Source organism: Orcinus orca, chromosome X, assembly GCF_937001465.1.
Source record: "Orcinus orca chromosome X, mOrcOrc1.1, whole genome shotgun sequence".
NCBI lineage: Eukaryota > Metazoa > Chordata > Mammalia > Artiodactyla > Delphinidae > Orcinus > Orcinus orca.
The window spans coordinates 69,970,473-70,042,561 of NC_064580.1; the positions used below are offsets into that span (position 1 = coordinate 69,970,473).

A 72,089-nucleotide genomic window follows, 5' to 3' on the forward strand; every position below is an offset into this window, starting at 1 on the left:
CAACTGACACTGCAGAAATTGAAAGCATCATGAGAGATTACTACAAACAACTCTATGCCAATAAAATGGACAACCTGGAAGAAATGGACAAATTCTTAGAAATGCACAACATGACAGGACTGAATCAGTAAGAAATAGAAAATATGAACAGACCAGTCACAAGCACTGAAATTGAAAGGGTGATTAAAAATCTTCCAACAAACAAAAGCCCAGGACTGGATGGCTTCACAGGCGAATTCTATGAAACATTTAGAGAAGAGCTAACACCTATGCTTCTCAAACTCTTCCAAAATATAGCAGAGGGAGGAACACCCCCAAATTCATTCTACGAGGCCACCATCACCTCGATACCAAAACCAGAAAAGGATGTCACAAAGAAAGAAAACTACAGGCCATATCACTGATGAACAAAGATGCAAACATCCTCAACAAAATACTAGCAAACAGAATCCAACAGCACATTAAAAGCATCATACACCATGATCAAGTGGAGTTTATTCCACGAATGCAAGGATTCTTCAAAATATGCAAATCTATCAATGTGATAAACCATATTAACCAATTGAAGGAGAAAAACCATATGATCATCTCAATTGATGCAGAGAAAGCTTTTGACAAAATTCAACACCCATTTGTGATAAAAACCCTGCAGAAAGTAGGCATAGAGGGAACTTTCCTCAACATAATAAAGGCCATATTTGACAAACCCACAGCCAATATCATCCTCAATGGTGAAAAACTGAAACCATTTCCACTAAGATCAGGAACAAGACAAGGTTGCCCACTCTTGCCACTCTTATTCAACATAATTTTGGAAATTTTAGCCACAGCAATCAGAGAAGAAAAGGAAATACAAGGAATCTAAATCGGAAAAGAAGAAGTAAAGCTGTCACTGTTTGCAGATGACATGATACTATACATAGAGAATCCTAAAGATGCTACCAGAAAACTTCTAGAGCTAATCAATGAATCTGGTAAAGTTGCCAGATACAAAATTAATGCACAGAAATATCTGGCTTTCCTATACACTAATGATGAAAAGTCTGAAAGTGAAATCAAGAAAACACTCCCATTTTCCATTGCAACAAAAAGAATAAAACATCTAGGAGTAAACCTACATAAGGAGACAAAAGACCTGTATGCAGAAAATTATAAGACACTGATGAAAGAAATTAAAGATGATACCAACAGATGGAGAGATATACCATGTTCTTGGATTGGAAGAATCAACATTGTGAAAATGACTCTACTACCCAAAGCAATCTACAGATTCAATGCAATCCCTATCAAAGTACCACTGGCATTTTTCACAGACCTAGAACAAAGAATTTCAAAATTTGTATGAAAACACAAAAGGCCCCGAATAGCCAAATCAATCTGGAGAACGAAAAACGGAGCTGGAGGAATCAGGCGCCCTGACTTCAGACTATAATACAAAGCTACAGTAATCAAGACAGTATGGCACTGGCACAGAAACAGAAAGATTGATCAATGGAACAGGATAGAAAGCCCAGAGATAAACCCACGCACATATGGTCACCTTATCTTTGATAATGGAGGCAGGAATGTACCGTGGAGAAAGGACAGCCTCTTCAATAAGTGGTGCTGGGAAAACTGGACAGATACATGTAAAAGTATGAGATTAGATCACTCCCTAACACCATACACAAAAATAAGCTCAAAATGGATTAAAGACCTAAATGTAAGGCCAGAAACTATCAAACTCTTAGAGGAATACATAGGCAGAACACTCTATGACATAAATCACAGCAAGATCCTTTTTGACCCACCTCCCAGAGAAATGGAAATAAAAACAAAAATAAACAAATGGGACCTAATGAAACTGCAAAGCTTTTGCACAGCAAAGGAAACCATAAACAAGACCAAAAGACAACCCTCAGAATGGGAGAAAATATTTGCCAATGAAGCAACTGACAAAGGATTAATTTCCAAAATTTACAACCAGCTCATGCAGCTCAATAACAAAAAAACAAACAACCCAATCCAACAATGGGCCAAAGACCTAAATAGACATTTCTCCAAAGAAGAGATACAGACTGCCAACAAACACATGAAAGAATGCTCAACATCCTTAATCATTAGAGAAATGCAAATCAAAACTACCATGAGATATCATCTCACACCAGTCAGAATGGCCATCATCAAAATATCTGGAAACAATAAATTCTGGAGAGGGTGTGGAGAAAAGGGAACCCTCTTGCACTGCTGGTGGGAATGTGAATTGGTTCAGCCACTATGGAGAACAGTATCGAGGTTCCTTAAAAAACTACAGATAGAACTACCATATGACCCATCAATCCCACTACTGGGCATACACCCTGAGAAAACCAAAATTCAAAAAGGGTCATGTACCAAAATGTTCATTGCAGCTCTATTTACAATAGCCCAGAGATGGAAACAACCTAAGTGCCCATCATCGGATGAATGGATAAAGAAGATGTGGCACATATATACAATGGAATATTACTCAGCCATAAAAAGAAATGAAATTGAGCTATTTGTAATGAGGTGGATAGACCTAGAGTCTGTCATACAGAGTGAAGTAAGTCAGAAAGAGAAAGACAAATACCGTATGCTAACACATATATATGGAATTTAAGGGAAAAAATGTCATGAAGAACCTAGGAGTAAGACAGGAATAAAGACACAGACCTACTGGAGAACGGACTTGAGGATATGGGGAGGGGCAAGGGTGAGCTGTGACAAAGAGAGAGAGGCATGGACATATATACACTACCAAACGTAAGGTAGATAGCTAGTGGGAAGCAGCCGCATAGCACAGGGATATCAGCTCGGTTCTTTGTGACCGCCTGGAGGGGTGGGATAGGGAGGTTGGGATGGAGGGAGACTCAGGAGGGAAGAGATATGGGAACATATGTATAACTGATTCACTTTTTTATAAAGCAGAAACTAACACACCATTGTAAAGCAATTATACCCCAATAAAGATGTTAAAAATAAAAATAAAAAAATAAAAGAACAAAGTTTTTATTAGTTATCTTTTTATAGCACAGGGGACTCCACTTCTCTGTACAGTAGAAATGAACACAACCTTGTAAAACAGCTATAACCCAATAAAAAAAAAGAGAACAAAGTTTCATTTTTTAATTTTTAAAATTAATTAATTTCTTTTTGGCTGCATTGGGTCTTCATTGCTGCTTGTAGGCTTTCTCTAGTTGCTGCAAGTGGGGGCTACTCTTTGTTGTGGCGTGCAGTCTTCTCAGTGCAGTGGCTCCTTTTGTTGTGGAGCACGGTCTCTAGGCGCGAGGGCTTCAGTAGTTGTGGCTCGCGGGCTCTAGAGTGCAAGCTCAGTAGTTGTGGCGCACGGGCTTAGTTGCTCCACAGCACGTGGAATATTCCCGGACCAGGGCTCAAACCCGTATCCTCTGCATTGGCAGGCAGATTCTTAACCACTTCGCCACCAGGGAAGTCCAAGAACAAAGTGTTAATGGAATATTGATATGGTCTTCACAACAGATTTAAAAGTTTCTTTACCTTTTAAGGTATGTGTTGTAACATTCTGTATTTGCCTTTGAAATCTTTTGTCACTTTACTTGGGTGGATAACTAAGTATTGGTTCACAGTGGACTATGATCCTATTTGACCAAGTGTTTCTAAACTTTGATATCTTTGATTATCTTTCCAAATCAAATTCTAAGTGAAGTTCTTTTGACCTCTAGCTAATTTTGTGATGCTACAGAGGGCCCTGGAAACATCTGAAAGAGAGATACTAAACTAATTAGGCTTATTTGTGTTGTCAAATTACATGGGAAATGTTCAATGAATGATGATAAACCTTCTTAGGTTATGTTATATGGATAGATGTCATTAATATAAATGTTCTAGAAATTATATGAAATTTCTAAAATTTAAATGTGTCCTGATATAATGTCATCAGTTTTAATTCTAATTATTATTTTAATATTGTGTGTCACAAAAATTACCGAATTTCTTTGGCACTTGCATTGTAATCAGATCTTTAATGGTGTGTTTTTAAGTATTCTGTCATTTATAGACAGTTATTGTTTTACCTCTGATGCTTTTACAAAAATTCTTAATCTTCAAAAACATTCAAAAAAGGACTCATTGACAAGAACAAGTTTCTGATAACTTTTGGATCATACCACTGAACTGGGTAAGAAATTAAAGAATTCTAATGAAAAATCTGATGGCAAGTCCTCTGTGTGGCTTTCCCGGCCTTGTGAAGCATTTTAAAAGTTCAGTCTGAGATTCCTTATGAGAATTTCCAGCACAGCCAATTCAAAAGAGCCTATATGGTCAATTACATTTATAAAAATTATCAGACCAAGTTTATTGAAACCAGACATTTTGAAAACAAAATAGTCTTAATTTGGCTACATTTGGTAGAAATAAGGGTAACTTTACAGAGAAAAAGTACTTATGTTTCAGTAGATATTAAGTTCTAGTGTTCTTAATTTCTTTGACATTTTTTATTTACTTCCTAAGACTCACTTCTAAGATGGCTGTATGTTGCCGTGTAACATTATTGTAAAGTTTAATTGAATTATTAAAAGAACATTCTAAGTTTCTGAAGCTTATCACAGTAAACTATTTTTTGGATGAGGATCAGGTGCTTCATGTCCTGCAACAGGAGATTATGCATACTGGAAAATACATCATTTAAAGCGCTCTCTCCAGCCTAGATTGAAGGACCATTATCAGGTACTCTTGACTAGGTCATGCACAACAAGCATGAAGGGAACTGAGCCTTGCATTCATATTTCCCACTTAAAAGGGCCCCTGCACTGTACTGGCCTATAGAGAGGACTGCTGACCTCAAAATAACCTTAAAACAATGGTCAAACAGAGGATAAATTATACCCACCCTAGGACGAGAGGCAGACAACATCAGAAGCAGACAGCTATCCCAAGATTCCAGACATGACCTATATAATTATTTATAGTATTTTTTGATATTTTGGATGATTGCACATGAATCAAATGTTTTTCTATCATGGGCACAATCCTATGCAAATTTTATAAATTAATCCAATTGTTGGCTTTATGGTCAATTACCTACATCCAGCACTTCGGTGTTATCTTGGTGGATTTCTACTGTCAAAGGCTGTAACTGAGTGGCACTTAGGAAGTTTGTTCTAGAAGAAAGAAGTTACAGTTCTGTTCAGGCAACTATTGATATTACTAGATTGCATCCCCCCCCCACATGACCATACAATCATACTTTCTTTGACCATGGTCATATATATGAATTTTCTTTAAAGATTTCTCAAGCTCAAGAACATAACTTCCTGATTACGGAAGGACTGTCTCTCAGTTATGAGATGGATTTATATGGCTAAAACCATGCTATGGTTATTTAAGCCTCCCCACCACATGTTGGGAACAATTAAATCATACTAAAGATAATCAGTCCATTAACACTAGAAAATTAGGCTGAGTGCCTTATGAACAATGCCAGTATAGTTGATTTACAATATTGTGTTAGTTTCAGGTGTAGAGCCAAGTAATTGTTATATATAGATAGACATATTTTTCACATTATTTTCCATTATAGGTTATTACAAGGCATTGAATATAGTTCCTTGTGCTACATAATAAATCCTTGTTGCTTATATATTTCATGTATAACAGCTTGTATCTGTTAATCTCATACTCCTAATTTCCACCCCCTTTCATCTTCGGTAACCATAAGTTTGTTTTCTATGTCTGTGAGTCTGTTTCTGTTTTATATATAGATTCATTTGTATTATTTTTTAGATTCCACATATAAGTGATATCATATAACACTTGTCTTTTCTGACTTACTTCACTTAGAATGTACTCTCTAGGTCCATGCAGGTTGTTGCAAATGGCAATATTTCATTCTTTTTTATGGCAGAGAAATATTCTATTGTATGATCATCTTAAGCCACTTGTCTGTTAATGGGCACTTGGGTTATTTCTGTGTCTTGGTCATTGTAAATTGTGCTGCTATGAACATTGGAGTGCATGTATCTTTTCGAATTAGAGTTTTCATCTTTTTTGGATATATGCCCAGGAGTGGGATTGCTGAATCTTATGGTAGCTCTATTTTTAGTTTTTTAAGGAATCTCCATACTGCTTTCCATAGTGGTTGCACCAATTTACATTCCCACCAACAGGGTAGGAGGGTTCCCTTTTCTCCACACCTTTTCCAGCATTTATTATTTGTAGACTTTTTTTTAATGATATACATTCTGATAAGTGTAAGGTGATACCTCATTGTGGTTTTGATTTGCATTTCTCTAATAATTAGTGATGTTGAGCACCTTTTCACATGCTTGTTGGCCATCTGTATGTCTTCTCTGGAGAAATGTCTATTTAGGTCTTATGTTCATTTTTTGATTGGTATGTTTTTTTGATATTGAGTTGTGTGAGCTGTTTGCATATTTTGGATATTAACCCCTTTTTGGTTACATTGTTTGCAGATATTTTCTCCCTTTCTGTAGGTTGTCTTTTCTTTTTTTTATGGTTTCCTTTGCTGTGCAAAATCTTTTAATTTTAATTAGGTCTCATTAGTTTTTTGCTTTTTTTTCTCTTGCCTTGGGAGACTGATCTAAGTATTGCTATGATTTATGTCTGAGAATGTTTTGCCTATGCTCCCTAGGAGTTTTATGGTGTCATGTCATTTAGTTCTTTAAACTGTTTTGAGTTTATTTTTTGTATATGGTGTGACAGAGTGTTCTAACTTCATTGATTTACATGTAGTTGTCCACCTTTCCCAACACCACTTGTTACAGAGATTACCTTTTCTCCATTGTATATCATTGCCTTTAAAGAAAGGGATTGGTATGGGACAGACTGTGTCAGATGATTGGGGATATACTGGGCACACCTGATGGAAGTTCTTGGCTTAAATATTTACTTATGACCTTACGAGTTCTACTAACTATATTACTTATACACTGTCTATTTTATAAGATTATTGTTTCTTACATTACCCATTGTGCATACAAGTCTCTGACAAAAGTAATGATGGCTGAATGTATATATGATGAACATATATATGAATGTATATATGATAGTGAACATATATAGTTCTATATATAATTAATTGTAATAGTGCAATTCTAGATATGGAAGAATCAACAAGGGAAAAGTTTCTGGATAACAATGGACTAGTAAGAGAGATGATCCAGATACTTTTTAAGTTATTAACAGGGCTTAATCCAGAAATAGCCCATTGTGTGGCATATCAAATTAATCCTCATCTGACCTAGGAATGAGCTTTCCTAGCACCATGGGACAAATTAGTCATGAAATGCCTCCCAAATTTCGGTGAAATTTATCACAAACAGGGGGCACTGTAAACAAAAATGTTACCTGCCATTTCAGTTCTACAAGAATCATATCATTAGCCACTGCGGTCACCCACCAACAGTGTACCCTGAAGGAAATTCAGGATGGAAAAAATAGGATGAAATATTCTGTGCTTTTGGATATACAGGCCCCTAAATAGCTAAGATGCATATCTATGGAAGCATTTCGATGACTCCAGATTCTTGCATCTTCTCATACATAGAAAAGCACTAAAATCATTAACTGAGATATCTAATCTTCATTACTAGCCATGACATTTTACCAAGACGTATTCTTGACCCCAGGTATTTCCCAGCCAAAAGAAACTTCTCTATATACTGGCTCTTCCCTTACCTCTTTGAAGCAGTTCCTCAGAGCTATCTCCCATCTATAGTCGTCAGTATGTCCCCCAATAAAATTGAATCTTACAGCTCTCATGTCTTGCATTTTTTCAGTCAATGTAATTCTCTTCCTGGTTCATAGATAGGGCATTCTTTTTGTGTTCTCACATGGTGGAAAGGAAAGCGATCTCTCTGATGCCTCTTTTATAAAGACACTAATCCCATGCATAAGGGCTCCATTCTTATGACCTGATTACCTTCCAAAGGCCCCACCTCCTAATATCATCATATTGGACATTAGGATTTCAACATACGAATTTTGGGAGGATACAAACTTTCAGACCATAGCATCCTCCAACTTTCTTTATAGCTCTAAAAATCTATCTCTAAATACAAAAATGAAATCAAGTAAATGTGTTCCTGAATTCCTGAAACTTTAAACACCTTTGGATTGTGTAGTCTCATGCTTATTTTACTCTAAAAGCTCTTTAAAATAGGATGCCGTATTCAGTGAGTTCAAATTTAACATGTAGTATGGGCAGTATGCAGTTGATGCTACTTCCATACCTTCAAGCCTCGGAAAAAATAAAATTCCAAAGACAAGCCTAAGTCACATTCTCTGTTCCTGCCTAGAACAGAGCCAGAGCAAATGACACGAACACTCTGTGTTGAGAACAGAGGTCTCATTCAACTATAAAATGTCATTGGGGATTCTTTGCTCTACCTTCTTGACCTTCCCAATGCAAACCTCTTCCTAGCTGGTCCCTGGGATTAGTCAGGTGGATAGAGACAGGACTACTTCTTTCCAAAGACAGAATGAACAAGCCCATCAGTCCTCAGGGGCTTGCAGCTAAAGGATGAAGACCCTTTCACTTTTGGCGAGAGGGCAACTCAGGCTTCTTTGTGCCTCTGGTTCTTTGAAACCTGGGTAAAGCTGTGTTGTGTTATTCTACTTTCCTGGGAAACCTACCCACCTTTCCAGCCAAGCTCCTATTTTTTAATCAACCAAGCTATATCTCCACTGGGCATCCCTGGATATGACTTAGCTCTGTATGTCTGGACTTAAAGGGTTAAGCTCACACTTTTCTCTCTTACAATTAGACCTCTCACACCACCCCCACAGGAAATAGCATGTGCCAATAAATGGACTCAATCTTTTTCAAAAAACAAAATTAACATGTCAAATAAATGTGTAAGTACACAGAATTTAATGAATATTTTGATGTTTCAAACATAGTAAATATTTTTTTTCTTTTCTGTTTAGATACTTCAAAACCAATTGTCTCTAAAAGTTATTAATTTTTAAGTCATATAGTATGTATTAATTTCAAATTTACTCATCAGTGAAAACAAACTGATCCATAACTGTGCCTTGTCAAACAAATGACTGAAAATATTTTAAAATTGAAGGCTGAACATTAAGAGAACATTGTCTTTATGCACATTTAAGCAAATGTGTTGTATGTATAAACAGCTGTAAAGAGGTAAGACTATTTGAGAATAAGTAATACTGTTAGCATGTATCTCATGGAAAATCTGTGGACTTTCAGAAGACTTTTATACTTTTAGTAAGAGTAATTTCAATCTTTATTTCTTTTCCATTTGTCTCCTGCATAACAATTTATTAAGTGTTTAAGCAAATGATGTAAAAAGGAAAAACAGTGCTACTGCAGCTACGTGGATGCACCATAGGATGAATAAATTCTGGTGTCAAAATATGTTATAATGAAGAGATATCATATTGAGTGTTTCAAAGCATATTATCTATACTAGCATCAAACATGTGAAAACTGAAATAAAATACACAGTACTATACACTTTCACTCCAAAAAATTAAAAGTAGATATCAATCTAATAAAACATGTACAGGATCTGTATGCTGAAAAGAAGAAAATGCTGATGAAATAAATCAAAGAAGATAAATGGAGAGACATATTGTGTTCATAGACTGGAAGACTCAGCATAGTAAAGATGTCAATTCTCCCCAATGTAACCTGCAGGTTTAACGTAATGCCCATTAAAATCCAAGCAAATTTTGGTAGACGTTGAGAAGCTTATTCTAAAATTTATGCAAAAAGGCAAAGGAATTAGAATAGCCAAAATAATTTTGAAAAGTAAAATACAATGGGAATAATCACCCTATCTTATGTTAAGAATTACTTATATTGCTACAGTAATCAACAGAGTGTGATATTGTGGAGGGGTAGACATATTGATCAATGTAACAAAAGAGAGAACCGAGGACTAGAACTAAAATGATATGCCTAGTCGATTTTTTTTTTTACAAAGGTGCAAAGCAATTTAATGTAGGAAAGATAGTCTTTTTGACAAGTGGTGATGGAATACTTGGACACTATAGGCAAAAAAAAAAAAAAGAACCTTGATTCAACCTCACATCTCATACAAAAATTAGCCTAAAATGTATCACAGACTTAATTATAAAATGTTAAACTATAAAACTTTTAGAAAAACTGGGACACATTTTTCAGGATCTAGGGCCATGCGGAGTTCTCAGACTTGATATGAAATGGATGATCCATAAAAGGTAAAATTAATAAGTTGTACTTCATCAAACTTTATAACTTTTGCTCTGTGACTTTGTTAATGGGGTGAAAAGATAAGCTATAGACTGGGAGAAAAATGTTTGCAAACCATATATTCATAAAAGTTCTTGTTTTTAGAACATATAAAGAACTATATAAAGACTCAAATGCTTAAAAAAGTCTAATTAGAAATGGTCAAGACATGAAGAGACATCTCATAGGATAACATACAAAATTGAAAATAAGCACATGAAGCGTTGTTCAACATCATTAGCTAGAAGAGAATTGTGAATTAAAACTACAATGAAACATCACTGAATGCATATCAAGGTGGCTTTGAAAAAAGAGTGACAACACCAAATTGTTGGAAGGATGTGGACAAACTGGATAACCCATACTTTACAGATGGTGAATGTAAAATGGTATAGCCACTCTGAAAAATAGTTCGTCAGCTTCTTAAAAAATTAAATGTGCAACCACCATACAACCCAGCAATCACACTTTTGAACATTTGTCCCAGAGAAATAAAAGCCTATGTTCACACAAAAATATGTATATGAATATTTATAGCAGCTTTTTTCATAATATACAAAAGGTGGGAAAACATAAAAATGAATGTCTTATTTTTAAAATTTCTATTCAATTTATTTAAACTAAACTAAAAAGAAAAGTTTAGCCATTTCTCCCATCTCTCCCATCACCCCCCAACCTCTTAAAACCACTAAGCTGTTCTCTGTATCTATGTACTTGCTTTATTTTTAGTTTATTTTTTTTTAATTTCACATTTAAGAGAGATCATATGGTATTTATTTTTCTCTGTATGACTTAGTTCACTTAGTATAATGTCCTCCTGGTTTATCCATGTTGTTACAAATGACAGGATTTCCTTCTTTTCTATGGCTGAATAATATTCCACTGTATGTATATGTGTGTGTGTGTGAATATATATATATATATATATATATATATATATATCACATCTTTTTTATCCATTCATCCATCAGTGGACACTTAGGTTGTTTCCATATTTTGGCTATTATAAATAATGCTGCAATGAACATGTCGGTGCATATATATTTTTGAATTAGTGTTTTAGATTTTTTTGGATAAATACCCAGAAGTGGAATTGCTGGATCATATGGTAGTTCTATTTTCAACATTTGGAGGAAGCTTCATCCTGTTTTTCATAGAGACTGCACCAATTTATATTCCCACTAACAGTGTACTAGGGTTTTCTTTTCTCCACATCCTCCCCAAACATTTTTTTTTATCCTTTTGATGGTTGCCATTCTCACAAGTATTAGGTGATATCTCATAGTTTTGATTTGCATTTCCCTGATGATTAAGGATGTTGAGCATCTTTTCATGTGTCTGTTGACAACCTGTATGTCTTCTTTGGAAAAAAAATGTCTATTCAGATCCTCTCTCCATTTTTTTAATTGGATTGTTGTTTTTTTGATATTGAGTTAAATGAGTTATGAACATATTTTGCATGTTAACCTCTTATCAGATATATCCTTTGTGGGCTTCCCTGGTGGTGCAGTGGTTGAGAATCCGCCTGCTGATGCAGGGGACACAGGTTTGTGCCCCAGTCCAGGAAGGTCCCACATGCCATGGAGTGGCTGGACCCATGAGCCATGGCCGCTGAGCCTGCAGGTCCGGAGCCTGTGCTCCGCAACGGGAGAGGCCACAACAGTGAAAGGCCCACATACTGCCAAAAAAAAAAAAAAGATATATCCTTTGTAAATATTTTTGAACATTCAGTAAGTTACCATTTTGTTTAGTTTATAATTTCCTTTGCTTTGCAAAAGCTTTTTAGTTTGATGTAGTCCATTTATATTTGCTATTGTTGCTCTTGCCAGAGGAGATAGATCTCAAAAAAACAAAATGACTGATGTTAAAGAGTGTCCTGCTTACGTTTCCTTTTAGAAGTTTAAGGTTTCATGCCTTACATTTAAGTCTTTATATTTAAGTAATATGATTATAAAAATCATTTATGTGGTCTTTGTTGTTCCTTACAAATTTTAGGAATATTTGTTCCAGATCCATGAAATGTGCAATTGGTATATATATATATATATATATATATATATGTATATGTATATGTATATATATATAAACATCTTTATTGTAGTATAATTGCTTTACATTGTTGTGTTAGTTTCTGCTGTATTACAAAGTGAATCAGCTATACGTATACATGTATACACTCCCTCTTGTGTCTCCCTCTCACCCTCCTTATCCCACCCCTCTAGGTGGTCACAAGAACCAAGCTGATCTCCCTGTGCTATACAGCTGCTTCCCACTAGCTATCTATTTTACATTTGGTAGTGTATATATGTCCATGCTGCTCTCTCACTTTGTCCCAGCTTACACTTACCCCCACCCCATGTCCTCAAGTCCATTCTCTACATCTGCATCTTTATTCCTGTCCTGCCCCTAAGTTCTTCAGACAATTTTTTTAAAGATTCCATATATATTGCACTGAATCTTTAGATTGCTTTTTGTAGTATGAACATTTTAACAATATTAATTCTTCCAATCCATGATATGGTATATCTTTCTATTTATTTGCATTGTCTTCAATTTCTTTCATCAATGTCTTATAGTTTTTGAGTACAGGTCTTTTAATTCCTTGGTTAGATGTATTCTGAGGTATTTTATCCATTTTGATGCAATTGTGAATGAAATTATTTTACTAATTTCTCTTTCTGATACTTTGCTGTTAGTGTATAGAAATACAACATATTTTTGTATATTAATATTGTACCCTTTGACTTTACTGAATTCTTCATTAATTATAAAAGGATTTTTGCTGGAGTCTTTGGGGTTTTGTATATATAGTATCATGTCATTTGCAAATAGTGACAGTTTTGCTTCTTCCTGTCCAAATTGGATGCATTTATCTCTTTCTGTTGTCTGATTACTGAGGCTACAACATCCAATACTATTTTGAATAAAAGTGGCAAGAGTGGGCATCCTTGTCTTGTTCCTGATCTTAGCGGAAAAGCTTTTGGCTTTTCACCATTGAGTGTTATGTTAGCTGTGAGTTTGTCATATATGACTTTTATGATGTTGGAGTATATTCCCCCTATACTCATCTTGTTCAGTTTTTTTTTAATCTTAAATTGATGTAGAGTTTTATCAAATGCTCTTTCTACATCAATTGAGATGATTACATGATTTTACTTAAATTGAAATATAGTTAATTTACGATGATGTGTTAGTTTCAGGTGTGCAGCAAAGGGATTCAGTTTTATATATATATATATATATATATATATATATATATATATATATATATATATATATATATTCTTTTTCAGATTCTTTTCCCTTATAGGTTATTACAAAATATTCAGTATAGTTCCATGCATTATACGGTAGGTCCTTGTTGGTTTTCTATTTTATATGTAGTAGTGTGTATATGTTAATCCCAAACTCCTAATTTATCCCTCCACTTTCCTCTTTGGTAACCATAAGTTTGTTTTCTAAGTCTGTGTGTCTATTTATGTTTTATATTTAAGATCTTTTGTAACATTTTTTTAAGATTCCACATATAAGCAATATCATATGATATTTGTCTATGTCTGGCTTACTTCACTTAGTATGATAATCTCTAGGTCCATCCATGTTGCCGTCAATGGCATTATTTCATTCTTTTTTATGACTGAGTAATATTCCATTGTATATATATGTACCACATCTTCTTTATCCATTCATCTGTTGAGGGACATTTAGATTGCTTCCTTGTCTTGGCTATTGTAAATAGTGCTGCAATGAACAGTGGAGTGCATGTCTCTTTCAAATTATGTTTTTCCCCATATATAGGCCCAGGAGTGGGATTGCAGGATTACAGTAAGTCCCCTACATATGAATGAGTTCTTTTCTGAGAGTGCGTTCATAAAACCAACTTGATTGTAAGTCCAACAAAGTTAGCCTAGGTACCCAACTAACACAATCAGCTATATAGTACTGTACTGTAATAGGTTTATAATACTTTTCACACAAATAATACATAAAAAAACACAAAAAATAAAGAAAACATTTTTAATCTTACAGTATAGTACCTAGAAAAGTACAGAGGTACCAGCTACATCACTGCTGCTTTTACCCTTGCTTTGGGACATCCTGGGCTTGAAATAAAGATACTGTACTACTGTACTCTATACAGTACTGTACAGTAAAGTACACAAAAGCACAACCATGTGTGTGTAGAGGGTACACACACATGACAATGTAAGCCAGATATATGAACTAGCTTACGTGATTTGACATGTGAACACAGGTTCACATCTTTGAAAGTTTGCAACTTGAAAGTATGTGTGTAGGGGACTTACTGCATATGGTAGCTCTAGTTTTAGTTTTATAAGGAACTGGATACTGTTCTCCATAGTAGCTGCACCATTTACATTCCTGTCAACAGTATAACAGGGTTCCTTTTTCTCCACACCCTCTCCAACATTTACTTTTTGTAGACTTTATGATGATGGTCATTCTGATTGGTGTGCGGTGATGTTGAGTGTTTTTCATGTGCCTGTTGACCATCTGTATGTCTTCTTTGGAGAAATGTCTGTTTAGGTCTTCTGCCCATTTTTTGATTAGGTTGTGTGTGTTCTTTTTTTTTTTTTGGATATTGAGCTATATGAGCTGTCTATATTTTTTGTATATTAACCCCTTTTAAGTCACATGGTTTGCAAATATTTTCTCCCATTCTGTAGGTTGTCTTTTCATTTTGTTTATGGTTTCATTTGCTGTGTAAAATCTTTTAAGTTTAATTAGATCCTATTTATTTATTTTTGTCTTTATTTTCACTACTCTAGGAAGTATATCCAAAACAATATTGCTGTAATCTATGTCAAAGAGTGTTTGGCCTATGATTTCCTCTAGGAGTTTTAGAGTATCTGGTCTAACATTTAGATCTTTAATCCATTTTGAGTTTACTTTTGTGTGTGGTGTTAGAGAATATTCTAATTTCATTCTTTTACATGTAGCTGTCCAGTCCCAGCACCACTTATTGAAGAGACTGTCTTTTCTCCACTGTATATTCTTGCCTCCTTTGTCATAAATTAATCGACCATAGGTGTATGGGTTTATTTCTGGGCTTTCTATCCAGTTCCATTGATCTGTATTTCTGTTTTTGTGCCATTACCATACTGTCTTGATGATTGTAGCTTTGTAGTATAGTCTGAAGTTAGGGATCTTGATTCCTTCTGCTCTGTTTTTTTTCTCAAGTTTGCTCTGGCTATTCGGGGTCTTTCGTGTTTCCATACAAATTGTAAATTCTTTATTTCTAGTTCTGTGAGAAATGCCATTGGTAATTTGATAGGGATTGCATTGAACCTGTAGATTGCCTTGAGTAGTATATTCATGTTGACAACATTGATTCTTCCAATCCAAGAACATGGCATATCTTTGCCCCTGTTTCTGTCATCTTTGATTTCTTTCATCAGCGTCATATAGTTTTTGGAATTACATGTATTTTACCTCCTTAGGTAGGTTTATTCCTAGGTGTTTTATTCTTTTTGATGTGACAGTAAATGGGATTATTTCTTTAATTTCTATTTCTGATCTTTCGTGGTTAGTGTATAGAAAGGCAACAGATTTCTGTGTATTAATTTTGTATCCTGCAACTTGACCAAATTCATTGATTAGCTCTAGTAGGAGGATTTTCTATGTATAGTATCTCGTCATATGTAAACAGTTACAGTGTTACTTCTTTTCCAATTTGGATTCCTTTTTTTTCCCTCTTTTTTCTTCTCTGATTGCTGTAGTTAGGACTTCCAAAACTACATTGAATAAAAGTGGTGAGAGTGGACATCCTTGTCTTGTTCCTGGTCTTAAAGGAAATGTTTTCAGCCTTTCACCATTGAGTATAATATTAGCTGTGGGCTTGTCATATATGGCCTCTATTATGTTGAGTTATGTTCTCTCTATGCCCACTTTCTGGAAAGGTTTTGTATCATAAATGAATGTTGAATTTTATCAAATGCTTTTTCTGCATTTATTAAGATGATCATATGGTTTTTATTCTTCAATTTGTTAATGTGGTGTGTCACACTAACTGAATTGTGGATATTAAAAAATCCTTGCATCCCTGGGATAAATCCCTCTTGATCATGTCGTATGATCCTTTTACTGTATTGTTTGGTTCAGGTTGCCAGTAATTTGTTGAGGATTTTTGCTTCTATATTAATCAGTGATATTGGCCTATAATTTTCTTTTCTGTGTGTTATCTTTGTCTGGTTTTTGTATCAGGGTGAGCGAGGTCTCATAGAATATGTTTGGAAGTGCTTCCTTCATCCTCTGCAATTTTTTGGAGTAGTTTCTGGAGGATAGGTGTTAACTATTCTGTAAGTATTTGGTAGAATTTGCATGTGAAGCCATCTGGTCCTGGACATTTGTTTTTTTGGAGTTTTACCTCAGGAAACAAGAAAAATGTCAAATAAACAACCTAATCTTTTACACCTAAAGTAATTAGAGAAAAAAGAACAAACAAAGTTAGTAGAAGGAAAGAAATCATAAACATTGGAGCAGAAATAAATGAAATAGAGACAAAAAAACAATAGAAAAGATCAATGAAACAAAAAGCTGCGTCTTTGAAAAGATAAGAATATTTCTAAACACTTAGCCAGACTCATCAAGAAAAAAAGAGAGAGCTCAAATCAATAAAATTAGAAATGGAAAAAGAGTAGTTACAACCGACACCACAGAAATACTAAGGATCATAAAAGACTACTACAAATAACTATATGCCAGTAAATTGGACGACCTAAAAGAAATGGAGAAATTCTTAGAAAGGTACAATCTCCCAAGCCTGAATGAAGAAGAAATAGAAAATATGAACAGACTAATTACAAGTACTGAAGTCGAATCTGTTATTACAAACTTGATATAATTATCTTCCTTATTAGATTTCTGAAAGAGTGCACAGGAGATTAAATTTTTGACTTTTCACATATGGAAGCATGCTTATTTTACTCCCATACTTGACTGATAAATTGTCTAGATATAGACTTCTAGGTTGTAAATTAATAATTCTGAAGTCATGATTCATTGTTTTCCAGCTTCCAGTGCTGTTGTTCAGAAGTCCTTTGTCATTCTTATTCCTTCTCTTTTGAATGTGAACTGGTTTTTATATGTGTGTGTGTGTGTACAGACACGCACGTGTGCTCATGCAAACAGGCATGCATGCATGTATGCATGCACCTGCACAAAAGACAGAAAGGGGGTAAGGAGAGAAGGAAAGGAGAGGGAATGAGAATTGTAAGTTTGAAGGTGTCCTTTTTTTTTTTTTTTTTTGCGTTACGCGGGCCTCTCACTGCTGTGGCCTCTCCCGTTGCGGAGCACAGGCTCCGGACGCACAGGCCCAGTGGCCATGGCTCATGGGCTGAGCTGCTCTGCGGCATGCGGGATCCTCCAGGATTGGGGCACAAAACCGTGTTCCCTGCATTGGCAGGCGGACTCTCAACCACTGCGCCACCAGGGAAGCCCTGAAGGTGTCCTTTTAATCCATAATATACTAAAACTTCCAGATGATGTCCTTTGACATTTTTCTTTTTTAATTCATTATGATGGGCACTTGATAGATCATTTGAATCCAGAAATTTAGTCCTACAAATGTTCTTGCATTGTTTCTTTGATAATTCATGTTCCATTTCTTTTTTTAACAAAGCATCCCCAAATTCAATAGCATAAAGTAAATATTTATTATTATTTCTGAAGTTTTTGTGAGTTTGCAGAGATCACTTGAGTGGTTCTCAGGAGTCTTTCATGTGGTTTCAGTCAAATGGTGGTAGGGGTTGGAGTCATCTGAAAACTTGACTGGCTTACTGTCCATGATGACTTCTTCATATATGTGTCTGGCAACTCAGCTGAGATGGCTGAAATATCTGAGGGTCAGGCAGTCATTTCCTTCCATACACAGGCTTCTTCAAAGCATGGTTATATCGGGGTAGTCAGATCTCTCACATGGAGGCTGGATTTCCCCAGAGCACACATTCCAAAGGTGAGCGTTCCAAGAATTAGGAAGCAAAAGACACTCATCTTTTTAAATCAGTTGTTCTCAGCTGGAGGTTATTTTGCCCTTACCCCAGGGGATATTTGGCTATGTCTGAAGATATATTTAGTTGTCACAAGAGTAGGGGGGCGGGAGGGTACAACTGGCTTCTGGCTAGCAGAGGCAAGGGATGCTGTTAAACAGCCTATGGTATACAGGACAGCATCATACAACAAAGAATTATTCAACCTCAAATGTCAAAAGTGCCAAATTTGAGAAACTTCATCTTAAAATTTAGGCTCAGAACTGGCACAGCATCACTTCTGCCACATTCTATTGGTTAAAGCAGCCATAGGCTAGAAGTTGGGTCACTAGAGACTTTGGCACAAAAGGGGTCTGAATTCAGTGATACCAGGTACAACTAAGGATGAAGGTAAGGTGCTTTTTGAAAACATCACAGTGAATTAATTGAAAGGGTACATAATAATCAATGAGACCATTATATTTAATTTTATCTGTCAAATTGGAGAGTATTTTGGATGAGCTTAACATTAAACCCATGAACTTTAAGTTAGCAGATTGCCCTCCATAATGTGAGTTGGCTCATTGCAATCAGCTGAAGAAAAAAAAAAAGACCGTCTTCCCTGGGGAAAAGGGAATTTTCTAACTGACTGCCTTCATCTGAACCATTGGTTTTCCAGGTTTTCCAAGCCTCTGGTCTTCAGGCTGAAACTGCAATGTCGACTCAGATCTCGAGCCTATCAGCCCATATGACAGATTTAGAATTGCCAGTTTCCATAATCATGTGAATCAATCCCTTATCTCTCATTCCCCCCTCTTTCTCTTTCTCTCTCTCTCTCTCTCTCTCTCTCTCTCTCTCTCTCTCTCTCTATCTATCTATCTATCTATCTATATATATATATATATATATATATATATATATATATATCCTTCCTGTTGGTTTTGTTTCTCTGGAGAATCCTGACTAATACAGAAACACACAGCGCCCATTTTTCTTGGGTTTTCAGAATACCTGTAGTTAAACTTACACATCCAGACAGGAGTTTGAATGATTTCTCTCCAGAGAAACTCATTAGCTGAAGAGAGAAGGCTCATAGAGAATGACATTGGTAGATCTAGCTCATGAAATGGCCAGACTCCTACATATCATCTCATAGTGCCATTAATTGACAAGCTCCACTTAACCAGCTTTTTTAGCGTCTCATTCTTAAATTTGAATGTTACATATTTTAAATCACCAGGAATTTGAGGAAAGACACTAACATTAAAGGCAGATACTAAAATAAGCCAAAAATGAGGAGGGGAGGACCTTGGAGGGAATATAGCAACCCAAGAAGTAGAAGAAAACTTAAACAAAACAAAAACCAGAAACAAATTGTTGTAAAATTGATACCAGAAGACAGAAGAGAGAAAATGTTACATCAAGAAATAAGAACAGCGTGATATGCAAAAAAGAAATAAAAAAGTATAAAATTCAATAGACATTTTGATGAAAATATAAAGACATATCCAAGAAAGAAGAAAAAGACAAAGAGAAGAAAGATAGGAGAGAAAAGGTTTGTTTTTTTTTTAAATAGGGGATCAATCCAGAAGATCCAACATCCATGTAGTGGGAAGTCTGAAAACAGAGAATGAGGAAATGGAGAATTATGGTAGCTAATCTCTAAAGATGGCTCCCCCATGAGCCATGCCCCCCTGTATTCATGTCCTTGTTTATATTCCTTCTCTTTGATTTGGGTTGATTTTTTCATTTTCTTTTTGACTAATAAAATGGGGAAGTAATACATGGCTTCCCAGGCTAGGTCATTAGAAAACTTGTAACTGGTGTCTGGGTTTCTTGCAACACACATTTTAGGGGTATCCAGCCACCAGCCACCTTATAAGAAGTTAGACCACCCTGAGACCACCATGCTGCATGGGTTAAAAAAAACATCCCAATAAGTTAGCCATGTTAAAAATCATCCAAGCAGTATCCAAGCTGAAGTGTAGACAGGTGATTGAAGAAACCATCCTAAATGTCTGCTCAGTTAAGCTTTCGGTTGACTCCAACCCCAAACACTATGTGTCTATAATTACATGGGAAATCTTAAGTGAGAAACTCCCAGCTGAGTTCAATCAACCTAAGTGTCTAGGTAAGTGGATTGACACCTCTAATCACCTACAAGTACTAGCTTCTCCCAGGTCTCTGTCTTTCCATCTTTTAGCCACCTTACTATTCCTCTATAGCATTAACAAAAATTATAATTATATAATTATTTATGTGATTGAAAAATATATTGGTTTCTTCTGGTGCACTGTAAGATCTATGAGGGCAAGGAAGATCCCTATTTTCTTCACAGATATAACCCCTGTAACCTAATTGACACATAGTAGGTACTCAACAAATATTTATTGACTAAATGAATTAAAGAATCTAAGTTGTAACACTGGTGAGTGACGTCATTTCTCATTGAATTTCTAAGAGTATTTTTACAAAACAAACAAAAAATCCTACTGTGTGGAAAATGCTTATGGATTAAGCCTATTTGAGAGATGGTATAACTTAGTTCAAATCCTGGAAACCATGGATTTGCCACAAATAAAATAAATTGATCAGCCTTTGTGCTTAGTTTCCTTATCTATGAAAATGAAGATAATAATAGTACCTGCCTCATAGGGTTGTTATATGTAAATGTTTCTTTACATATATGTGTAACATATGTAACATGCTTAAGAAAGTGCCTGGCACATAGTAAACACTTTTATATGTGTTAAATATTTGAAGAAGTTATTTCAGCCTTGGTCAGAATTCCTAATCTATGTGAAAAAATAGCCTTTTAAGCCACTGATACTAAAATATTTTGAAATCATTCATCTCACTTTGTGATTTCCCCTTCCTCTCTTCTCTAGAAAACACACACATGTGCGCACACACACACACACACACACACACACACACACACACACACACCCTCCCCCATTATCTGATCTGGAACTCAATTTCTATAACCACTGGAGTTCATTCATATTATTTAGTAAATTACACCAAGCCTGGACTGCAGATTGCAGTTACTAAGGAATTAAATGCATATGTTGTCAAGTAACATAGTAAATCATAGTTTAGGTTTTTAAGGAATAATTAATTTTTATGAATTTAATTTTTAACTTCTAAAGAAAGGAAAACCATTTTGATCAACACTATTATGTTGTACTTGATATAAATATGTAAAGATAATGTTCATGGGAAAAACAACATTTAAAAAAAGAGAGTTTATAAAATATGTAATAAACAACCAGAATGAGCTGTAGTTACAGAGAAAATATGTGAAAGAAAATGATTGTTACTCCATATAAAGCTGGACTTTTTCCTACTTACTATTTTCCAACCTAAGAAAGTCAACATAATCTGAAAGACTATTCACGTCAGGCAAATAAATTGATAGTTAATAATATTAAATCCATGTATTTTAGGATAAAAAACAATCATATCTATTGTGTAAATATCACATTAAAAAACCTCTTCTGTATTCTAGAAAAATACCTTCACACAAGTCACTTACCTACTGCACAGTTTAGATTTAACTTAATTTTAGCACAGGAGGTTGTAAACTGCAGCCGATTTGGTGGGCTTTTTCTCCGTTCCTTATATGCTAAGCAACTTGTTCCAACAGTTCTGCTTTTAAATTTTGGACAATTGCCACAATTGTATCTTGAAGACAATTAAATTTTTAGGACCAAAACATTATTATTTGAGGATTTTCAAAACCCAATTTTTAAAGATAATATCAAGATTTATCTGTGTGATCTCAGTAGGTAATTAATAACACCTATGATTTATGAGATTAGACTCCAGCTCTGACATGCCTTTGTTCTATGTCTCCCTTTCTTCATACCACCCTAAACATGGAATTTTTATAAGGATTAATAATGTTCAGCATGAAACATTTTAAATATTAATGGGAAGCATTAAGGGCAGTCCTTATACAGCAGATATTCCCCTGAAGAACTGTGTATAAATACTCGTGTTTTTTTTCATGGTACAACAATAAACTGAATCAGCTTCCCATCTAATTACAATATAATTTCAAAGTTTATTCCCATTAATTTTTTTTTATTCTGAGGCATGCCCTCAAGCTTATGAATGGGGCAAGCCCTTTAAAGTAACAACAGAAAAGTTTAGATGAAAACTTCAGCACTACATACTCAGAAAATCAATTATTGTGTTGAATCAATAATATGCTACCAAAAACTTGTGCTGCCAATCAGATACTTAACAAAAGATGCTTCATATTACTGAAGAAACTCCAAAAGTACTTCTTGAACACCATTTCTCTGTGGGGTTCCCTGAAGATTTTTTATACCCTTATTTATTTCTCCCCATCTTTAGTGAAGATTGTTCTGTTTTGTAGATTTATAATTTATATTCGCTTTCACTTATAGTCATGGTGTGCTGTCTCTATAAATTAGCACTCCCCTACTCCACTCCTCCCCCCACACCTTACTATCATTGAGTTTTTTAGAAGAGAAATTGTGTGAAGCAAAGTTTTGATGATAAAGGGAAAGTAGGATCCAATTAAAACATCAAGAAATAAAACAATACAAGACCAGAGGAAGAAAATTTACTTTAGTATCATAGTGTGAAACAATGATCCTCCTATAGTATACCATGGCATTTTGTCATATGAACACTTTATTATAGAGTTAAGATAATGTTGTAAGGTGAAGGCGCCTACCTTCTTTATGTAGAGGGTATAATTTCACAGGAAAATTAAGATTACTCATTACCACAGTTCTGCCAGTCACCTGGGATGTGTTTTTAAAGAGGAATGCAGGATTGTTACTTTAATTTTAGCCTTAGCAGTGAAGGGGATCAAGGTGCTTAAAACAACACATTTCTGTGCTGGAAGTTGAGTACAATTTTTGTGGTTGCAGAATATGGCTAGAAACTGGGGGATCCAGGCAAGTTACCTAGATATTTAACCAGCCCATTTAAGTTGGTTTTTATTACTGTAGCATTGTAGTAAGTTCTGAGACAGAGTAGGAAATGGTGCAGGGCCTGCCAGCCTTGGGAAAGAGGTAGAAGCAGAAGTCTATCCTTTGAAAACTGGACTTCTGAACTTGTGTATTTCCTTTTTTTATTATTAATATTTGAGAAGCCAGGGAAATTAGGCAGAAAGAAAGAAATAAAGGCATTCAAATTGGAAAGAAAGAGGTAAAACAATCTCTATATACAGATGACATGATCTTATAAATAGGAAAAACTCTGAAGAAAACACAAAATACCTGTTAAATATAATATACAAGTTCATGAAAATTGTAGGATATAAGATCAATATTCAAAAATCAGTTGTATTCTGCACACTAGTAATGAACAATGCTAAATTAAAATCAAGAAAATAATTCCAGTTACAGCTTCAAAATGGATATAATACTTAGGAATAAATTTGATCAAGGAAGTGCAAGATGTGTACATGAAGAACTACAAAATATTGTGGAAAGAAATTAAAGGCACCCTAAATAAATGGAAAGACATCCTGTGTTCATGGATTGGAAGACAATTTTGTTAATATGGCAATGTTCCCCAAATTTATCTGCATATTTATTATGACCCTTATCAAACGCCAAATGCCTTTTTCCTTTTTTTTTTTTTTGGTAGAAATGAACAAGCTGATCCTAAAACTCATAAGGAATTGTAAAGGACTGGGAACAAACTTGGAGGACACATACTTTCTGATGTCAAAACTTACTCTAATGCTATGGTAGTCAAAAGTGTGATACTGACATGAAGAAAGACCTATAGATCAATGGTATAGAATTGAGAGTCCAGAAATAAACCCATACATTTGTGGTCCATTGATTTCTGAACAGTGCCAACACCATCAAATGGGGAAATAGTCTTTTCAAGAAATGGTGCTTGTAAATGAATGAATATGGGACCCTACTTCATGCCATACACAAAATTTAACACAGGATGGATCAAAAGCTTAAATGCAAGAGATAAAATTATAAAACTCTTCATACGGGTATACATCTTTGTGACCTGGGGTTTGGTAACAGATTCTTAGATATGTCACCAAAAACACAAACAGAAAAAGAAAAAGCAGATAAATTGGATTTAATCAAAATAAAAAAAAATCTCTGCATCAAAGGATACTATCAAGAAAGTTAAAAGACAGCACATAGAATGGGAAAAATATTTTGCAAATTATTACACCTGATAAGGGACTTGTATCTAAAATATATACATGTCTTACAACTCTGTACTAAAAAGACAATACAAGTGAAAAATGGGTTAAGGCTTTGTTAGACATTTCTCCAAAGAAGTTATCCAAATCACTAATAAGCACATAAGACGATGCTCAACATCACTAGTTATTAGAGAAATGCAAATCAAAACTACAATGAGGTATCACCTCACACTGGTCAGAATGGCCATCATCAAAAAAATCTACAAACAATAAATGCTGTAGAGGGTGTGGAGAAAAGGGAAAGCTCTTGCACTGTTGGTGAGAATGCAAACTGATACAGCCACTATGGAGAACAGTATGGAGGTTCCTTAAAAAACTAAAAATAAAATTACCATATAACCCAGCAATCCCACTACTGTGCAAATACCCAGAGTAAACCATAATTCAAAAAGATACATGCACACCAATGTTCATTGCAGCACTATTTTCAATAACCAGGTCATGGAAGCAACCTAACTGCCCACTGACAGATGGATAAAGAAGACGTGGTACATACATACAATGAAATATTACTCAGCCATAAAAAGGAACTAAATTGGGTCATTTGTAGAGACATGGATGGACCTAGAGACTGTCATACAGAGTGAAGTAAGTCAGAAAGAGAAAAACAAATATCATATATTAACACATATATGTGGAATCTAGAAATATGGTACAGATGAACCTGCTTGCAAGGCAGAAATAGAGACACAGACATAGAGAACAAACATATAAACACTAGGAGGGAAAGGGAGGTGGGATGAATTGGGAGATTTGGATTATACACTAATATGTATAAAATAGATAACTGATGAGAACCTGCTGTATAGCACTGGGAACTCTACTCACTGCTCTCTGGTGACCTAAATGGGAAGGAAATCCAAAAAAGGTGGGATATATGTATACATATAGCTGATTCACTTTGATGTACAGCAGAAACTAACACAACATTGTAAAACAAATATAACCCAATAAAAAATTTAAAAATAATAAATAAAAGATAATACATAGAATGGGAAATAAATTTTGCAAATTATTACATCTGATAAGGGACTTGTATCTAAAATATATACATGTCTTACAACTCAGCACTGAAAAGACAGCCCAAGTAAAAAATGGGTTAAGACTTTGTTAGATACTTCTCCAAAGAAGTTATCCAAATCACCAATAAACACATGAGAAGATGCTCAACATCATTAGGGAAATGCAAACAAAAATTACCATGATTTTGATCACCCCCAAATCACCCCACTAGGATTTCTATAATAAAAAAGACAGACAATAACAAGTGTTGGCAAGGATGTGGAGAAATTAGAACACTCACACGTTGCTGGTGAGAATACAAAATGCTGAAGCCACTTTGGAAAACTGGAAGTTCCTCAAAAAGTTAAACATAGAATTACTAAAATAATCCAGTGGTTCTACTCCTAGGTATATAACCAGGAGAAATGAAAACATACATGTACACAAATGTTCATAGCATTATTCCTAATTGACAAAACATGGAAACAACTCAAATATTCTTCAACAAACAATGTAGTACAATATATTATTCAGCCACAAAAAGAAATGAAATACTGATACATGCTACAACATGGGTGAACATGAAAAACTATGCTAAGTGAAAGAAGCCAGACACAAAAGGCCACATGTCACATGATTCCATTTATATGAAGTGTCCAGAATAGGCAAACCCATAGAGACATAAAGTAAATTAACAGTTGCCAGAGACCAGTGGTGGTGCCGGTTGTGGGGAATGGACAGAGACAGCTAATTGGTACTTTGTTTCTTATTTTGGTGATGAAAATATTCTGCAACTAGATAGTGGATAGTGACAGTGGTTGCACAACATTGTGAATATAGTAAAACCACTGAATTGTATATTTTGAAACGGCTAAAATGGTGAATTTTATGTTATGTTTATTTTATCTCAGTGCAAAATATTTTTTAATGTCTTTGTGAACCTCACAATAGAAAAACTGAAGCATTATAATATTTCACTAATTACATTTTTGGAGTTATAACAAACTACAATAATCTTTGAAGAGAATTTTTATTAAGATAAATCCAGTAAAATTTTTTGAATACACATATTGTCAGAACTGCCCTTCTGAAATAAACATTTGTATTTCTTTTAAAAATGGAATTACAATTTTATTTTTTCCCAAGCTAATATCAAAGTTATATTTGGGAAAGATAATTCTAATTCTTAGCATTACATGAAAATAGTTCACCTTCTTTATAAAAGTAACCTAGAGAACCACAAGAATGTTTGAGGAAACTCTTTTGGGATCTCTCCATTTTGTGAAATTATCATATATAGGAGTAAAATTAAAAGTCAAAGATTTAACACATAACTTACAGAAAAAGTGTATTCACTGACAAAGTTGAAAACATATTTTTTCTATATATTCCACTATTATAATTACAAAATTTATAGATAAAGGTTTCATGTTAGAAACTTTGTGACTAATAACCAGTATGAAGATGTTTTGAAATTAAATTGATGCTAAAGAAAAGCTGTGTTTATAAAATATTTGATAAAAATATTCATCTCTCTTAACATTACAACATGAAGGTACATATTACCAAATTATGAAACCATATAGGGCAGCTTTAAAAAACACTCTGAAACTCTACTTTTTTTCCATCTTCTTTTTTGACCTCTTTTCTTTCGGCTATTTCTTTTCCAATTTCAGCCTTGCTTTCATCTTCTTTTCCATCTCCTCCATCTTTCCTGTCTCCTTTTCCATTTTCTTCCTCTTTTCCTTCTTCCTTTTTTCCATCTTCTCCTTTCTCCTTTTCATCTTCCTTCTCATTTACACCTTTATCCCCCTTTCCATCTTCATCCTCTTTTCCATCTTCATTCTCTTTTCCATTTCCTTTCTGTTTTCTATCATCTCCCTTTTTTTCATCTTCTCCTTTATCTTTTCCATCTTCAGATTCTTTGCCATCTTCTCCTTTCCCTTTTCCATCTTCACCCTCCTTTTCATCTCCTGTGTCTTTCTTGTCTTCTTCCTCTTTTCCATCTCCTTCTTTCTCTTTTCCACCTTCATCTTCTTTTTCATATTCTTTCCCTCTTCCATCTTCTCCTTTCTCTTCTTCCTTGTTTTGATCTTCTCCATCTCCTTTCTGATCTTCTTTTTCATCTTCTTTTCCTTCTGCTGCCACTGTTCCTTTCTTTTCTCCTCTTTCTTCTTTGATATCTTCAATTTTTTCTTCTTTTATTTCCTCTATTTCTTTTTCAGAAGCTGATGTCTATATATAGAGAGAAAAAAACCAAGATTATATTTGTAAATTTGGAACCATTTTCCCTAAATACTTAGGATTATATCTGTTTTATGGAAAAAATTATACTTCATCTATAAGAAAGTAATTTTCCTGTGGAAAAGGCCTCCTAAACAACACATCATAAGGAAACCTTATAAGAAATAGGATTAATTAAAGTATCTCCACACAAACATGCACAAATAGATATTTGGAACAATAAATTCGGGGAAACTTATTCATATAAATGATTTTCATTACAAATATGAGGAAACAGAGTAAATACAGAAAAAAATGAGTAGCATGCATGTAAACAAAATATATTCCTTGAAGAAATAATACATTTTATTTCTATAATGGTGAGATTTAGGTTTACTTTGTAAAAAGTTATGTGAAAAATCTTCTACCATATATCATAGGATCACTTAGAAAAGATTTTCCCTACATGCATAGGTCTGGTTTATAGATTTGGCACTAAATCCCATTTTCATTTTTTTAACTACAGTACCTAGAAACATGGTATGCTAAATATGTAAAGCAAGACCTATTGGAAACATACATAATGATTTGTTTTGCAATCTGAAGAGGAAAGAAGAATCATATATGATCTTGCAAAGATATTTACAAATAGCCCATGTGCTCACAAAAGCAATAGAGGATTGGTCTATATTTAATAAGACAGTCATTAGATTATTAATAAGTCATAATCTCTGGCATTATTCTATTAATATCAATGCTAACACACTTCTCTCACTACCCATACCTATAAATCCTCAATTTTAAATTTTTTTTTTCTTTTCCCCTTATATACCATTATACTAGATGCTATAAACAGAATGTTTGTGTCCTCCAAAATTCATATGATGAAACCTAATTTCCAATGTGATGATATTTGGAGCTGGGGCCTATGGGAGGTGATTAGGTCATCAGAGTAGAGCCCTCATGAAAGGGATTTATGTCCTTATAAAAGAGACCCCAGAGAGCTCTCTCACCCTTTCTATCATGTCAGGACACAGCGAGAAAACTGCCATCCATAAACCAGGAAGCAGGTCCTCATCAGACACCAAAAATGCTGGTGCCTTGATCTTGGATTTTCCAGCCTTCATAACTGTGAGAAATAAATTTCTGTTGTTTATAAGCCACCCATCTGTGGTATTTTGTTACAGCAGCCTGGACAGACTGACACTATGAAGCCATACTCATTTAATGTTTCTCAATGTTTAAACTACAAGACAAACAAGATTTCTTCCAGTGGCACCCATTGTTAAACATCCAAATGGACAAAACTGTTAATATTGGAAGATACCTCTATAAGGTTGGTTTCTCCATTTTCAGCAGTTTCACTGTTGTATTCTTCTTTAACAACTTCTTTCTTGGTTTCAGCTATGGCTTTGGCTATGGCTTTGGCACTTGCATCTGTGTTTTTTCCCATCATATCATTTTTTGCCTTCATTTTCTGTCCAGCAAAACAAAACAATAAAAAAATAAATACACAATTTAACTGAGGTGTTGATTAAATGGCCTGTTATTTTACCAGCTGTTGTAATAATTTACGGAAAAGCTTTAAAATATCCATATAAACTTAATATCAACAAAATTATCACTTGACACTTTCAGTGTCATTATAAACCTGAAATGGTATTAAAATGAATAATATTCCTGATATGAATCAAAGAAAGTTTCTTTTAGGTGAGAAACAACAAGTTAGAATGCTGACCAGTGGCTACTCAGGGCCAATTGCTAGCATCAGGTTACACTTTGGTAAATTAACTTTCTTTGACTAGAGGGGACCAGTTTATCCCTGTCATGTCTAATAATTAGCAACAGGGTTTTTGACTGCTGAGCCTCCATTGGTAATAATTAAGAGAAATACTATGTTAGGGAGAACAGCAATTTAGATATATTTGAAAGAGGTCACCTGGGGACATTAGTGATTCAATATTTGGGTCTACAAGTTTCTGAATGACTTGAATCATAATTTCTTTACCAAGAAAGCTCTTTGCCTAAGTGTGTATGTAGTAGAAAGAGCACTGGGTTCAGCATCCAGCAAACATGTGTTTTAAATCTGGATCTGTTTCTTACTTGATGTGATCTTGAGCAAAAGCAGAAATCTCTTTGTGTTTATTTCTTCTTATGTAAAAGAGAGTAATACCACCTACCTACAAGGATGTAATAAGGAGCAAATGATAAAATATATGTGAAATTACTTTAGAAACTGTAAAATGCAATATAGATATGTTATTATTCTTTGAATACATGAGAAACTGAGAGCCAAGGAGCGTAAAGTGTTTTAAAGTCCATGATTCTATATTATCTGTTTTATTCTATCACTGTCTTTTATTTTGAAAGGAAATAAACAGTGTTTACTATTTTAACAACTTATAAATTGAGTACTTAATTTTATAAATAGTGACCAGGAAATGCAAAATAGAGAAAAACCAAAAAGAACTTTTCTCTTCAGTTGTCACTTACTATGATTACTAAACCTATGGCCATAGTTTTAGCAATATCTTTTTTTTTTTTTTTTTTTTTTCCGTACGCAGGCCTCTCACTGTTGTGGCCTCTCCCGTTGCGGAGCACAGGCTCCGGACGCGCAGGCTCTGTGGCCTCGGCTCACGGGCCCAGCCGCTCCGCGGCACGCGGAATCCTCCCGGACCGGGGCACGAACCCGCGCCCCCTGCATCGGCAGGCAGACTCTCAACCACTGCGCCGCCAGGGAAGCCCCCTCCTAGCTTTAACATTTTATGATGTTAAGAATTCAACTTATCCTTAAAACATCAATCATATCTCAATAAACCAGTTCTAAAAATGAAATACGATCATATTATATTCACACATATTTACACATAAATAAATAAATATAAATATAGGGGGAAAGTGAACTTAATATTGAGGCTATTTCTAATGTCTTTAACCACAACATTAGAGTACAGAAGCCTATATGAGATCAACTATGTGAATTTGAAAATAATGTATGTGAAAGCACTTTGCAAACTGTAAAGTATTATCAAATGTTAGTTACTATTATTATCACAAAGCATTACTTTTGTTACTAGAGTTTACACCTTTTGTTTCCCCAGGAGTACTGGTATTATGACTATATGACGTCAAAAACACGTATGTTTTATGGATCTAGCCAACTAAAATTTTGTTTTGTCTCTTCCTAATGAAAATGCCGAAACACAGCAGACAACCACAGAACACAAACAAATATTTCTGACTCAAAGGGCTGACATGTACCATATGGTATAATGTATAATGTAATATATCACTAACTGAAAAGAAAATAAAGCAAAATGATCAACTGTATGCCTTTCCGAAAAACTATTTCTGAAGAAAAGCAAGTTTCTCTCAACATTGTATGCTGAATATTTACCCTTGCAGTTGATGTTCTTTTGGACTTCAACTCTGGTGTAATGGGCACAGGCAACTGGGGGAAAAGAAAGAAGAAATCATAATTGAAGACAGATCACTAACAATGAAGTTCAGCCTCATAATTAAAATAAATGGGTATAGTTTAAATTGAACACTAACATAAAAACATTTCCTGGTGAGAAAGTTTTTCTTAAAACATCAAAAACAAATCTTGTATTAAATAACTAGTATTGTCTAGGACCCTCTGAATTTTAAAATTACATTTTACAATACATGGGCAGCTTTTTAAAAAGACTACTTACAGCAGACAGTCTGGCTGATCTTCTCTTTGGCTATAAGTTAAAAATAATTATTAGTTAAGAGAATTATGGATACAGAAAACTAGAAATATTTATATTGTGAAAATATTTAGTGTACCACTAAGTACACATTGTCATTAAGAAGCATTGTGTACTTGATTTAAAAATATCATAGTAAAAATATAAGTTTTGATTTTTCCCTCCTCTGGACCCTTCATACAGCTAAGGAAAAAAGAATCCCAAACTAAATTTCAATTGCTAGGCTAAAGGAACACAAAATGGCTAGTAACAAGGAGTATATTTATAAATGAAAATACAGCCCCTTCTTGCAAACTGACAAAGCAATTCTTTGGCTTAAAAGGAAGAAGCTCTCTCCAGATCTTAAGCACAAGGTCCTAAGTTCCATGGAGTTTGGAGTTTTCAATACCTACTATATTTCTGAGAGAGTTCACTGGCATACCATATTGGTACTCATATGGTACAAATATACTAACCAGCATTTAGTTTTTAGCTGCTTATGTGTCAAGTTTATAAACCAGGTGAATTTTTTCAGATTCTAAAACTAAAGAAACTCACCTCCTGCCTCATATCACCTTGATCTGCAGCCTATACAGGGGAGAAAACCACACAGAAATAAGGTCATCGATATAAACATATACTGATATATCCGAAAATATTGCCTATAGATTGCAGTTGCAATATAACAGCTTTACTTTTTCCTGGATTCCTGCTCAAGTAGCCACATGTTAGTGCCTAGTAGCCTGCTGTCTACTAAAGTGCAAATTTGCGCCAAGATGTAAATGAATTCCCAAGACATAAGTTTATACAACTGATAGTCAATTTCATCATTTTGTGTAAATTGCATTTCCTAAAAACAAACCTTTTTAATTTTAAAATCCACCTGTTGTAGCCAGGGTTAAAGCCAAAAAGTGTGGGAGCGGGCAGAATGAAGGCGGAGCTTCATGCAATCTCCCTGTCCGTTTAGCTTTATGCTCGAGATGCAATTGTACTTATCTGATCCTCTCTTCTAAATGGACTATTCTCCCCTCCAAGTTGTGCATACAACTACAACCCCCACAATGCCCTGGTGTGGGGGAACCCTCTTTGTTACAACGTCAATGCGTTATTCTGAGAAGCCGGCTGCGGATTTTAAAACTTCCCGCCACTACCTGCTACAAGGTTGCTGTCAGCTCTGTAAAATAGCAAGACCCATTGCACAAGCCTAGAAAAGGGCAGCGGCGGGAATCTCAGGCAGGGGGATGCTGATTATAAACCATTGCTTTCCGTATCTGAGCAGCCCTTTAGCCTGGGAATTATCGAGCTATTGCACGAGTCATACAGCCCCAGAGGACCGGGGAATTTCAGTCTTGTTCCTATGTTCTAAAAATATGGAAGGCGGACGAATAGATAGGAATAGTACCAAAACAATCATAACGCCTTACTTAACACAGTGTTTTACAATTTTATCAAGCAACGAAACAGCAATCGATTTCACTTCTAAGGGAACTCCCCCCCACCCAAAAAAAAAAAAAAAAAAACACCGAGCGTGAATTTATTTCCCATCCAAGAGAGAAACCACGATCTTTTAAGTGAGGGTTTGCAGGAGACTTGTAGCCCTTGAATAGCTCATATCAATTCTGCGCGTCCAAAGTGAACAAATCCATGCTACCCTAACATCAGCAATAGTTTATCTGACGCATTTCCCTTGTCATCCTTCCATCTTTAGACAGTGAGTGAGCTTGGAGAGTCCCAGATCTCTCAGCTCCAAAGTTGCTAATTACAGCTGTGAATCTCTCCCTTCTCTAGGACAGTTTGAAGTCTGCGCCGCCTAATGGCACAGGATTACCATTGCATAGCCATCTGGCATGACAAGAAGCGGAGGAGGGAAAAAAAGGAAAAAGAAAACGGGAAGAACAAAGGCAAATATGGGAGAAAGCCATGGCTTTCGTTCCCCCAAACTGGACGGTTCCCGGAGAAAAGCTGGAGGCTGAGGAGGAAACTAGTGCCTGGAAGTGTGGTTGGGAGAAGTCTTCTCCAATAGGGTAAACGGAGGAAGGGGGGGTGGGGTAGGAAGCGACAGCACAGCGCTATGACTGTTTGTAATTCAGCAGGGAGACACCTCTCAAGTGATTCTTACCCTTAAACAAAATAAGTCAAAAGTGAACTACTAGTTGCGTGAGAGACCATCCTCAACCTTACACCAACCGATACCTGCCCTTCCCTCCCCTTCCATTCAGCACATCACAAAATCAAACTAGAAGTCAAAATGCTTTTTTAAAAAAATCTCTGCCGATTAGGAGATATGTATTTCAGTCTCTAATCCCCCTTCTATCTTCCTATTTCACTTACCTTTCTTTTGGGCATTGTTGCAGCTCTCTAGAGGAGATCTTAACAGCAGGAAAAAAGCCGAAAGCAGTCTCTACCCGACAGCTCAGAGAGCAACTGAGTTTTCAATGAATGAACTAATTGCAGCACGACCTGTGCTCGCCTCCAAAAAAAAAAAAAAAAAATCCCTCGTTATTGGCAACATTAAACGCACCAGACGCAACCAAACTACGTGAATGGTTAGTAGGAGTGGGAGCCAAATTGGAGTGACAGGCTGTCAGGCCAATAAGGGGAGGTGACCATCCCAGGGGGCGTGGCCCACGGACTTGCCCGAAGCCCTTGTACGCTGCCAGCTCCGACCGCTGGTGGGGTAGAGGAGCCCCCAGACTTCGTGGATGCAAAGTGCTGAAGCATAAAACCGGCGGGAAAGCTGGAATTGTCTTGATCGGTTTTTTTTGTTGTTGTTGTTTTCCTTTTATGTAGTAATGACAGGCGAAAGTCATTGCACTTGCTTTCTCCACGGTCTCTAAAAGCCCCACTTTACTTCCTGGAGACAAAGTGCTTTAGAGACATTATTGAACCTAGGCTCCAGTCTTTCCATTCTACCTTTGGCAGAAGGATGTAGATGAACTGAGAGGAGCACTCATTCAGAAAGTAGAAAAGAGTGGAGCTGTTTCTCAGGTTGTGGGAACTTTCCGCCAAAGCAGAATTGTAGTACTGGCAGGATCAGGGTGCCAAACGGCGCGTCTCCCGCAGATGGAGAGCAACAAACTGGGAGCTGTAAGAGGAGGAGGAACCTGAAGGTGGGGACATTTAATAGATACCTTTATCCCACTTGGTGGTAGTCCACCAGGAATTCAATGGGACCCCGCGTGAGGTTTGTAATACCAGAGGTCTATCCCGAGGAAAAGTGCTGATACAATGGCTTATGAATCCAAAGGTGGCATTTAGTGAAGGGATTAGGGAAGGTGCCATACATGAAAATGTTTGGGACTCAAGAGCCTGGACTCGGATAAAGCAATTAAAGCACTCACCTCTGGTGCAAATTTAAGAATGTGCCCCAGACTCAGGAGATTAGGATGAGGCAATTGAGGTGAATCATGCAAGTGCAGGGCAGGATCTTGATTTTATTTAAAATTGATATTTTGTTCATCATGGACTTTTTTTTCCATTAGTTAGGTTTTAAAATAGTGCTTTAAAAATTTATCTTCATTATCGAGTTTTGGGGTGACTCATAACTTGTGCCTAAGGAGAGTGCCCCCTAACATCACCCTAGTCCTAGCCATCATTAGGTGGCTTTCTACTCTAAAAGAGGCTTCTATCTGCGTTCCCAAGTTAGTTCCTGAGACCTAAAGTTTGTGAGAGTGGGGGTGAGGATTCGTGAATGAGGTACTTGAGGATATTTATGCGTAAAAATGTAGGATCCTGAAGCACCTTTTCAGAATGCCTTACTTTGGATTTTGTAACAGCTAATTGGGTTTAAACTTGTTTCAACCACAGCCGAAATCCCTATGCTGGAAGGTTAATCAAAAAAAGGAAATTAACCCTTTGAACAGTTACTTAAAGGAATAAACTCATTTGTGTTCATGTGGATTAAAACATTGCAATCATCAGTTTTAAAACTATTCATAGCTGTTTTAGAATACCAAACCATCCCTTCAAACTAAAATACAGCCTAACAGAAGAACCCATCATTTTTACCTTTACACATTCTTCCCCAGCACCTACAGTGTGGAATTAAACAGATCAGGTAGTAGAGACTGTTTGCAGCTCAATTTCCCTCCTCCAACCTCATATTACATTCTGATTCAAGTAGGTAAATCAGAAAGACATTTAAATGGCTTCCTTTTCCCACAGTTATTGAGATCATCCCTAGATTCCCTAGATGCCTCTTTAACTCTTATGGTGAAGGCATTACTGAGTGAGACTAGATATGTTTCAATCGTTTTATTTTCCAAGAGTTAGAAAGTAAACATAAAATTTGGGTTCAATATAAGGATTGCTTCATAAGGATAAGGAGAAACATGAAGAGAATGAAAAATGTGTCAACACTGGAACACACTCAACAAATTCGTATTTAGCATTATTTTGTGAGTTGGATTTTGTTTTTATAGCCTAGCCTATGAAACTGCAAAATGCTGTGGTATGCAAAGTTGCATTACATGGTTTCTGCCCTTAAGAATTTTTATAATTGTGTAGGATAAAGCAAGCAGATGCAAACATTTGTAAATCAAGTTTGCTTGCATCATGTGAGTGGTACAATCTAAGTTCAATAATAAAACAGACGAGAACTATGGTTTAGGACTGACATCACTGGAGAAGGTTCTTGTTGAGGAGGTAGTATTTGACTTGGCTCTGAACAGTTGGATAGACTGTTATAGCAAATGCAGAGGCAGGAAAACTTTGTACTTTTTCAGGGAACAGAATGACTAGTCCAGGTGGATTGAAATAAATGATCGTGAGGAGTCTTGGGAGGTAAGGCTTAGTTTGGAGGCAAAGAAGAAACGTGCAGGTCAGTGGGGTCTAAGATTCCTCTTAAGTTTGTGAGCAATTTTCTTTTTTGGTCCATTTGCCTTCCTTGCAGTCTAACCTGTTGCATCTGTGATTTATGTCCTATTAGATTGAAACAATAGTCATGCATGCATACAAAAATTTTCTAAGGTTGAAACATTTCTCTAATTCCTGACCCCCACCACCATGTTCTTTTTTCCAACCATTAACCAGGAAAGTCTTTTGTAGAAACCAACCTGCCCTAGGCTTTTTGCCTTTGCTATATTTTTACCTCCGATTGCAGCCCCATTGTCTTATATCTCTGCTTATCAAATGTCTATCAAACTGTTCAGACCCAAGTCAAATATCACTTCTTTGACAAAAGCCTTATCCAATCATTTCAGCCCTAAAAGATTCTATCTTCTTATTACACTATAGAATTTAAATTGTACCACTCATATGACACAAGCAAGCTTTGATATTTTCTATTTTCTCCCCAACCACTCAGTCATATAACTTCACGTTGATTTAAAATTTTATATACTTATTTTTCCTTACCTAAATATTTTCTTAGCACATTACACTCTACATATCTCCTATAGAATTTACTAACTTTAAAAACTATTTTTCTAAAATTGATAAATTATTCCTTAAGTAATTTTTTTGTTTAATTGTCAAAGAGAGAATTTTTTTGGCTCATTAAAAAAATACATTGGCTTATTTCTCTTTTTTTTAAAGTATAATTTCCACTTTATTGTCTTTCCAGGGAATAGTATTTCTTTAGTCTTTAAGGACTTAGCTCCTTACATGGGCTTTGGTGAAGGTCGTGGGGCTGCACCTGCAGGTCTAAATCGGGATGGAGGTGTTCGGTCCTTCCGGGCTTTCCGAGAACGATTCCTGACTACCTTGCTGTGAATGGCACAACTCACGCAGTAATGCAGTTTCACATACAGCTTGGGAAGCACATAGGCGTCGAAAACAATCGCTTCGGAAATGTCCCTAAAGGCTGTGGCTTCTATGATGTTCCGAATGACGAACTTCTTAATAGCCTTAACCTTGGGCACGCAACGGGCACAGTTGGTACAACGAATAGGCTGCACGTGGCCGCGGCCCTTTTTGGCATGACCATTGTTCCTTCTTTTCTTGGTCATCTTGGAAGCGAGGAGGCGACAGAGGAGCTATTTCTCTTTTTTAAATTATTTATTCATGACTATGAATGTTAATTGCTGGATAATTCTCTACAGGGCTCTCTAATTTCTCCTGGGTATTAAGAATGCCTACTGCCATCCTCAAAACTTACAGAGACTGTAGCATGCCCATTTAGTAACCACTGGGAAATGACACAGGAAGATATGAACAATTATAAATGGAAGACACCAACATTAAATTGTTTGAGACAGAGAATCCAAAACAAAGTAGTAAGTATTTATGAGAAAATGGATGTTAGGCAGTTAAGGTAAAAGAGGTCATCAAATGTTCTATATATTCTAGCTTAAAATGACATATATGTTGCATAATTCAAAGTATTTCTCCATATACAGCTTTGCATGCAATGGGATCTCAAAAATACTGATTGATTAGTAATGAATATCTTCTTTTCCATATTAAATTATGTTTAATTTTGGCCTCATCCATTACCATTATTATTATTATATTTCTAAAAAATGAAAAAAAGTCAGAAAACTACCTACTATTGTTTGAAAATAATGAGGTAAGGCTTCCATTATATAATTAAAATCTGGTTTTTAAATACATTGTCACTTGGTATTTTCACAGGGAAAAATAAATGGTAAGACTACAGTGAGCCAAAATACATAAATACACTTATTTTGAGCCTTATATAAGATTGATCTGAGGAATTTGCTTAGATTGATGACAGCACTTACCTGAGACTCTGGAAAAATTATAATCCTGAAGACCCAAAGCTTCCCGTATCCTATGTTTATTCACAGCAGGCTAGAGATTAATAAAATAGTGAATTATTGAGCAATCCCTGATATGAAGGATCTGGAAAGTATGTTTCCAAAGGTAAAAATAAATAAGGCTGCTTTCTAGGGGAAAAAGGAATATAATACACTTTTATGATTTTAATTGCAAAATGTCTACCTATTTTTAAAATAATTATTTGAGGAAATCTTATTTTTAGGCTCTCAGATCTTAAAGCTTAAAGGAGGCTGTTGAAGATTTTTTAGTTTAATGCCCTTGGAATACAGATGAATAAACTGTAGTCCAGGGAATTAAATGACATGCCCAATTTCATCTATTGAATGCACAGCAGGCTTTTTTGGTTTTGTACTAAAAAATGTATCTATGGTTGTGATATTAACAATTATACAACTTATACAGAAATGTTAGTAACTATGTGGCATATTTGGTAAATATAAATTTTGTTCAATTGCTGGCCATCAGCCTACTTCAGATACTTTTTTTATGCTTATTCACTGGATCCTCCATTCATCTATAATCTTAAACTTGAATTCTCTAGTAATTTTCAATTACCTCAAGAAAATAGAAAACTTAGGGAAGAGAAATTCTACTTTCACGTTTTCTTCTTTTTCCTTTTTGGTCTAAGGTAATTCCAAGGAATGTGGGTTTTTCTCCTAGAACTTGACAAATACTTGCCTATGCTATCCTCTTTCTTTTGCCAGCAAAGAAGTTTTCAAATAAAATTGCAGATGAGCTTTCTCTTTGACTAAAATTATTAAAAGATTTCCAACTTCCAGTAGGTGTCCTCATTTATTTGAAGAGTTTCAAAGTTTCTCACTTTAGGGATAAAGGCTTCTGGTTCCCTTAAACTTACTAAATTCTATCTATTGAACTTTTTTTTTAATAAATTTATTTAGTTTTGGCTGTGTTGCGTCTTCGTTGCTGTGCACGTGCTTTCTCTAGTTGCGGCGAGCAGGAACTACTCTTCGTTTTGGTGTGCAGTGGCTTCTCTTGTTGCGGAGCATGGGCTCTAGGCGCACAGGCTTCAGTAGTTGTGATGTGTGGGCTCCAGAGCGCAGGCTCAACAGTTGTGGCACAGGGGCTTAGTTGCTCCACAGCATGTGGGATCTTCCCCATCCAGGGGTCGAACCCATGTCCTCTGCATTGGCAGAAGGACTCTTAACCACTTCCCATCCAGGGAAGTCCTATCTATTGAACTTAATTTGTGGTTTGGTATGGTTAATATCTGTTTTTGCATGAAATATGAAACTTTTAAAATCTTAATTATTTTTAAATATTTTACCATCAGCTTTATATTACAGAAGCATAGATGTTAGTCCATAGCCTATAAACTACTAAATGTATATTGGGACACTTCTACAAGTTGTGTGAATATCATGGTATGCTAACACAGTGGCATCTTTAGTTTAAAACAATTATCTTTTGGCTTTATGTAATTTAATTTATCTTAATGCTCCAGGCTTCTTCTATCTCATTAGAAAGCTCACTAATGCTGGTTATCCTTGTAAAAATAATTTATTAAAAAAGAATTAACAGGGAATCCTCGGAAGTCCCGTGGTTAAGACTTGGCGCTTTCACTGCCGTGGGCTAGGGTTGGATCCCTGGTTGGGGAACTAAGATCCCAGAAGCCATGCAGCACGGCCAAAAAGAAAACAAAATTAATAAAAAACTTGATAAATACTCCACGCTGCCCATATGAGACTACAACCTATTTTCAAGAAGAGATAGATCAGTTTTTTGGTGTAGTCCAACTGTCCATCAATGAGGGTTGATTAGAAACAATCACCTTTCACAGAGAAAATAGTGGTGACCTGTCAAATAGGTTGTACATCGAAAACAAATGTATTCACTACTAAAAAATTCAATTTAGTATACTGATACCATTTTAATCAGAGGTTAAAGTTAAATGCTGGATTTTTAAGATGCTCATAGAAATGATTCTCTTAACTTTGTGTCATGCTAGGTTTTTTTCCCTCACTTTTCTGTTTCTGGCCTTATATATCAGATTGCTCTATAATAAGCACCATGTAACCCTCCAAATTGTTTTATTTTATTGTAAATTACTTGAAGCCATCAACTAAAACTCATTTAAATTTAGACATATTTGAAGTGTGATAACATAAAGTTGAAACTAGTTTTCTTCAATTTTCAAACTGTAGATATAAATGTTCTGATGAAGTAGTGAACATCAAGTCAATTTTTGTTTTGGGAAATTGGCAACTATGTTATTGTACTCACTAAATGTATATGCCTTCAAGAGGATAAATGAACAAATAGCTGTACAACAAAGGTGCTAAAATGCTTTACAGCATACAGCAAAGGAAGAAAGAGTGCAGGGAGGAAGAGAGAAAAGAAGATCCACTGGAGAAGAACCATTAAAAAATTACCTCTTAAGAGTCATTGTGGGAGAATTATTTATACACATCTCTGTGTTCTTAAATTCTAAGGACATGGTGGAAAACATTTAATGCAAGGTTTTCCCTATTATTTTTAAAGGAATCATTCTTTGTTTTTGTTTGTTGCTATCTTGTTTTTATTGTCAGTCTATGTTCAATTAGTTTGTCAAACAATAGCTGACATGCTTCATTCATTTCCCATTTACTTAAAACCTAGGAAATTATAATTTATATTGAAGTGAATAACCATTCAAGCAAATGGGCATGCTCAATTTTTACACATTTTAGTGACAATAGTGTAAGTTTACATATATTCATTATTTTAAATAAACTAAACATATCTTTGGAATTTCTTCCCTTGGTTTCAGGGTTAAATTGTCTAAATGAAAATAAGAAGATATTTTTAAATATATGCCCATAGTTATTTGTTGGATTATATATTGTTTAGTCTATTTCATGTATGGATTCATTGCTGATTCAAATTGAAGGGAAAATAGAATTATTTCTTCAGTCTCCTTTTTTTTTAATGTTCTAGTCCACTTCTAAATATACTGTAACATTAATTGCCATTCAGCACTTGATTTCTCCTGTATAAGGTCCACACTGGAGATTTTTAGAAAGTAATAAAATACATGCTATTTTGGTTCATGTGGTATGTTTTGTTCTGTGAAAAATATTATTTGTGTAACTCTTAAAAACAGAAACATCGGGCTTCCCTGGTGGCACAGTGGTTGAGAGTCCATCTGCCAATGCAGGGGACACGGGTTCGTGCCCCGGTCTGGGAAGATCCCACGTGCTGCGGAGCGGCTGGGCCCGTGAGCCATGGCCGCTGAGCCTGCGCATCCGGAGCCTGTACTCCGCAATGGGAGAGGCCACAACAGTGAGAGGCCCATGTACCGCAAAAAAAAAAAAGAAACATTATTTTTTGAGTTTATGCTAATTTTTACCCATAAAAGTACTATCCTGTTATATTTAATCATATTAATTTCATATTTAAAATAACTGTGGCAGGATAATTTCTTTAAATATTAATTTGTATTTTGTTTCCATTTCAAGAATTTAGCAAAATCTTTGTTTCCTCCCCTCAGCCATTTGCTGATGGCTATGCTTTGAGAATTACACTGGCTGAGATCTCAGAATTTGTGGAACTTGTTTATCAAAGGGAGGAAGGGGTCCCAAAGAATAGAAGAGAGAGAAAGAACCATACTGTAGGAGACTTTGAACTTTCCTCAAAGCAGAGGCGGTGACAGGGGATGGAATAGTGAGACCAGACACTATTTGAACATAGTGTCCCAGATTAAAATGTGGCTGTGGGATGCCCAATTAAGTAGTAGGAATACTGTAAGAGGGGTATTTCTGAGAATGGTTGGAACAGAAGCTCCTCAGAGACAGGCAGCAAGAATCAGCACTGGAGAGCAGCACCACTTTATACTCTCACCAATGCAGACGCATGACCACTTCTTTTACTCCCAAACTTATACCAACCTTGATAAGGATATCTTAGGAGTTTTATGACTTGTTTAATTTTCCTAGATTCAGGGATATTTGTGATTTATTGAAGGACATCATTCTAGATACAAGATCAATAGAAATGCCATAAAGTTCGCTATCAGCATCTTAGGAAGACCATGTGGTAATGTTGTCCAGAAGCATTTAACTTGAGTGCAAAGTTTTTGAGCTGACATTTTCAACCAATTATTCTGTACAATGGGCTCCCAGTTTACTCTACAACTTTGGTGTCCTTCACAGAGTGCCTCACACAAGGCTATGTGTAACCATCTGCCATTCATTCATATCTGATAAGTTATTTCCAACTACTGATGGATGACTATAAGGTTTCCGTGGTGGAAGATCTCTTGGGGTTAAGTGGCCTCTGCTACTCCATATCATCCAGGTTTGCATGACAATGTGTCCATCCAGAGGCTCTGATTACCTATTACATGGATGTTTTGTACGTGGATTGCCACCAGAACACTGCCTAATGCATCAGAGATGAGCTGCACTTTCTGATTGGTCTGATTATTCCAAGTTGTAATGACTGGCCCCTTGGACACAAGGTGATGGGTGCCCTCAAGCTTATCTCTCTAAATAAAAAGAATTCTCCAAGTAGCCCCATGGAGAAGCCACTTCTAGGAGTTCTGATCAGCAGCCTCTACTGAGGCCCCAGCCAATAGCCAGATATGTGAATGAATGAACCTTCAAATGGTTTTACCCCCCAGGCTTTGAGTATTCCAACTGAGGCCTTAAACATTTTTTAACAAAAACAAGAAATTCTTGTTCTGTCCTTTCCAAATTCCTAACCCTAGGAGTCTGTGAGAATAATAAAATGGTTGTTGTTTTGTGTCTCCAAGTTTGAGGGTATTTGTTACTCAGCAAGAGTTAACTATAATATAAGTTGGTACCTATAAGTGGAGTGCTGCTATAACAAAAAACAAAAATGTATGGCATAGGCTTTAAGACAAAGCAGTAGATGGAAGGGCCTTGGAGAGAGTAATAGAAAAAGCATACAGGGCCTTAAAGGGGCTGTTGGTAAAGGCTTAAAGAAAATCAGAAGCTGATGGAAAAGGAGCTCTGCTTATGTATTAGCAGAAAGTCAGCGATGCTCCTCTATGGTAACATGGAAAATAGGAAATATACCTAATAAACTTGATGATCTATGTACATATAGAGATATACAGGCAAATAATTGAAAGGGCCTTCTGCCTTTTTTCACTGAATATAAAACATGTGGAAGGGGAGATGTGAGCTAAAGAATTAACTTTTATTATAAAGAATGTAGGACTTCTTGAATTTGAAAATAATAGTCTATTTTGTCCAGCTTCTCCAGTGAGTCTCAAATTAGTAAAGGCTTTAGGCCAAAGATCAAAACCAGATTGGAAGTGTTAACTCTGTTGTTAGAACTTCAAAATGAAGTAAGGCAGCTCCTCCTAGAATCTTTCAGATAGACAAAGGCCTTCTAAGGATCTTAAGGACATACCTTACAGACCCTTTTTGCTAAACAATAAGGCATATAAGAATTTTAAGGTAGTTACCCCACAGCAGTCTTTAGAGGGAGCCAAAGCTAGAGAAATCTCTTTTGTTATGGCTTTTGTTTAATGGAGTGGTTTATAAATTAGTATAAAAAAGCCCAGAGTTTTTCAAGGAATTGTATCAGCTTCGATTGAAAGGGATAGAGAGAGTAGTACAAAATGAAGTCCTTTGGACTCCATGAGGAAGCAGGCTGAGAAAACTACTCAGCTGCAAATATGAGCTTTTTTGTTTTTTTAATGAAACAAGAAAAGATGACTCAGAGGGTTGAACCAAGCAACCAGAGGGTAGAATGATGAGTGGTAGAGAGCAATGTCAAAGCAGCAGGACAGAAGAAGGAACTGGCAACATGTTCACATTAGATTTCAGAGTTGTTAAGGACCAGTGATTGCTGAATTCTTTTCATTTCTCCCTCCTTTCATTTCCATCAGAATGTCTATAGTGATTAGGCTAGTCCTCCCCCACAATTGTATGTTGGGTATATGGAGTAGATAACTTGTAACTTTAGTTTGCATATCTTCATTACAAGAGATACTCAAGGAACTATACCCAAAAAACCAAATCTGAGGATCTTCATCTATACCTGGACCTGATTTAGAGAAAGAAATCTTGTAGTTAACCTGCTGTCATAATGGGGTTAGATTTGGAGAAGAGGATTAGTATATTTTGCATGTGGGAAAGATGTTAATTGTTGTAACCAGTGGGCAGATTGTGGCAGATTGTATTTTCCAAAGTTGACTAGAGCAATATCTCCCATACTACATACTCTTCCTAAAATGTGACTTTGATATTTCTTCCATCAAGAGCTGGGTCTAAGATACCTTCTGGTATCACTTACATGTGAAATCTTTAAAAAAAGAAAAGCTGAACTTTTAGAAACAGTGAGTAGAATGGTGGTCATCAGGGGCTGCTGGCAGTGCGTGATGATGAGGAGATGCTTGTCCAAGTGCAGAAACTTCTGGTTATTAAGATGGATAAGTTTTAAGGATCTAATGTCCAGCATGGTGACTATAGTTAATAATACTGTGATGTACACCTGAAATTTGCTAAGAAAGTAGATCTTAAGCATTTTCACCAAAAAAAGGTAACTGAGCAGGTGATGTGTGTTAATTAACTTGATTGTGGTAGTAATCATTTAGCAATGTATACATATCATCACATTGTATACTTTAAATATACAATTTTGTTAATTATATATCAATAAAGCTGTGGGGGAAGGGTGAAAAAAAAGAGCTGGGGTCTATGCTTCCTCCTATTTAATCTGAGTGAGCTTGTAACTATAGCACAAGTGATGCTGTGTGACTGCCAAGGCTAGAACATAAAAGGTGATAGAGCTTCAACTTGTGACTTTTGGGACACATGCTCTCAGAACCCAGCCACCATGCTGTTGATGTAATCTAAGCAGGTACATGAAGAGGTTACACGTTCTAGCAGGCAATCCCAGCTGAGATCAGAGGTCACAGTCCGTGTCAATTGCCAAGCATGGGAGTGAGTGAGGCTTCAGGTGATGTTAGGCCTCAGCCTTTGAGTCTTCCCAGCTGATGCTCCAAACACTGTGGAGCAAAGATAATCCATCCCTGATGTATCTTTTCCAAATTCCTAAATCACAGAATCTGTGTACATAATAAATAAGTTGTTGCATACCATTAAATTTGGATTGTTTGTTACATAGCAACAGTGACTGGAATAGGACCTATCAATAGCCAGTACTCTTTATTCCTAAACCAGGTTCTAGCCAGGCAGGTAGAAAGTTCTACCAGAAAGTTCTGTCTGAGCAATTTCATCTCTAGACTTTTGAAATGTGTTTTAAAATTTTAGTCTGGAAATAGTACAACTGTGGAAAACTCATTACTGCTTGGACTAGGAGTTCATTACAGAGATATATTTGTAGAATGTATTAAATATATCAGACAGGTCAGTCTTCTTCAACCTTTCTATGCTAACACACCTGAGGGATGAGTCCCTTTATTATAAGTAACAGTGTCTCGCCAAAGCAGTGACTTTTTGATATAAGAGTAGGAAGTATGTATCATAATATACAAGTGGTAAGAAGAGGGAATGTGTAGTTTGAAAAAGCCCCTGACTCCTGGAGATTCTTATGAGTTCTCCGTTTGAGATTCAATTATTGGTATACTAATATCCCTCTGAGAACTGAGACAGATTTCCATTTCTTAGCAGCCAGGGCCATTGAAAAGGACAAAGGAAGTCATTAGGAACTGAAATTAGTTTACAAATGCCCTTGGATTGCCACATAAGGCTCTGGAGATTCATATTTGTTTATTTTTTTTTCTTTTTTCATATTTGTTTAAAAATGGCCCTTTGGTTGGTATAAAATTTCAGAGATGCAGATAGAGGCTTCACACAACTAAAGCTATTTTAAAGAGAGGCAGAAAAGCTGTCATTAAGTGCTACTGGGCTCTTTCTCTCAGTGAGTCCCCTCCCCTATGATAATATGGTTATTTCAAAAGTGCTGAGAAAGTGTAAAATTTTATCATCAAATTTTGATTCAAGGCATTTATTATGTGGTCTGACTCAGATCAATTTGTTGTCCGATGGGGGTCAAACTCAGTCCAAGATAACAAGAGCAAAGATACAGAATTAGAAAGATGATTGTTTCAGTTGACATCTCTTCCCTGGCATTTTCAAACCAAGCTCATTACTTTACCCTTACTCCCAGTACTTTGTAGCTATATTGTCCCATCTTTGTTATACTTTGTCAATCTTTGTCCGCTTATCTTAACTTGGGTCTATAATGTTATTTATTTCATTATGAATGCCTCTCATTCTTTTTGATGTGACATTCTTTCTCCTTCCTTTTGCCCAAGGTCAATGACTTTCTGATTTCCAGATTGTTCTATTTCACTTGTTCAAAGCAACCAGCAAATTTACAGGAAAATTAAAGTCACATGCAACATTGAACAAAAATGCTGGAGTGGGGAAAATGGGAGAATAGGGTGGTATCTAGATTTCCTTCTAATATTGAAGGTGGGGATTGAAGTTCTCAGAGAACCAGAGGCTTTATGACCGGGAAGACATCCAGAACCCTTGTTTCATTATAAAGAAGCTTATTATACAATAAGCTCCCTAAGATCTGGGATTTTTGTCAGTTTTGTTCACTGATGTATCCAAGTGCCTACAATAGTTCCTGGCATATAATAGGTGCTTAATATAAAATTTATTGAATGATTAAATGCAATTTCCCTTATGTCTGGAACACAGCCTGATATAGAGGAAATACCATTGGCTCTGAATTAATCCTTTATCTGACATCAAATGTTGGATTTAAGAGTTCGGTTATGGAACTACTTCCTCTTTTAAATCGATACTCTTTCCTTAGTTGTTATCACCTACTCTTGTGGCTTCAATTACCACCTATAAATGTTGATGCCCACATTTCTATTTCTACCTCCAATTCCATATAGTCAAGTACCTACTTGACATTTCTGCTTGAATGACCAACAGGCATCTCAAACTCATCATATTTAAAACTGAACTCATTATCTTCCCCCCCATATCAGCTACTAAGTTGAATCAACCCTCCTGTGGTGTACATGGCATTGATTGAGCCTAGTTTTAGCCTTTTAAAGTCTCAGAATATTATTTCCAGCAGTAGACTCCTGATATATCCTTAATAAAATCCCCTTACTTATCTTATTTGCACCAGCTCACCAGAATTGGAGAGAAATAGAAAGGAAATCAACTCTCAATCTCTCTTCCTTCTGGCTATCATCCTAGAAAATTTCAAGTTTAAGATTTGAGTTAATTTTGAGTTTGAGATCTATTCAAGTTCTGAAACATAGAATAAGAGGTTGAGAAGGAAGACCAGGATTAAAGCTATAGTATAGTCTCCATGTAAATGAAGGGGTATATAAAAGGAAACGCTCATTATAACTTTGAACAACACAAGAAATGTTAAGGTCAAATATCAGGGTCAGGACAGAGTTTCTTAATATTAACATTAGCATTTTGGCCCTACTGACACTTTGGGCCAAATAATTCTGTGTTGGGGGGGTAGATGAGGGGGCTTCCCTGAGTGTTTTATGATGTTGAGTGGCATTCCTGGCCTCTACTCATTAGACACCAGTAACAACAACCCCACAGTTTTGACAACCAAAAACTTCTTCAGACATTGCTAAATGTCCCCTGAGTGGCAAAATTTCCCCCAATTGATAGCCATTGATCTGGAGAATTGTTTTATCAGAGATTAATGATCTGAGAAATCATATTAAAGAACTATCAACTAATGGAGTTATTACCGAATCCTTCTGTCCATACCCTTTACCTATTGCGGTAATGAGAAAAAGTGAAGTTTTGAATGGGCATGGATTATCACTCTCACAATTACTATTACAAATTATAGTATGGTTTATTAGGAAGCCAGTAAATTACTCTGTTATATTTGTGAAACATGAATAATAACATTTCAATAATTGATGAAGATAAAGGGAAATATCTTTATCAGTTTAAAAGACTACTTCAGAGAAAAACAAGTTTCTGATACCTCTCAGCACCTGATGGAAAGGTGGTAGATTACATGAACTAACAAGAAGTATTGCTAGTTCTAAATGACAGCATTGCCTTTGTCAGGCACTGGCAGAACATGGATGCTGGCTATTTAAAGAATCAAGCCACCTGAATTTAGCCAATTTGAAAAAATATCTAGAAAAGTACTAGTACTGTGGTAATGCTATTCAAGAGGGACTCATGCAAAGAAGAATCTCAGAGAAGTCCAGACAAAGCCTCATACATTCTTGTCCTTAGCCAACCCAGCTGTATGAGCAACAAGATCCCAGTCATTCCTGTATCATTGCTGACACTAATTTCTAAGATACCATATTCTTCCTTGGTCTTCACTGTCTCCAACCTCTGGCTTCTCTTGGAGAAGGGATTGAATAACACTTTCAGATTAGATGTTACCAGGCATAAGTAGGTAGTGGTTTTCTTAGATTATAATTTAAAGATTTCAAGCTATGCTACAGGGCCAAGATTTACAGTAAAGTTATGCCATCTCAGGTACTCAACTTGTAGGAAATGGAAATTATTTATCTCCATGGAGGAAATTAGGTCTGTTTGGAATTCCCAGAGTACCTGATACTCTGTTTTAGCAAACATGTCTGAAAACTTGTTCCCATCTCTAGACAGTATCTATACCAGCTATAGCCAGCTATGTTGTCCTACATAAATCTTTGCTGACTCAATTTATGGGGTAGGGGATAGATACAGAGCATGGTGAGCTAAGAGAAAAGGGCCCTCCAACCAAGAGACTCATCTATGACATGAAAGAGACTTTATGGTTCTATACACAACCATATATACATACATATACAACATATACAACAAAAGCTTCACACAATAATTATTTTTTTAAATGACATATATTTTTATATTTCTTACTCCATCCTGTTCTTCTTCATTTTATAAAAATGCTGTTTGTGACCTGATGACTTGATTTCAGTACTTAATGGGCTATGATCTGCAGTTTGAAAAATATTCTTTTAGGGTAACTAAGATTTACTTTAAGAATGACATAATTTGGAAGTAGTCAGTCAGGTATTATGCCAAGTGTTTCACTGATCTGTGCAAGGGAAATAGAATCATGTGGGATTGTTTTACATATTTGACTTTTCTCAGAGGATCAGGAAATATTTGTGAAAGCATTAGCAATGACTGTGATTATTAAAAGAGAAAAGACCTTAGAACTAATTTGGACCTGGATTTTCTTTTGTTTTGTTTGCCAAGTGTGACTGAAGGCATTAAATCCACTGTGAAACTTCTGCATACTTCAAAAGATGTCCAAATTTGGCAGCCTGTCTGGAAACAATCCATAATGGCAAGCCATAGTATTAATGAACTAAGTATCTTGTTTTTAAAACCAGAGCGCAGAACTCGTAGGAACGGACTCCTGGAAACCAAATCTTTTACCCATGATACCTAAAATTAAAGGGCTCTAATCATGGTTGCTTAGATTTTGTGGAAGATCTGTTTCTCTCTACATAAGCTATTCTGCAAAGTAGTCCAGGTGATGGGCACACAAAAATTCAGAACCCCCCCCCATCATGACTCTCAGGAGATTCACAACCTAAAATATTTGATTACCTTGCTGAAAATGCCAGGAAATGGGGAGTGGTGGCAGAGCAAAAGGGTTAAGAGTCAGACATGTCATTCTTAGCACTTGTCTACAAAGACTCTAAGAAAAACGCCACATTCTTTACCCTTCATTTTACATATTTAGCAGGTATCCTGATGTCCACAGACGACCAACTTGGAATGGGTGTTGAGGCTGGAAATTCAGTGAGCCTGACCTATCATGTAGATAGATAAAGTGAGAAAAAATAGGATGTTACCAGATGAAACATTAATGTGGCTCACAACAGTGGTGGCAATGCTGAAGTGTGGTGCCAGGGACTCCAATATGGATGATGAGTACTGTTGTAGACTTTGGGCCTCCTTGTCCAATATAAAATGAATGACAGGTGAATATATATATCCCATCTAATGAGACTAAAGTTTGAAGCCACTACCTGTGTAAAAAGAGCTGGCAGAAAATGGGGTGCATACCTGCGGGTGGACAAATATGATCTATTGCCTAAGGATGAATTGGAGAAAGATAATTTTCCTCCATCTGTGAGCCCAGTGCTTGGAAACTAAGGCAAGAATATGAAGCCTCTGTCCTTTGCCTAGGAAAAGTTTACAGTTGACTGTGCCTGATTTCCATGAGAAACAAAAGAAGCTAGGATAGAGAGTGGGTCAGAAAATGAGGTTGGAGTGGTTGCCTTTATAAGATAGGGAATCTGTCTACTTACAACCATAGGTTTTCTAATGGGTAGTGTTTTTTGAGCATGTAGCTCCTCCAGGGAGGTCTCAGGAAGTTCCAGAAGACACAAAGAGCCTGAGGGCCTACTCTCTAGGGTGGAAGGGATCAGAGATAGAAAGGAAAATGCTAATCTTGAAAAAGAGTACTAATTCACAGGAAAGGTAATTTTTAATCTGCATTATAGCCCAGCTTTATACAATCACCTTGTTTTCTGCCAGGAGAGGATGTCACAAAGTCCAGGGTTGTTTGGTATGTGAGAATCTGGGCCTGTGAGCCAAGCGTAGAGTGCTTAGAAAAAGAATTGATTATTCTGCTCCTGGGTCCTTCAGGGGGCCACCCCCATGGGCACATGCACTTGTGCTGCTCTTGCCCTGCGCTCCCTCCCTCTGCCTTTCACTTCCCAGCTGTCAGATATTGGAAGCTTTGAAACTCAGCAAAGAAAGGATACTTACTGAGAACAGTCTGTTAAGTGTCAAGCAATATCCAGATATTACCTGTACTATGCTTGTCCCCTGTCCGAAGCTGGGATTCTTCCACTGGGTGAGTGGTCTTGGGCCCCACATTATCATTACTCATTTGGTTGATGAGGACATATTTGATGAAGACAGTTGTTGCTGGTATCCCAGGACTGCCTGCTTGCTGAAACATTCTGTAAAAGCTCTGTGCACCCTGCAGTTGAGTGCTCCAAAGAGGTAACAGTACTCAGAGAGGAAAAGTAGTGCTGCACAAAATTAAAATAGAATGGCCATGGTTCTACCAATTTAAAGAAAAAAGAATACTTATAGTTAGAAGACCATGCTTGGGGCAGAGTCAAGATGGCAGAATAGGAGGACATAGAATTTGTCTCTCCTTAGAAGTACATCAAGAATACATCTACAAATGAAACAATTCTCATGGAGCACCTGCTGAACACTACTGAAAGACCTCAGACACCTAAAAGGATGAGAAAAATCCCCACTCAAATGGGTAGGACAAAAGAAAGAAAAAAAGAAAAAAAGAAACTGGAAGGGACCAGCAACCCTGGTGGAGACATGAAGTTTGCTCTCATTCAGATTTGATGGACAAATCAAAAGATTTAAAGACAAGCAAAAGCTAAAAGAATTCAGCACTACCAAACCAGCTTTACAACAAATGCTAAAGGGAACTTCTCTAGGTGGGAAACAAAAGAGAATAAAAAACGATTATGAAAACAAATCCAAAACATTAAAGAAAATGGAAATAGGAATGTGCATATTGATGATTACCTTAAATGTAAATGGATTAAATGCTCCAACCAAAAGACACAGACTAGCTGAACGGATAGAAAAACAAGACCCGTATATATGCTGTCTACAAGAGACCCACTTCAGATCTAGGGACACATACAAACTGAAAGTGAGCAGATGGAAAAACACATTCCAAACTAATGGAAATCAAAAGACAGCTGAAGTAGCAAAACTAATAACAGACAAAATAGACTTTAAAATAAAGACAGTTACAAGAGACAAGGAAGGACACTACATAATGATCGAGGGAAAATCCAAGAAGATATAACAATTCTAAATATTTATGCACCCAATAGAGGAGCACCTCAATACATAAGGAAAACTCTATAGCCATAAAAGAAGAAATCAACAGTAACACCATAATAGTGGGGGACTTGAACACTCCACTTACATCAATAGACAGACCATCCAGACAGAAAAATTAATAAGGAAACACAAGCCTCAAGTGACACATTAGACCAGACAGACTTCACTGATGTTTATAGAAAACTCCATCTGAAAGCAGCAGAATACACTTTCTTCTCAAGTGCACACAGAACATTCTCCAGGATAGATCACATCCTGGGTCACAAATCAGGCCTTGGTAAATTTGAGAAAAATTTGTGTCAAACATCTTTTCTGAACACAATGCTGTGAGATTAGTAATCTATTACAGGAAAAAATAGTAAACACCACAAACACATGGAGGCTAAATAAGGTGCTACTAAATAACCAATGGATTACTGAAGAAATCAAAGAGGAAATCAAAAAATGCCTAGAAACAAATGAAACAAAAACACGAAATGACCAAAAACCTATGGGATGCAGAGAAAGCAGTTCTAAGAGGGAAGTTTATAGCGATAAAATCCTACCTCAAGAAAGAAGAAAAATCTCAAATAAAAAACCTAACATTACACCAAAGCAACTAGAGAAAGGAGGACAAACAAAACCTAAAGTTAGCAGAAGGAAAGAAATCATAAAGACCAGAGCAGAAATAAATGAAATAGAGATGAAGAAAACAATAGCAAAGGTCAATGAAATTAAAGCTGGCCCTTTGAGAAGTTAAACAAAATTGACAAACCTTTAGCCAGGCTCATCAAGAAAAAAAAGGGAGAAGACTCAAAAGAACAGAATTAGAAATGAAAAAGGAGAAGTTACAACTGACTCTGCAGAAATACAAAGGATCATGAGAGACTACTGCAAGCACCTCTATGCCAATAAAATGAACAACCTGGAAGAAATGGACAAATTCTTAGAAAAGTACAACCTTCCAAGCCTTAACCAGGAAGAAACATAAAATATAAACAGACCACTCACAAGCAATGAAATTGAAACTGTGATTAAAAATCTTCCACCAAACAAAAGTCCAGGAACAGATGACTTCACAGGAGAATTCTATCAAACATTTAGAGAAGGCTAACAACTATCCTTCTCAAACTCTTCCAAAAAATTGCAGAGGGAGGAACACCTCCAAGCTCATTCTATGAGGCCACCATCACCCTGATACCCAAACCAGACAAATATCATAAAAAAGAAAATTACAGAACAATATCACCGATGAACATAGACATAAACTTCCTCAACAAAATACTAAGAAATAGAATGCATCAGCACATTAAAAGGATCATACACCATGATCAAGTGGGATTTATCCCAGGGATGCAAGGATTCTTCAATATACACAAATCAGTCAATGTGATGCATCATATTAAAAAACTGAAGAATAAACACCATATGATCATCTCAGTAGATGCAGAAAAACTTTTCAAAATATTCACCACCCCTTTACTATAATTTTTTTCCAGAAGTGGGCATAGAGGGAACCTACCTCAACATAATAAAGGTCATATATGGCAAACCCACAGCAAACATCATTCTCAATAGTGAAAAACTGAAAGCATTTCCTCTAATATCAGGAAAAAGGCAAGGATGTCCAGTCTGACTTCTTTTATTCAACATGGTTTTGGAAGTCCTAGCCACAGCAATCAGAAAAGAAAAAGAAATAAAAGGAATCTAAATTGGAAAAGAAATAAAACTGTCACTGTTTGCAGATAACATGATACTATACATAGAAAAGACGCCACCAGAGAACTACTAGAGCCAATGAATGAATTTGGTAAAGTCGCAGGATACAAAATTAATGCACAGAAATCTTTTGCATTCCTATACACTAACAATAAAAGATCAGAAAGAGAAATAAAGGAAACAATCCCATTTACCATTGCAACAAAAAGAATAAAATACCTAGGAATAAACTTACCTAAGGAGTTAGCTTCAAGAAGGTGGAAGAGTAACACATGAAGATCAACTTCCTCCCCACAAATACATCAGAAATGCATCTACATGTGGAATAATTCCTACAGAACAACTACTGAATGCTGGCAGAAGACCTCAGACCTCCCAAAAGGCAAAAAAACTCCCCACGTACCTGGGTAGGGCAAAAGAAAAAAAGAAAAAAACAGAGACAAAGGAATACGGACAGGACCTGCACCAGTGGGAGGAAGCTGTGAAGGAGTAAAGGTTTCCACACACTAGGAAGCCCCTTCGCAGGCAGAGACTGCAGGTGGCGGAGGGAGGAAGCTTTCAGGCCACAGAGGAGAGCGCAGCAACATGGGTGTGGAGGGCAAAGCGGAGAGATTTCCGCACAGAGGATCAGTGCCGACCGGTACTCACCAGCCTGAGATGCTTGTCTGCTCATCTGCCGGGACGGGTGGCGGCTGGGAGCTGACAACTGGGCTTCGGTCAGATCCCAGGGAGAGGACTGGGGTTGGCTGTGTGAACACAGCCTGAAGGGGCTGGTGTGCCACAGCTAGCAGGGAGGGAGTCCAGGAAAATGTCTCGAGCTGCCGAAGAGGCAAGAGGCCTTTTCTTGCCTCTTTGTTTCCTGGTGCGTGAGGAGAGGGGATTAAGAGCACCGCTTAAAGAAGCTCCAGAGACGGGCGTGAGCTGTGGCTATCAGCACAGACCCCAGAGACGGGCATGAGATGCTAACGCCGCTGCTACTGCCACCAAGAAGTCTGTGTGCAAACACAGGTCACTATCTACACCTCACCTTCAGGGAGCCTGTGAAGCCCACCACTGCCAGGATCCCGTGATCCTGGGACAACTTCCCCAGGAGAACTCACGGTGCACCCCAATCTGGTGCAATGTCACGCCGGTCTCTGCCATCACAGGCTCCTCTGCAATCCATACCCCCTCTCTCCCTGGCCTGAGTGAGCCAGAGCCCCCGAATCAGCTGCTTATTTAACCCCATCCTGTCTGAGCGGACAACAGATGCTCTCAGGCGACCTACACAAAAAGCGGGTCCAAATCCAAAGCTGAACCTCAGGAGCTGTGAAAACAAAGAAGAGAAAGGGAAATCTCTCCCAGAAGCAGCAGAAGCAGGGGATTAAATCTCCACAATCAACTTGATGTACCCTGAATCTCTGCAATACCTGAATAGACAACAAATCATACCAAATTGAGGAGGTGGACTTTGGGAGCAATGATATATATATATTTTTCCCTTTTTCTCTTTTTGTGAGTGTGTATGTGTATGCTTCTGTTTGTGATTTTGTCTGTATAGCTTTGCTTCTACCATTTGTCCTAGGGTTGTCTGTCTGTCATTTTTTTTTTTAGTATAGTTTTTAGCACTTGTTATCATTGGAGGATTTGTTTTTTGCTTTGGTTGCTCTCTTCTTTTTTCTTTCTTATTTTTATTACTTAAAAAAATAATAGTTGTTTTTATTTTGTATTTTAATAACTTTATTTTATTTTTTTATTTTATATTATTTTATCTTCTTCAATCTTTCTTTCTTGCTTTTTTCTCCTCCCTTTTATTCTGAGACGTGTGGGAGACAGGCTCTTGGTGCCCCAGCCAGGTGTCAGGGCTGTGCCTCTGAGGTGTGAGAGCCAAGTTCAGGACACTAGTAAAAAAGAGACCTCCCAGCTCCATGTAAAATCAAATGGTGAAAATCTCCCACAGACCTCCATCACAATGCCAAAACCCAGCTCCACTCAATGACCAGCAAGCTACACTGCTGGACAAACTACGCCAAACAACTAGCAAGAGAGGAACACAAGCCCATCCATTAGTACAGAGGCTGCCTAAAGTAATAATAAGGCCGCTGACAACCCAAAACACACCACAAGACGTGGAACTGCCCACCAGAAGGACAAGATGCAGCCTCATCCACCAGAACACAGGCACTAGTCCCCTCCACCAGGAAGCCTACACAACCCATTGAACCAACCTTACCCACTGGGGGCACACACCAAAAACAACAGGAACTACGAACATGCAGGCTGCAAAAAGAAGAACACAAACACAGTAAGTAACGCAAAAAAGAAGACAAAGAAACACACAGCAGATGAAGGAGCAAGGCAAAAACCCACGAGACCTAACAAATGAAGAGGAAATAGGCAGTCTACCTGAAAAAGAATTCAGAAAAATGAGAGTAAAGATGATCCAAAATCTTGGGAATAGAATGGAGAAAATACAAGAAATGTTTAACAAGGACCTAGAAGAACTAAAGAGCAAACACACAGTGATGAACAAAACAATAAATGAAATTAGAAATTCTCTAGAAGGGATCAATAGCAGAATAACTGAGGAAGAGGAAAGGATAAGTGACCTGGAAGATAAAATAGTGGAAATAACTACTCTAGAGCAGAATAAACAAAAAAGAATGGAAAGAATTGAGGACAGTCTCAGAGAACTCTGGAACAACATTAAACACACCAATATTTGAATTATAGGGGTCCCAGAAGAAGAAGAGAAAAAGAAAGGGACTGAGAAAATATTTGAAGAAATTATAGTTGTAAACTTCCCTAATATGGGAAAGGAAATAGTTAAGTCCAGGAAACACAGAGAGTCCCATTCAGGATAAATCCAAGGAGAAACATGCCAGGACACATGTTAATGAAACTATCAAAAATTTAATACAAAGAAAAAATATTAAAAGCAGCAAGGGGAAAACAACAAATAACACAAAAGGGAATCCCCATAAGGTTAACAGCTAATTTTTTTTTAACATCTTTATTGGGGTATAATTGCTTTACAATGGTGTGTTAGTTTCTGCTTTATAAAAAAGCGAATCAGTTATACATATACATATGTTCCCATATCTCTTCCCTCTTGTGCTTCTCTCCCTCCCACCCTCCCTATCCCACCCCTCCAGGCGGTCACAAAGCACCGAGCAGATAGCCCTGTGCCATGCGGCAGCTTTCCACTAGCTACCAACCATAAGTTTGTTAGTGTATATATGTCCAGGCCTCTCTCTCACCCTGTTACAGTTCACCCTTCCCCCTCCCCATATCCTCAAGTCCATTCTCCAGTAGGTCTGTGTCTTTATTCCTGTCTTACCCCTAGGTTCTTCAAGACATTTTTTTTCTTAAATTCCATATATATGTGTTAGCATACGGTATTTGTCTTTCTCTTTCTGACTTAACTTCACTCTGTATGACAGACTCTAGGTCTATCCACCTCATTACAAATAGCTCAATTTCGTTTCTTTTTATGGCTGACAAATATTCCATTGTATATATGTGCCACATCTTCTTTATTCATTCATCCGATGATGGTCACTTAGGTTGTTTCCATCTCCGGGCTATTGTAAATAGAGCTGCAATGAACATTTTGGTACATGACTCTTCCTGAATTTTGGTTTTCTCAGGGTATATGCCCAGTAGTGGGATTGATGGGTCATATGGTAGTTCTACTTGTAGTTTTTAAGGAACCTCCATACTGTTCTCCATAGTGGTTGAACCAATTCACATTCCCCAGCAATGCAAGAGTGTTCCCTTTGCTCCACACCCTCTCCAGCATTTATTGTTTCTAGATTTTTTGATGATGACCATTCTGACTACTGTGAGATGATATATTATTGTAGTTTTGATTTGAAGCAAATGAGTCCAGACTTATAGAAATACTATTTGATGATTGTTAAAATAACTGTATCTTACATCTGATGATGTGACCCAGGAAATGAAAGTCATTTATGGTTATATTACTATTCTAGTAAGAAAATAAATTATAACAGAAAAAAGAACTATGTTAAAAAATGAAGAAAAACCAGGCAAAATAATTTTGTCTAGTAATGTTAATGGCTTAATTTATTAAACGAAAAGTGGATGAACTAGGGGCATAAAGAGTGAAATCAACAATCCCTCAAACAATATAAATGAGTGATTATCAATGAAATATATCAGTGATGAAATGTATCAATTATCAGTGAGAGATTATCAGTTAACTGGTAATATGTGTATACTGAGAAATGCTAATACATCTCAACTTCTCCAAATCAAACATTAGGAGTATATTAAATATCACAATACAACAACATAATTATATTGAGTATCTACTGGGTGCCATATGCTTTATATAAACTAGTTCACTCAATCTTCACAGCAACTCTGCATGTTAGGTACTATTATTCCCATTGTGCAGATGAAAAAACAGACTCAGAGAGCCTGTGATTTGGCCAGATATACTACAAATATGTGGTGGAACTGGGATTGCAATCCTGTTTTGATTGACTTCAAACTTGATGTTTCCTCTGCTACAATATGCTGCCTTCCAAGAAGGTTGATTTTAAATATTGAAATGAGCATGGAAAAATGTATAGCACTGTCACAAGAATAGCACATTGTTATTGTGACTCAGGGAAATCTGCTTTTTTTTTTTTTACATCTTTATTGGAGTATAATTGCTTTACAATAGTGTGTTAGTTTCTGCTTTATAACAAAGTGAATCAGTTATACATATACATATGTTCCCATATCTCTTCCCTCTTGCGTCTCCTTCCCTCCCACCCTCCCTATCCCACCCCTCTACGTGGTCACAAAGCACCGAGCTGATCTCCCTGTGCTATGCAGCTGCTTCCCACTAGCTATCTATTTTATGTTTGGTAGTGCGTATATGTCCATGCCACTCTCTCGCTTTGTCACAGCTTACCATTCCCCCTCCCCATATCCTCAAGTCCATTCTCTAGTAGGTCTGTATCTATATTCCTGTCTTACCCCTAGGTTCTTCATGACATTCTTTTTCTTAAATTCCATATATATGTGTTAACATACCATATTTGTCTTTCTCTTTCTGACTTACTTCACTCTGTATGACAGACTCTAGTTCCATCCACCTCATTACAAATAGCTCAATTTCATTTCTTTTTATGGCTAATATTCTATTGTATATATGTGCCACATCTTCTTTTATTTAACATCTAATTTGTATTACAAGTAACAAGTCTCATTTGGTGAATATTAAGTGACTGACAAAATGTGTTTTGGAGATCTGCTTATGAGGAAACTGGATTTTATAACTGAACCAACCAATGGTGATGAAACTGTAGCTTTCATCACAGAAAAAACATGCATCTTAGGCAAGTGGGAGGGGAAATGAATGACACTGAAGTAACATCAGAAAAGGTAATGACTGTACGACTTTTCTTTTTTCACAAGTATAATTTATTTTCTCTTCAAAAAGAAACTTTTGAACCCTGAATTCTTATGTGTCAGGTAGCAGGTCAGTTCTGGTTATGCATAAACTTTGGGAGTTGATGGAAATGTGAAGAGAAATGTAATGGCATGTTTCCAGTCTTGACAACATAATTAACTCAGTTTTGACTCACATGTTGGTGGATGAGAGCCAGACAGCTTCACATTTCCTTGTATAAATTTTATGTGAGCTAGTTAATCAGCATACAGATATTCAGAATTTTCCTGAGCTGAAGATGTACAACTGAAAAATTAAAACTATTCAATGACTTCCCATTGTTCTCAGGATAAAAGCCAAAATCATTAATGGGCCTAGAAAGCCCTGCATGGTTTGGTGTCTGCCTCTTTCTTTGCACTTCACCTCTAGTCACTCAAACCCTTGCTTACTACACTCTGGCCACACTGCTTCAGGGGCATTGTACATACTGTACCCAAATATGATACATTACTAAAATTATTTTGCCCTCCCATTAGAAAATATTTCAAATATAACAATAAGTATATAAAATGCTAACTGATAAAATATGCTCACAAGGGAACTATTTGAGGAATTCTGGATTAATGCAATAAAGTTTACATTTATCAAAAACAAATTATTTTTTATGAATCACATGTCTTGATAAAATTAAACATGCTGGGCAAAGCTAAATGTTATTTGCTTTTTAAAATACAATATTATTATTTTATCCAAAAAATTTGAGGAAGCTCTAAAGCCAGTTTTAAAGAGTGACACTACACTCTTCTGGTTCCCCTCTGTCTGCTCCTTAAATGTATGTACATAACAGGGGGAAAAAGCAGGGAGATGTAGAATAAAACAAACTTAAGAGATATAACAACCAAACATGATGTGTGGACCTTATCTGGATACTGACAAGAAAACAATAAATGAAAGTCATCTTTGTGGTAATCAGGAAAAATTTAATGTAGCCTGGGTATCAGATGGCTTTAAGGAACTACTGTTAATTTTGTTAGGTATGATAATGGCATGATAGTTACATGAAAAAATAAGTCCTATCAGTTAGACATGCATAGTGAAGTATTTAGGAGTGAACAGACATGATATCTGGATTTGCTTTAAGATATTCCAATAAAAGGCAAAGGAAGAAACAGATACAAGGGGATTATACTAATGTACATTGAACACCCAGAATAAACTCTGAATGTTAAAAAAAAGAAGCTACAAAAAGACAAAAAGAAAACATCAGTGAATGTTTTTTATAATCGAGGGATAGGAAAGGCCTTTTTAACTATGGCTTAAAATGCAGAAGCCAAAAAAGAAAAGATTGATTATGTCGACTACTTAAAAAATATCTTCTGCATGACAGGGAAAAAGCCATGAAAAAATTTTTTTTTCAAATGAGTAATGAAAAGCTGGAAAAATACTTGCAACTGATAGAAGAGAGCTAATCTTCCTAGTTTATTAAGAAGCCTTAGAAATTGATATGAAAAAGACAAGTAATCCATTAGAAAAAGGAGAAAAAGACATAAATGTTCAGGGAAAAAGGAATATGAATTCCCCATATATATAAAAAATGCTCAACCTCACTCATAATAAGAGAAATATACATTAAGATACAAATAGAATTTTTACCAATCAGCTTTGGGAAACAAGCATTCTCATATATTTCGGTAGGTTAATTCCTATGGATAATTTGGTAATTATCAAAAATACAAATGAATTTATTCTTTGACTCAGTACTCCTAATGAGAATTTCTGTCTACATATATACTTGCATATGTATACAAGGATATTTATTGGTATACTGTTTGTAATTAATAAAAGATTGGAAATAGCCCAAATGTCCATCACTAGTTTAGTAAATTATGGGATACAAATACAATGGAATACTATGCATCTGTTTACAAAACAAAGGAACCTCTCTATATATACTGATATGGGAAGACCTCCAGGATACATAGTTAAGTGAAAAAAAAGTAAGAAAAGGAATAATTCATCCTTTTGAATAAATAAAGGTTGGAAGTGATAATGACATATATCTTCGTTTTCTTGTATTTACATAAACAATGGAAGTATACACAAGAGCTAATAAAAGTAGTTACTTGGAGGATAGGGAAGAGTGGTGTAGATAGGGAGGGGATGGGACTTAATATAAACCTTGATATATTGTTATATTTTTGAACCATTTGAGTATATTACATATTCAAAACAATATAAATAAATAAAATTTTAAAAGTTAACTCCTCAGCAAAACTTCTTCATTTTATATCATACAAGATTAAGTCTTTTCCTTTAGTGTTCTCCCACATTATTTTATATGCAGTTTTTTATAACACTCCACAGTTAGTAGCATAATTTTTGTTTATTTTCAGTCAATCCTACAAAGGTATGAACTTAAGTGTAGAAATCTTATGTTAATGCATCTCTGTCTGTTTCATAATGTGCACAGTGCCTGGCATGTGATAGTTGCCCAATAAATTGTCTTTTGAATGAATATAACTTTTTCAGGTACACCTTGTCTTAATGAATCTTTTCCTATAGCATCTTGCTTTTGCCTCTTTTATTGCATTTGTAACTCCCTTGTAGTAGAATTATTTACTTAGATGTGTTTGTCTTTATGAGATTGTGAATCCCTGAAGTATAGTAGGTATTCAATTAGGATGGTGAACTTAGAGACCTTGAAAAATTAGAAATAATTTTTCCATAACTATTAACAAATGATACCAATACTATCATAATATGTAGTGATATCTAAGATGAGCACTCTCCAGTAAAGTAATAGAGTCTTGGTAGTGGAAAATAAGAATCTAAACTTTGAGAAAATCTTTGTTCATTACACTGATACCTTTATCCATGGAGACTTCACACATCCTGCAGTCCTTTATTCAAGGGTATGCAAAATCTATTAAGCTGTTTTTACAATCTATTTTTGGTTTAATTTCCAGAATTTCAATGATTAATTTTGAAATACATTAGTGGCATTTAGTCAGACTTTATAGAAGAACAACATTACATAGAACAACACTAATGAATTGGAATTGAAATTCCAAGAATGATAGGGATATTATCCTAGAGCACATAAATTACTTGAATGCATGAAAGTCCCTTGACCTAGCTGAAATGTAGTTATTTATATATTCATTCATTCAGCAAATATTTTTTGAGCAACTACTATGCTAGGCATTCTGAAGTATCACAATATAAATAAAATATGGTCTTTGTCCTCAAGGAGGCATTATAGCATAGTGGTTAAGAACACATTGACAAAAAAAATTATAAATCACTATATTGTACTCCTGTAACTTATATAATATTGTACATCAACTATACATCAATAAATAAGAATGTGAAAAAAAGTGCACGTGAAATCAAATAAACCTACTTTTGAAATATTGCTTCTCTCTTTACTAGTTACATTAACTTGAGCAAGTTATTTAAACACTGTGCTTAGTTTTCTGTCAAACAGGGACAATAATAGTTACTTCAGAGGATTTTCATGAAGGTTGAAATGAAATAATGGACATATAGTGGTATACACAGTTGTTGGCACATAATAACCACTCCCAAAGTGTTTCTTTTCAGTCTTATCGCCTAAAAATAGAAGTGTTCTTTTCTCCAGTCAACCTTTTCATAATATTAGCATTCATCTGCTTTATTATAGTATATCACCCCATTCCAAATACTTACAGGTAGACTTGGTATTCACACATGGTACGCTTATCTTAATTCTCAGGCTCTATGAGGCATGGGGGAACAACTTCCTAGAGTAGTGAGGATTTTAGTGAATGGAATTGATGAATGATTATTAGTAATCTTAAGAAGAATAAAAGAGGTTCCATAAGACTGATGATGGGAGGATATCATGTTATTTATTTGAGTGAAACAATGGAATTCTAAGAAAGATTCTAAATGTACTAAAAGGTACTTTGAAAGGAAATGGTGATCACTAAACGTCAGTATGGGTTCACTAAGAATATATTATATATATTATGCTACTCCAGTAGACCACTGTTACCTAACTGGTATCCTTCAGAACATTGAATGTTAATAGGATAGTGCTGCTAAAACAAACATACAATAAAAACACACACACACACACACCAAACTTTTATATGACCAAATAAATTTAGGAAACATGAGATTAAGCAAAGTTAAACATGCCTTCACATGTATTTACTGTAGGACTTTTCAGTGTCTTAATACACTAAAGTGTGTTATACTTTTCCAGTAGCATAACATAGTACATAGTATTTCCCAAATGGTAACATAGAACTATTTTGTGGTGTGTGTGTGTGTGTGTGCACATTACTTATCAACATTACCCAAACTAATATATATATATATATACTTTTATATATTTATATATATATATATATATATATATATATATATATATATTTTTTTTTTTTTTTTTTGCTGTACGCGGGCCTCTCACTGTTGTGGCCTCTCCCGTTGTGGAGCACAGTCTCCGGACGCTCAAGCTCAGCGGCCATGGCTCACGGGCCCAGCCACTCCGCGGCATGTGGGATCTTCCTGGACCGGGGCACGAACACGTGTCCCCTGCATCGGCAGGCGGACTCTCAACCACTGCGCCACGAGGGAAGCCCCCAAACTAATATTTTATAAAATTGTTTTGGAAACACAGGTCTAGTTTTTTTCTTTATAGTTACTAGAGTAGTAGAAAGAATAATGAGCAGACATATTTCAGTTTTTAGAGGGCTGAAAAAATTAATTTTATGAATCTAAGATGAAAAACTGTCTTCTAGATGAGTCAGCTTTAAACATTTTTCTTGCATAACCCCTGAAAGAATTTTGAAAATAAATTATCCTCTCACACATTTTTAAGTTGACATCAAATGTTTTTCATCATAATTTAAAATTTATTTTTTTCAGTCTGTATTTTTTTTATTGGAGTATAATTGCTTTACAATGGTGTGTTAGTTTCTGCTTTATAACAAAGTGAATCAGTAATACATATACATATGTTCCCATATCTCTTCCTTCTTGCGTCTCCCTCCCTTCCACCCTCCCTATCCCACCCCTCCAGGCATTCACAAAGCACCGAGCTGATCTCCCTGTGCTATGCGGCTGCTTCCCACTAGCTATCTACCTTACGTTTGGTAGTGTATATACGTCCATGCCTCTCTCTCGCTTTGTCACAGCTTACACTTCCCCCTCCCCATATCCTCAAGTCCATTCTCTAGTAGGTCTGTAAAATTTATTTTTTTAAAAAGTTGGATCACAGGACATTCCTGGTGTTGCAGTGGTTAAGAATCCGCCTGCCAATGCAGGGGACACAGGTTTGAGCCCTGGCTCAGGAAGATCCCACATGCCGCAGAGCGACTAAGCTCGTGCACCACAACTAATGAGCCCACACGCCACAACTACTGAAGCCTGCATGCCTGGAGCCTGTGCTCCATAATAAGAGAAGCCACTGAAATGAGAAGCCCGTGCACTGAAATTAAGGGTAGCCCCTGCTCGCCACAACTAGAGAAAGCCCACGTGCAGCAACAAAGACCCAGTGCAGCCAAAAAAAAAAAAGTTGGATCACAGATGCTCAGAATTGCCTTCATTATAAACATTTTTAATGGCATACTCTATTTATTGGTCTCATACATAGAGTACTTTTAGTTATATATTTAGTAAATCAGTATTTATAATATAATAGCATGCACAAACCCAACACTCAAAAGGAAACTTTGGTCTTGACAGTAATTTGACTTTTAACCATATATTTTCCCCCTGCTGTTCCATTCCCCTGGGACACCTATCCTGAATCCTGTGTTCACTGTTCCCTGGCTTTCTGTTTTATTTAGCTTTATTGCATTTGTTTTTATTCTGAAGATATATATCTTATATATTATATATGTTATATATATATATAATTTTTGATGTTTTAACTTTATAAAAAAGGCTTAATGCTATCTATAACCTTCTGGAAATTAATATTTTCATTCAACGTTATTTTTCTAAGGTTCATGCATATTTTTGGACATCTTTGTTTATTATTTTAAAAAAATATTTTATTCAAGTATATAACATATGTAAAACATATATACCCCAAAAAAGTGTGCAAATCATAGGTACAACTTGATGAATTGAAATAAACAAAACTGTCTTACTACTACCTATATCAAGAAATAGATTTACGTAGGTATTTGATATATTTTATATTATTTAAATGATGTTTCAAAAAGTTCATTTCCGAAGTTTGTTGTTAATATGTTGGAATAGTATTTTATTTATGTATTGATCTTGCAACCAGCTATTTTGCTAAATAAATTCATTTATTAAAGTAGTTTATCCATACACTTCTTGGATATTCTATATACATGTATATTATTTATAAAAAATACATTTAGATTTCTTCCCTCCTATAATTTATGTCTTTTTTCTTAACACCTTTATTGGAGTATAATTGCTTAACAATGGTGTGTTAGTTTCTGCTTTATAACAAAGTGAATCAGATATACATATACATATATCCCCATATCTCTTCCCTCTTCCATCTCCCTCTCTCCAACACTTCCTATCCCACCCCTCTAGATGGTCACAAAGCACCAAGCTGATCTCCCTGTGCTATGTGGCAGCTTCCCACTAGCTATCAGTTTTACATTTGGTAGTGTATATATGTCCATGCCACTCTCTCACTTTGTCCCAGTTTACCGTCCCCCCTCCCTGTGTCCTCAAGTCCATTCTCTAGTACATCTGTGTCTTTACTCCCATCATGCCCCTAGGTTCTTCATGACCATTTTTTTAAGAGTATATATATATATATATATATATATATATATATATATATGTTAGAATACAGTATTTGTTTATCCCTTTCTGACTTACTTCACTCTGTATGACAGTCTCTAGGTCCATCCACCTCACTACAAATAACTCAGTTTCGTCCTTTTTATGCCTGAGTAATATTCCATTGTATATATGTGCCACAACTTCTTTATCCATTCATCTGTTGATGGACACTTCGGTTGCTTCCATGTCTGGGCTATTGTAAATAGAGCTGCAGTGAACATTGTGGTAAATGACCCTTTTTGAATTATGGTTTTCTCAGGGTATATGCCCAGTAGTGGGATTGCTGGGTCGTATGGTAGTTCTATTTTTAGTTTTTTAAGAAACGTCCATACTGTTCTCCATAGTGGCTGTATGAACTTATATTCCCACCAGCAGTGCAAGAGGGTTCTCTTTTCTCCACACCCTCTTCAGCATTTATTGTTTGTAGATATTTTGATGATGGCCATTCTGACTGGTGTGAGATGATATCTCATTGTAGTTTTTATTTGCATTGCTCAAATGATTAATGATGCTGAGCATTCTTTCCTGTGTCTGCTGGCAATCTGTATATCTTCTTTGGAGAAATGTCTATTTAGGTCTTCTGCCCATTTTTGGATTGGATTGTTTGCTTTTATAATATTGAGCTGCAATGAGATGCTTGTAAATTTCGGAGATTAATCCTTTGTCAGTTGCTTCATTTGCAAATATTTTCCCCCATTCTGAGGGTTGGCTTTTCGTCTTATTTATGGTTTCCTTTGCTTTGCAAAAGGTTTTAAGTTTCATTAGGTCCCATTTGTTTATTTTTGTTTTTATTTCCATTTCTCTAGGAGGTGGGTCAAAAGGGATCTTGCTGTGATTTATGTCATAGAGTGTTCTGCCTATGTTTTCCTCTAAGAGTTTGATGGTGTCTGTCCATACATTTAGGTCTTTAATCCATTTTGAGATTATTTTTGTGTATGGTGTTAGGGAGGGTTCTAATTTCATTCTTTTACATGTAGCTGTCCAGTTCTTACAGCACCACTTATTGAAGAGGCTGTCTTTTCTCCACAGTATATTCTTGCCTCCTTTACCAAAGATAAGGTGACCATATGTGTGTGGGTTTATCTCTGGGCTTTCTATCCTGTTCCATTGATCTATATTTCGGTTCTTGTGCCAGTACCATACTGCCTTGATTACTGTAGCTTTGTAGTATAGTCTGAAGTCAGGGAGCCTGATTCCTCCAATTCCATTTTTCTTTCTCAAGATTGCTTTGGCTATTCTGGGTCTTTTGTGTTTCCCTAAAAATTGTGAAAATTTTTGTTCTAGTTCTGTGAAAAATGCCAGTGGTAGTTTGATAGGGATTGCATTGAATCAATAGATTGCTTTGGGTAGTAGAGTCATTTTCACAATGTTGATTCTTCCAATCCAAGAACATGGTATATCTCTCCATCTATTTGTATCATCTTTAATTTCTTCCATCAGTGTCTTATAATTTTCTGCATACAGGTCTTTTGTCTCCTTAGGTAGGTTTATCCCTAGATATTTTATTCTTTTTGTTGCAATGGTACATGGGAGTGTTTTCTTAATTTCACTTTCACATTTTTCATCAGTAGTGTATACGAATGCAAGCAATTTGTATGCATTAATGTTTTTCTTCTTACTTAACCAAATTCATTGATTAATTAGCTCTACTAGTTTTCTGGTAGCATCTTTAGGATTCTCTATGTATAGGATAATGTCATCTGCAAACAGTGACAGCTTTACTTCTTCTTTGCCAATTTGGATTAATTTTATTTATTTTTCTTCTCTGATTGCTGTGGCTAAAACTTCCAAAACTATGTTGAATAATAGTGGTGAGAGTGGGCAACCTTGTCTTGTTCCAGATCTTAGTGGAAATGGTTTCAGTTTTTCACCATTGAGGACAATGTTGGGTACAGGTTTGTCATATATAGTTTTTATTATGTTGAGAAAATTTCCCTCTATGCCTACTTTCTCAAGCGTTTTTATCATAAATGGGTGTTGAACTTTATTGAAAGCTTTCTCTGCCTCTACTGGGATGATCATACGGTTCTTCTCCTTCATTTAGTTAATATGGTGTATCACGTTGATTGATTAGCATATATTGAAGAATCCTTGCATTCCTGGGATAAACCCCACTTGATCATGGTGTATGATCCTTTCAATGTGCTGTTGGATTCTTTTTGCTAGTATTTGGTTGAGGAGTTTTGCCTCTATGTTCAGCAGTGTTGTTGGCCTGTAGTTTTCTTTCTTTGTGACATCTTTGTCTGGTTTTGTTATCAGAGTGATTGTGGCTTCGTAGAATGAGTTTGGGAGTGTTCCTCCCTCTGCTATATTTTGGAAGAGTTTGAGAAGGATAGGTGTTAGCTCTTTTCTAAATGTTTGTTAGAATTCACCTGTAAAGCCATCTGGTCCTGGGATTTTGTTTGTTTGAATATTTGTAATCACAGTTTCAATTTCAGTGCTTGTGTTTGGTCAGTTCATATTTTCTATTTCTTTCTGGTTCAGTCTCGGAAGTTGTGCATTTCTAAGAATTTGTCCATTTCTTCCAGCTTGTCCATGTTATTGGTGTAGAGTGGCTTACAGTAATCTCTCAGGATCCTTTATATTTCTGCAGTGTTAGTTGGTACATCCCCTTTTTCATTTCTAATTCTATTGATTTGAGTCTTCTCCCTTTTTTTCTTGATAATTCTGGCTAATGGTTTATCAATTCTTTTTTATCTTTTCAAAGAACCAACTTTTAGTTTTATTGATCTTTGCTATCGTTTCCTTCATTTCTTTTTCATTTATTTCTCATCTGATCTTTATTATTTCTTTCCTTCTGCTAACTTTGGCCTATTTTTTTGTTCTTCTTTGTCTAACTTCTTTAGGTGTAAGGTTAGGTTGTTTATTTGAGATGTTTCTTGGTTCTTAAGGTAGTATTGTATTGCTATAAACTTCCCTCTTAGAACTGCCTTTGCTGAATCCCGTAGGTTTAAGTTATCGTGTTTTCATTGTCATTTGGTTCTACGTATTTTTGATTTCCTCTTTGAATTTTTCAGTGATCTCTTGGTTATTAAGTAGTGTGTTGTTTAGCCTCCATGAGTTTGTATTTCTTACACATTTTGTCCTGTAATTGATATCTATTCTCATAGCGTTGTGGTTGGAAAGATGCTTGATATGATTTCAAATTTCTTAAATTTTCCAAGGCTTGATTTGTGACCCAAGATATGATCTATCTTGGAGAATGTTCCATGAGTACTTGAGAAGAAAGTATATTCTGTTGTTTTTGGATGGAGTGTCCTATAAATGTCAATTAAGTCCATCTTGTATAATGTATCATTTAAAGCTTGTGTTTCCTTATTTATTTTTATTTTGGATGATCTGTCCATTTGTGAAAGTGGTGTGCTGAAGTCCCCTACTATGATTATGTTACTGTCAATATCCCCTTTTATGGCTGTTAGTATTTGCCTTATGTATTGAGGTGTTCCTATGTTGGGTGCATAAATAATTACAATTGTTATATCTTCTTCTTGGATTGATCCCTTGATCGTTATGTAGTGTGCTCCTTTGTCTCTTTTAATAGTCTTTGTTTTAAAGTCTATTTTGTCTGTTATGAGAATTGCTACTCCAACTTTCTTTTGGTTTCCATTTGCATGGAATATCTTTTTCCATTCCCTCACTTTCAGTCTGTATGTGTCCCGAGGTCTGAAATGGGTCTCTTGTAGACGGCATATATACGGGTCATTTTTGTATCCAGTCAGCCAATCTATGTCTTTTGGTTGGAGCATTTAATCCATTTACATTTAAGGTAATTATCGATATGTATGTTCCTATTACCATTTTCATAATTATTTTGGGTGTATTATTGTACGTCTTTTCCTTCTCTTGCATTTCCTGTGTAGAAAACTTCCTTTAACATTTGTTGTAAAGCTGGTTTGGTGGTGCTGAATTCTCTTTGCTTTTACTTGTCTGTAAAGGTTTTAATTTCTCCATCAAATCTGAATGAGATCCTTGCTAGGTAGAGTAATCTTGGTTTTCTATTTTTCTCCTTCATCACTTTAAATATGTCCTGCCACTCCCTTCTGGCTTGAAGGGTTTCTGCAGAAAGATCAGCTGTTAAACTTATGGGAATTCCCTTATGTGTTATTAGCTGTTTTTCCCTTGCTGCTTTTAATATTTGTTCTTTGTATTTAAATTTTGATAGTTTGATTAATATGTTTTGGTGTGTTTCTCCTTCAATTTATCCTGTATGGGACTCTCTGTGCTTCCTGGATTTGATTAACTATTTCCTTTCCCATATTAGGGAGGTTTTCAACTCTGTTCTCTTCAAATATTTTCTCAGTCCCTTTCTTTTTCTCTTCTTCTTCTGGGACCCCTATAATTCGAATGTTGATGCATTTAATGTTGTCCCAGAAGTCTCAGAGACTGTCTTCTATTCTTTTCTTTGTTTTTTTCTTTATTCTGCTCTGTAATAGTTATTTCCACTAGTTTATCTTCCAAGTCACTTATCCTTTCTTCTGCCTCAGTTATTCTGCAACTGGCCCCCTCTAGAGAATTTTTAATTTCAGTTATTGTGTTGTTCATCACTGTTTGTTTGCTCTTTAGTTCTTTTAGGTCCTTGTTAAACAGTTCTTGTATTTTCTCCATTCTATTCCCAAGATTTTGGATCATTTTTCTGAATTATTTTACAGGTAGACTGCCTGTTTCCTCTTCATTTGTTAGGTCTGGTGGATTTTCTCCTTGCTCCTTCATCTGCTGTGTGTTTCTCTGTCTTCTCATTTTGCTTAACTTGCTGTGTTTGCGGTCTCCTTTTTGCCGACTGCAAGTTCGTAATTCTCGTTGTTTTTGGTGTCTGTCCCAGTGGCTAAAGTTTGTTCAGTGGGTTGTGTAGGCTTCCTGGTGGAGGGGACTAGTGCCTCTGTTCTCGTGAATGAGGCTGAATCTTGTCTTTTTGGTGGGCCATTCCACTTCTGGTGGTGTGTTTTGGGGTGTCAGCAGCCTTATTATGATTTTAGCCAGCCTCTGTGCTAATGGATGGGGTTGTGTTCCTCTCTTGCTAGTTATTTGGCATAGGGTGTCCTTCACTGTAGCTTGCTGGTCATTGATTGGAGCTGGGTCTTGGCATTGAGATGGAGATCTCTGGGATATTTTCACCCTTTGATATTATATGCAGCTGGGAGGTCTCTTTTTTACTAGTGTCCTGAACTTGGCTCTCCCACTTCAGTGTCACAGCCCTGACACCTGTCTGGAGCACCAGGAGCCTGTCCTCCACACGGCTCAGAATAAAAAGGAGAAGAAAAAAAGAAAGAATAAAATAAAATAAAGTTATTAAAATAAAAAATAATTGTTAAGGAAAAAAAAATTAGGTAATACAATAATAAAAATGAAAAAAAAAAACCGGACAGACAGAACCCTAGGACAAATGGTAAAAGCAAAGCTATACAGACAAAATCCCACACAGAAGCATACACATACACACTCACAAAAAGAGAAAAAGGGAAAAAGAAAAAAATATATATATATATATAATTGCTCCCAAAGTCCAGCTCCTCAATTTGGGATGATTCATTTTCTATTCAGGTATTCCACAGATGCAGGGTATATCAAGTTGATTGTGGAGATTTAATCCACTGCTCCTGAGGATGCTGGGAGAGACTTCCCTTTCTCTTCTTTGTTTGCACAGCTCCCGGTTTCAGCTTTGGATTTGGACCCCCCTTTGCGTGTAGGACACGTGAGGGCGTGTGTTCTTCGCTCAGACAGGACGGTTTTAAAGGAGCAGGTGATTCGGGGGCTCTGGGTCACTCAGCCCGGGGACGAGGGAGGGGTACAGATGCTCTGCTGTGGCAGAGGCCAGCGTGTCATTGCGCCAGCCTGAGGCACACCATGTATTCTCCCGGGGAAGTTGTCCCTGGGTCACGGGACCCTGGCTGTGGCGAGCTGCATAGGCTCCCAGGAGGGGAGGTGTGGATGGTGACCTGTGCTTGCACGCAGGCTTCTTGGTGGTGAGAGCAGCAGCCTTAGCTTCTATTGCCCATCTCTGGGGTCCGCACTGATAGCCGCGGCTCACACCCGTCTCTGGAGCTCCTTTAAGCAGCGCACTTAATCCCCTCTCCTCATGCACCAGGAAACAAAGAGGGAAGAAAAAGTCTCTTGCCTCTTCGGCAGTTCCATGGTTTTTCCCGGACTCCCTCCCAGCTAGCCGTGGTGCACTAGCCCCCTTCAGGCTGTGTTCACGCAGCCAATCCCAGTCATCTCCCTGGAGTCCTACCTCCGAAGCC

General features: G+C 36.2%; 2 protein-coding genes across 2 annotated transcripts; both read right to left on the minus strand.

Moving 5' to 3' along the window:
* Window positions 1-26,503: 26,503 nt before the first annotated feature.
* HMGN5 (high mobility group nucleosome binding domain 5) lies at window positions 26,504-33,872 on the minus strand. Its single transcript, XM_004278912.3, has 6 exons — window positions 33,721-33,872; window positions 31,948-31,977; window positions 31,375-31,404; window positions 31,074-31,127; window positions 29,004-29,153; window positions 26,504-27,688 (listed from the first exon to the last, which is right to left on the minus strand). The coding sequence occupies exons 1-6, from the start codon at window positions 33,733-33,735 to the stop codon at window positions 27,047-27,049; spliced, it is 921 nt and encodes a 306-aa protein (XP_004278960.2). The 5' UTR covers window positions 33,736-33,872; the 3' UTR covers window positions 26,504-27,046.
* A 3,031-nt stretch (window positions 33,873-36,903) lies between these two features.
* On the minus strand, window positions 36,904-37,359 carry LOC101289015 (40S ribosomal protein S26-like). The gene has a single exon (XM_012536418.3). The coding sequence runs from the start codon at window positions 37,335-37,337 to the stop codon at window positions 36,990-36,992; it is 348 nt and encodes a 115-aa protein (XP_012391872.1). The 5' UTR covers window positions 37,338-37,359; the 3' UTR covers window positions 36,904-36,989.
* Window positions 37,360-72,089: the final 34,730 nt, after the last annotated feature.

Excerpts from the sequence above, each read along its gene's own strand:
- HMGN5 (XM_004278912.3), bottom strand. Across the intron at positions 31,128-31,374 it reads GATCAGCCAGACTGTCTGCT|TTGCCTGTGCCCATTACACC; the intron begins GTAAGTAGTCTT and ends CTTTTCCCCCAG. Across the intron at positions 29,154-31,073 it reads AAAGAACATCAACTGCAAGG|AAAATGAAGGCAAAAAATGA; the intron begins GTAAATATTCAG and ends TTTGCTGGACAG.
- LOC101289015 (XM_012536418.3), bottom strand. The coding sequence starts at position 37,337 with ATGACCAAGAAAAGAAGGAACAATGGTCATGCCAAAAAGGGCCGCGGC.